Here is a 72,089-nt window from a genome sequence, read left to right on the forward strand (position 1 = left end):
AGACCACCGGGTCCCCTTAAGCAAATAAAATCCATTAGTTACATTCTTCGGCTACATCTAACTCTACGCGATAGATAAGTTCTCGAAAAACTCGTGTAAAAAGAGAATTAGGTGAAAACAATATTAAAAGATTATTTTTTGAGTTTACTTAAGAGTTTATTTCGTACTTACACTTTAATTCCTTAAATATGTAATATTATAAGAAATAAATTATTAAACAGCGAGAGCAAAATCTGCCGAGTCTCAGAGACTTTTCCTGAGACTAATTTAAACGCTTCGTATATCCGCCGAAAAGTCTCACTCTATTTGCTCTATTCGATTCAAGAAACATTTATAAAATATTGAAAATCGTGTCCTTTGAAAGGAGAGGCCAGGCGACATCCAAAACTAGCAAAACGTTATGGTCCACATCACGCCTGGAGACTCACGGCAGTCATAGGTAAGTGCCTTTTGGTCTGCCGGGAAACATGCAACCAAAATGGGCATCCCTCACAACACACACTGGCATAGCGTGAAAAGAAACGATTTTCTCTTAAATGCCCTGCCTTATGGAAAGAGCGGAAGATCTACCCAGGGCAAACCATTGTTTGAGAGTCTCTGGTTTAGACGCCAACAACCTAATAAGGTTCTTAAACCGCACAGACTAGGTATAGTCAAGTTGTAATTAGCTGGCAACAAAATGATGCGGAAGCGCTAGTTGGATTTTGGATGAAATAACGCGTTAAAATTATTGAAACTTAATATATTATAAAAATGGTCCATATTTAGGAACAACATATCGCAAAATCATACTTAGTAATGAAGCTCATTTCACACTGGATGGCCCATTTTTCTTCCAAGATGAAAATGAAAGAGTTGTTACTGTCAACGGACATCGCTATAGAGAACTGATTAAAGATTGCTAGTGGCTTCAGCTTAAAGGAATAGATGTTGACGATTTTTATTTTCAACAGGATGGAGCCACAACTCGTAAAGTTTTCCAGGTGACATAAACTGGTCACCTGGATCATGCGATCTAACTCGACTATACTACATTTTGTAAGGTTCTTTGAAAAGAAAAATCTATGTGAATGAACCAACTCTCATTCCAGAGCTAAAACACAAAATTCGGATCAAGATTACTGAGCTCAATGCTATAAGTGAGGGCGGGTCCTCGAAAGTTTTAATTCTCTTATGACAGCCTGTAGACGTGGACGTGCTCATGATGGGCATTCAAATATGTAATTTTTTCACATAAAATTGTTAAGAGCCGTATTTTGTATCAAAATAGTGAAACCCGAGAGAATCTAATTTTTGCATATTTTATATTAAAACAATGTTTAGATTCTTTATATTTAATATAAGATTTATTTGTTATCTCGCCTCAAGTTTACTTCAACTTAATCACTCAAATTGCACTCTTGGGAACAAAACCACTACTCGCTGACAATAGCCATGTTTTTGCTTTTTGAATTCTCTATAAATCTCTTTTCTGAGATCTGTAAATGATCCTAGCGTTTGAAGCCTTTGAGGCACCATCTCGGAAAGAGTCTTGTTTAGAAGGTAATTTTTCAATATTTTTTAAGACCATAGCTTAGTTGAAAAGGTTTCGTGAATATAGCATGAAATTTTGAAAACTAAAAAGTAGTGCATTTAAAAAATATATTTTTGGAGAAAAGTTGTGAAGATAGTCAAATAAAAATATTGTCTGACTTATAACATCTCCAAGGATATGCCGTTTATGCAAATTGGGTAAGAAAATATTCACTTATTCAAAGTTTTAGTACCCCTTGTTAAAGATTTTTTTGATTTTTGCCACCTCAACAATTGTGAAATATGATAAGGGAAAATTATTTGAAGTTGATTTCCGTCTATTTGACTATGAGTGAAGCCCACTTGCAAAATTTTAAAGAAGTCGAAAGCCATATTTCAGAAGCTTGTTGGACTTAATTTGGAATATCAGTGCAGAAAATTGTATCAAAAGCATTTCGCGTGCGATTGGCTTTGGAAGTTGTGCTGGGGTGGCTGTGGTTTTTGTAAAATATTTTTCCCCCATAGCAACGCGAATAGTTATGTTTTATAAAATACTTTCTCCTTTTGCGATCCGCTCTAACTCAGATATATACAGAATTATGTATATACAAATGCTAACGCAGAAAAATCCCCACATCATAAGAATGTGCCGCCCCTGCAGGAAAGACTTGAACTAAGGAATATCAAATACGAAAACTGGTTCGATTTCTTAAATTTAAATCCTGAAATATTTTTGCTCGATGCTATTCCAGTAACAGTGTGCTGTCAGTGGGGTATAATTCAAAACGGTTCTTTCTTGGTAATCTTTCATGTAAACAGATGTATAATTTCTAAAGAAACATGTTTCTAAAAACATATCGCGAAATTCATAATTTTTTGGTAGAAATAATCATACGAATGATCGACAATTCCAAGGTTGGGGGAAAAAAATTTAAAAAAACTGGTTCTGTCGAGGATAGAAAAGGCTCTGGCAGTCCGAAACTGGACACCCTGTTGAGAGTATCGTTGCTGTAGCGCAAAGTTTTGATGGACAACATTCAACGTCGATATCTCGATGTTCTTAACAGTTAGGCGTTCATGAATCGACTGTTTGGCGGATTTTACTTGTGGATGTGCTTTTGGTGGATATTCAAATGGTGTTATTTTCCATATGTAATTAATTAAGCGACATATTTTGAATAAAAGTAGTTAAAACTGAAATAATCTATATTTATACACATTTTTAAAAGAACTTCTACGCTCGTCTTTTGAAAGACCCTTTATGAGCGATTCAAAGTACGGTCAGTCGTTTGGGGTTACTTCTTCTCATCTTTCGGTTAGCATCCGCATCGGCAAATAGAAGAAGCTTTTGAGGCGATCCAATAATCCAGTCTCATTTTGTCTTCTTGATAAGAGTTAACCTGCTGATCAGCCGTGGTGTGTGCCATCTATCGAAAAAACGAACAAATGATAGTTGCAAGAAGCAACGTATGGAGAGTATGGCAAGTGAGGTCTGTACACACATTCCGATATTTTTAAGTACATATGTTTTTACTATTTTTCCGCTATGAAACCGAGGTTGTCATGTTGATGCTAACTTTGTTGCGTCTCTCGTGATATTGGGAACGTTTTTCATTCAATGCTGCGTAAAATGCTTTAAAAACGTCCTCGATAGTTCATCCAATAAGGATCTTCAAATTTTTTGCAGAACGGGTTTCTAAGTCAAATTATGCTGAGACAGAAGTTCACTAGAGCGATGCTATTGTTTTGTTCACCGTTAGCCAAGTTTACTGAACTCTGTAACTCTGACAAAAGTGAATGTGAATATAAATACGATTTTTACTACGACTGTGAATATGACTACGATTAAGATTGTGATAATGATGAACAATGACTATTAATTGACTATGACTATGACTTTAGCTATGATTTGACTACAATAATGACTATGAGTATGACTTCCTTATGATGAGGTAATGACTATAACTACTTTTATGACTATGACTATGACTATGACTATGACTATGACTATGACTATGACTATCGTTGTGACTGCAACTATGGCTTGACTGTGACTATGACTTGAATCTAACAATGATTAAAATTATGATTTTGGCTATTACTATGACTATGACTGCCACTGCGAATAGGAATATGACTATGATTATGACTGCGACGAAGATTATGAGTATGGTGATTACAATCATTATGACCATAATTATGACTATGGATGTCACTGTGACTAGGCTTTATTTGACTATGACTTTATTTGACTATAATAACACAGGTCAACAACGTTTTGTTCTAGGAAAGTGTAGGGTCATTTTCGAAGTAATTTTTTGCGTAGAATCCGAATCCGGGGTTTAATTTGCTCTATCACGTCAGGATTTTGAGATATCCTAATCTAAAAGTGCAAAAACGCTCTTCATGAAAAGGTAAACATAGTATTTCAAAGTATATGTCTTCTTCTTTTAAATGCTTGCTTAAATATCTTTATTTTTCACTGAGATATCGCATTTTGAAGTTTCCATGTTTGTGAATTTTTCGATATTCGAAAATACATTGAGATAACTTGAGACGTGATACGGTCGATTATATAGTCGCACAAAAAACAAACATGAAGACTTCAAAATGCGATATCTCAGTGAAAAATTAAGATGTTTGAGCAAACTCAACGGCATTTAAAAGAGGAAGACTTATAATTTAAAATACCACGTCTACTTTTTTATGAAGAGCAAAATCTTCGTAGCTACATAACCTCAAAAATGGGCAAAAACAGCGTTGTTTGCACTTTTAGGTTAGGATATCTCAATGTCCTGGCATGATAGAGCAATTTAAACCCCGGATTCGGATTCTACGCAAAAAACTAATTCGGAAATGACACTACACTTTTATGGAACATTCCGAACCCATTTTTTTGCAGACCTGTGTAATGATTAAGACTGTGACTATGACTATGCTAATTTTGACTTGACTATGACTAAAATAGTGGCTGTAGCTATTTTTATGATTATAACTTTGACTATGACTGTCGTAATGCCTGCTACTGTAACCTTGACTATTATAATCTTAACTATGACCGCCGTAGCGACTACGACTTTGATTACATGTCAATGACATTGGCCTTAACTCTAACAATGATTAAGATGATAACTATGACTAAGAAATGACTACAGGTTAGACTATTTCTATGATACTAACTTTTAATATGACTGTCGTTGTGACTCTAACTATGATTACATTCGGCTATGTCAATGACTTTGACTGTCACTATAACTACGACCAGCACTTGAATGCAAGCATGCATCGCCATATCAAGCTTGATACCGCACGAGCTTAGAAATTTTTTTGTCGTTTTTTATTCGTTTTAAATTAGATGTGCAGAGAGCTTAAAGTCTCTAACCAATCAACCACATTGACATGCTCTAGCATTTCATATAAAATAATTTTTTCTTCCTACTGTTGTTCTAGTTTTTTATCGCTTTTACAATAAGTACTGCTACTTTTAGGTTACTTGTGCAAGAAAGAACTTGAACTTCGGGAATTTTGCCATCAATTTTCGAATTAGGCGCAAGTGACAAGTGCCGCTTAAAGTTAGCAAATGTATTTAAGTGAGGGAGTGTGTATGTCAATTAATAAATTGAAAGGGAAACGCTAATTTTAGACGGAAATGAATCTCAGTTGTCAGAGATGAAATAAATACTTTCTATTTCGAACTGAAAATGCACGAATTGGATTTTTATTTGTAAGTTGGAAAAGTTCGGAAAGTAATGATTTATTTTGGGGACGCTACTCTACGTTCTAAATAGTAAAATGCACAAGGAGTTGTCGACAGTGGTAATTTGTTGTGAGTCTTTAAGTAGTTGGTTCATTCTTTTTCACAAGTGCTACGGTAGACACAATGATGCTCCATGCAACACAGCTCCCCAAAGTAAACCATTTTTTCACCCTATATTCAAAATCAGTCTTGTTTGTTTGCGTTACACAACTTAGAAACAACAATCAGTGCTGAACAAATTACTTGGGTGATTTAAAAAGTGGAGAATCGATATTAATTATGACAAGATAGTCGCAGTTATCTAGGTAGGTAGGAAAGTCAGATGGCAAGAGTTCCACAGGTATACTACCAAGTAGCACTAGGTGCCGTTGCGATAGCATAATGCAGACCCCTACCTGCAAAAACTTACAAAACTTAAAGGAAGAAAAAGCATCTACAGCTATCCAGTGCTATTGATGAAGAAGAGTAAAGGGATGTAGGCTGGAAAACCTCAAGAAAGCGTTCAACAGTTTTGTTTTCCGTAGGATTCCCACAGCTTCTGCAATGGGTATTGCACAGAAGTTTTGGCTTTTTCGCATGAGTTTCACTTACTCAGTGACAGGAGAATACCGCTATAAGTTTGGGAATGAAATGGCGGGGGATACCTGGAATTCTAAGCGTTCTGCTTCTGTCGTACTAAAGTAAATGTGTTTTTTAAAGAGCAAGCGATAAGAAAGAAATTGTGGAGTTTCCATTTAACAAAAGTCAAGGCGACACCGATATCCGATATGGGACAACTAAAACCGGTTTTGTCAACCCCTTCCTGGCAGCTGATTGGCAGTTTTATTTCCCTGGAACCCACATAAGAAAAAGTTTCCTGCATGTTTGAGACGTTTGATCTCCTCCTTACAGACGAGAGCTGCAGCATGGCGACGACAGGGTCTTATTTCTAGCTCGACTAGCGGAAAAGATATTTATGTTTCGCCCCAATAGTGATTCGTAAGCATTTTGCATGCCTGCAGGAACACATCTGCTTGAAAAACAATACTAGTTTTCGGCCGTTTACTGGAGATTGAAATATTGGCGGATTTAGAAAAAACCCGCGTTTTAATTTTAGATTCCATCTTGGATCCGTTGATGAAACCTGAGGTACATATGCTCATGCAGACTATTTTCTCCTTCCAAGTCAGTCTGCTTGGAAAGATAGGTCTAGCACAACCATCAAAACCCAGTTTGTGGATGGAGAGATCTGTACGAAGTACAGAGAAGGAATGAGAAATCTGCCTTAAAATGTTGGCATGTCCTACAGGAGATTGTCTCCAGAGGCCAATCTCTTTGAATCTAATAGCACTCTGAGCAGCAAAACCACTTTCGACGCAAAGCTAACTTGGAAAGTCTACATTATAAAATAACGAAATAAGCTTAAAAATGGCTTTAGACAACTTTACTGGCTCCTCGAAAGATAATCAAAATTAAATGATAAATACACAATAAATTTCTAATAAGTAGATAAGATTAAAATTATGCCAATTTAGAAAAATGGCAAAGCAGTTGACGTATATCCAAAACCAAACTGCAGATATTACAAAGGACTCCCAGTCTAAAATCCTTCGCACAGTTGCTCATGCTTCGTGATATTATGAAGCAAACACAATAGAAGAAGTGAAACGTAACGTATGCACAATTCACATCAATCGACTACTGTCAAACACAAATTCCTTGATGAGGTTGCTTCTCTTATGGGAAAATCTAAGTCAACAAAGACCGAAACGAAAAAATCCATCGTAATTAGGTAATATTTAAATAACTTGCCAATGTTGATGAATGAATTATTTTCGAATTTCGATTGTTCGATTTGTATGGCTAGTAAAATATTGCCTCTTCCGTAAATATTTATTGTCAATAATATTTTCATTTACATATCTGGGAATTTTTTAAACCAAAATTATAGGGTAATGGTCCTAAATTTGTAGCCCTATAACATTTACATATTGTCTCCCGACAGTTGCTTGACAGCATCAGAGCTAAGAATTAAGGCAGTTGAATTCTTTCGTGAGTTTCGAAGCCTATTTTGCTCATGCAATAGAAAACAAAGTGATCCAGGTCAGACGCCATAGCCGACTGGGTTGGTGCGTGATTGGCATTCGGAAGCGTGAAGGCTCGAATCAAACAGCAAAAATATAGAAATGTTAGCTAATAGCGCTCGCAGGCTAGTGTATTTCTGCCGTTCGAGGTCGACTAAGTAGTGTAGGTAATCATTAGTGTTAAATTCACAGAGTTCAACCTATCGATAAGCAGTAATGGAAGAATAAAATTCGGCCAGCCATCTGCAACGGAAAAATTTAAAAAATAGTTCATAGAAAATAGTGATAGTTATGTGAGAACAATTCGTCGAAGACTTCAGTATGCGAGTTTAAGAGCTCGGAATTTTATCAAAAAGCTACTTTTCGTACGAAAATGTATCAAAAAGATGCCAATCCCGCCAAAAAACACCAAAATTGGACTACAAATGATTGACCACATTGGTTACTTCAGCTACTGAGCAGAACTACGTTTTTGATAGTAAATACGTATAGGGTCATTCAAGGGCGATGCAGACCTTTTACCGCATTTAATATACTATTATTTTTATTACGTTTTATTTATTTAGTCTGACTATTGACTTAGTGGTGATATAAACTACTTATTAATAAAATAAGAAATAAAACGTAAAATTGATCACCCTTTATGAAAAGAACTAAAGGGTTTTCCAATAAGAGTTGTTATTTTGATATTGAAAGAAAAATGTCATTTTTTAACATAAATCATCGGATGTTTATTTCATTATAAAGACGAACGTATGCCGTTAATAGTGGAAAATAACATTAGGCAAATGACCACCACAGCCACGCTACGCTTACAGGACAATATCCTTTTCATGAAATTTTCCATAACCGAATTGCAAATTGGCTGCACTATGTCGTCGATAGCCTCACGAATTCCATCTTTGAGGTCTTGAATCGACCCTAAGCTTCGGCTGCGGAAACGTTTATGCCAAACATAAGGCATTTAGTGATTCGACCATGTCGCAGAAAAATGTTTATACCTAAGTGCTACAAAGACTTCAAAGAGGGTCGAGAACGTGTTGATGACTTGGAGTGCTCCGGATGACCATCGACGTCAACAGATGACCAACACGTCAATAAAGTGAAGGAGTTAGTGCTCAAAAATCGTCGGTTAACTGTTAAAGACCTTACTGATATGATCGGAATATCAGAAGGATGTGTGAAAACCATTTTGAAAGACCATTTGGCCCTACGAAAAGTCAAATCTCGTTTGGTACCGAAAACTCTCAATTTCTTGGAAAAAAGTCGTCGCGTTGATGTGTGTGAAACAATGCTTTCAGACTATCAGGACAAGCTCAAATACATCACTAAGGGAGATGAGACTTGGATTTATGCTTACGACCCTGAAACAACCGACCAAGGCCAGACCGAAAAGAGCACGTCAAAGTCGTTCAAAAATAAAGGCCATGAAGACAGTTTTTTTCGATTTTCGTGGTGTGGTGCACTATAAATTCCTTCCACCTGGCCAAGCTGTTAATAAGGAATATTATTTGAGCGTTATGCGTAGTTTTCGTGAAGCAATTCGTCTAAAAAGACCAGAATTATGGGCCAACAACTCTTGGCTTTTGCATCACGTTAATGCACCGTCTCACACTGCACTCGTTCTTCCTGACCATTTCGCCAAAAAGTCCACGCATATCGTTCCGCAACCACCGTATTCGCCTGATTTGGCTCCGTGTGACTTCTGGCTATTCCCAAAACTCAAGAGACCACTCCGGGGAACGCGTTTCGAGTCGATTGAGGAGATAAAAGCTGAATCGAAGAAGGTGCTGATGGGGAACCGTTGGAAAATTCGTTGGCATAAGTGTATTTCATCGAGAGGGGATTATTTTGAAGGGGATGAAATTGATTTACAAGAATAAATAAAGATTTTTCATTTTACAACCAAATTCACCTTACTTTTTGCCCACAGTAGTAACACGGTCCGGAAACTTTTCCCGTAAAAGATCAATGGTTTCGTTGCTTGTGTGGCACGTAGCGCCGTCTTGTTGAAAGTAAACGTTGTCCAGATCAATACCATCCAATTCCGGCCATAAAAAATCGTTAATGATCTCTCGATAGCGATAGATAACACCTGTTATTGGAAAAACTTTAAAGAAATATTCATTCTTTCGACCCTTTCGATCATTTCGACCCATGAATTCAGGATAAGTGTCAAAATCGTATATTTCAAAAATAGTTGAGTTCTGGACATCATGTCTTGTAATCAAATTCATCAGAAATAGCCGTAATAATAATTTGATTAAGTATCTAGATGACTTTCCCGGTAACCCTGTCTACATTCGCCTGTATTCTTTAGAAACGAGATTAGTAATTAGTCGGATCAAATTAGCGCCGTTTACATAAAGCCTTTTTCCGTAAAGGTGAAAGCGTTCATGATGCTGAGAAAATGTAAAATATTATTAATATCTTTTTTACCTTTTATTAACTGTACTGGCATCACATTAACCTCTTCTTCATTTGTGTTGGTACCTTTTAATGCACATTGTCATCATTATTATCGGCAACAGCAACAACAACAACTTAAGTACGTTGCATCATCAACATAATGCAACCGTATACGAGTACACTCGTATTTCCATCCGCACAACCCTCGCATGCAGGGTTTCTGTTCGCTCACCTTCACCGTCTCGAATGGATACTCATTTCCTTTAAGCAATCATGCCGCATACAGTCAATGCCAATGGCAAACAATATAATGCAAAATTACACCTTTGTCCACACGCGCACTCACACACATACGTGCACACTCTTCATGCTGCTTCATAGTGTTTTATATTGTGCCTTCATATTTTTTAGCAACGCCATTATTGCTGTTGTCTGTTGTCTGTTGTCTGTTGTTGCCTGCTGCCAGCTACTTGCTTTGGTTGTCCGCTCACAGCTTGCAATTGCTTTCATGTCTCTTCCGTTTTGTTTAGTATTCCAATGGCGCTTGTTGCAAATGTTACGTGCAACAACAGCCACAATCTTTTCGTTACAAGAACAATAGCATTAGCAATAATAAGTTGGCGCTGTGCAACACTGACAACAATATTAGCATGCAATCTTCTTTATGACGATGGTGTTGTCTGCAAGGTTAGCTGCTCAGCCGTTACGCTGCTAAGCATTACACGCCAATGCGCGGCAGCAATAACAATTCGGAGAAAAAGATATCTCAGAGTAGAAGGGATGCATAAAAACATAAATATGTAATGTATTGTACGCCACGCGATGCATCTACTCGTTTGGCTATTCTTTTTTTTATAAGAATTTCCACCGCTTTTATTTTTGGTGATATTTTCTTCTCCGCAGGTAAATCTGTGGCATGCATTTTAATGTAAAAATATGTGTTAGTCTAAGCCAGCATTTGTGTTATTTACTCATCACACTACAACAACAATACTGAGGTGGAGGAGAGTATGTACACTTGTGTTCCTAATAATGGCAGCAGGACATATTGCAACTACATCTATACATACGTTATTATTATTTTTATTAGGCTACTGCCTACTGCAACCGAAATATAGATCTATGCCTGTGAAAAGCCTGCTGAGGTACCTTATACTTTAAGGCTTTTTTTAAATTTTTAGGAGGGATTATTGTTTTTCTGGGGTTTATTGTTCCATAGTTTATATGGAAGCACGGCAGTTCCACCAAGGTGTTGAAGCCATTGCCTGCCTAGTGCTGGACTTTAGCAAAGAATGTGTTTTGAAGTGAATTTTCAGTGAATTTTCAATGATGGTCTCAGAGATATATAAAAAAAAAAAAAATAATTGGCGCGTACACTTCTGTTAGGTGTTTGGCCGAGCTCCTCCTCTCATTTATGGTGTGCGCCTTGATGTTGTTCCACAAATGGAGGGACCTACAGTTTCAAGCCGACTCCGAACGGCAGATATTTTTTTGAGGAGCTTTTTTATGGCAGAAATACACTCGGAGGTTTGCCATTGCCTGCCGAGGGGCGACCGCTATTAGAGAAATGTTTTTATTAATTTTGCTTTCACCGAGATTCGAACCAACGACCTCTCTGTGAATTCCGAATGGTAATCACACACCAACCCATTCGGCTACGGCGGCCGCCAGAGATATATATATCAAGTTGTTTAAGTCATATATCAGGTTACAGTGCCCTGTAAAGTAACCAGTTAAAAGTCTTAGGTCTACTTTGCTAAGTGAAACTAGCTTATCAGAAATTCCTTTGGCCGGCGTTGGGAATTGTTTCGCTTGTCGCTAACCGATAGAGTTTCGCCAGTGTCCAACGAACTTCTTTTCCTCCCTCCTCCTGAGAAGTTCGTTGATGTGGCCCTTTGTGAGTCCACAAAAAGGCTCAGGATCAATTAGGGGCATGTTTGCCCTCTTTTTAGCTGGGTGGTCGGTCAACTATTTAATTTCCCTCGTGCCCTTCGTGTCCTGTTCCCTAGTACCTATGTTGAATAGGTTCAAGCAGTTATGTACCATTTTTGACGCGGTTGTAGTTGATAGAAGTGCTTTCAAAGCCGCCTGACTATCTGAAAGTATGTAAATGTGACTTCTTTTCATTCCTTCCACATTCCTTCACACATATCTCAATGGCACGTATTTCTGCCTGGAAGATTGTTGGGTAGAGACTGATTGGAATCAAGTTTTTTTAATTTAGGCCCATTCCCGCCCCTGTTCTACTATCTACTAATTTCGACCCATCAGTGTACCATATCTGGGATCCGGATTTGAAGGTGAAAGAATTATTTTCCAGGCCGTACGTTCAATAATGAGAAGTTGGAAGTCCCCGAAGATAATGGGTTTGGGAGATCATGTATCCACCCCATACAGAAAAGGAGTGTGTCGGAAGGTCTTTAGATATCCTTTAATTTCTCCACTGTTTACGTCTGACTTGCCTTTAAGTGCTAAGGCGCTCAGACGTGCTTCTTTTTCAATTAAGATTGGAAGCGGTGGTATGCTTAGGAGCACACCTAATGCGTCAGTTGTGCATGTTTTTAGTGCTCCTGTTATACCGACGCAGGGGAGGCGGTACAATTGGCTGAGTTTATTTACTGCTTTTCGTTGCTTAACTTTGGGAAACCATGCTATGGAAGCATAGGTGACTATAGGCTTAACAACTGTATTGAATATCTAATAATTCAATCTGGGGCTGAGTCACCATCTATTTCCGAAACGCATGGTGCAGGCATAGAATGCCCTCGTGGCTTTTGCAGTAACTTTTTCAAGATGAGAGTTCTAAATGAGCGTTTTGTCAAGGTTGTTATCAAGGTAGTTCGCTTCTCTGGAGAGTTGAAAAGTCGATTCATTTAGGAAAGGACATTTGATGTTTATGTTCCTTTTCGTATTGAACGACACTAGCGCAGTTTAGATGGGTTAATAGAGTGCCCTTTGTCGGTGCACCATTTGTTTATTATGTTGAGTGGTTATTGCATGCGTTTCGTGATGGCCTCCTCATGCCAGCCCACTATGTATACTATCAGGACATCAGCATAACCCTGAGTGTGGGATCCTAGACTGTTCAGTTTGTGGAGAAGTTCGTCTATTGCTAGTATCCACAGAAGAAAAGAGAGTATACCCCTCGCAAGCAACCTCTTACGGCCTTGATAGACTTACTCTTCCTCCTAATTCTGTACTGATCTTTCTGGATTCCAGCATCGATATAGTCCACCGAATGTTCAGTTTAGGTACGTCCTTTTGAGATAAGACATTGTTGATTGTCTCATAGGATGTATTATAGGAAGCACCTGTTATGTCAATAAAAGCGCAAAGTGCGGACTGTTTTGATTCAGTAGCTTTTTCAATAATAGTTACAAGACTGTGCATTGCAGTCCGTAGATTTACCTTGTTGATAGACAAAAAGAAATTTATGCAGTGGGAAATTGAGAATATAAATAAGTTTTAAAATTATGCTAAAGACATTCCAAATAATAATGATAACCTATTGTATAATCAAAAGAAAAATAAGTTTTAAACTCCTAGATAAATACAAACGTATGTTAGCATAATGCTAAATAATCTAATTTTATCATAACTTTGTAAACTCCTATGTTAAAATGATTTTGGGCAATAAATGAAATGAAATGAAATGATGCAGTGGGAAATAAACTAAGTTGATCTAAGATTTTTTCATTGTTTTGAGGAAAAATATACATAGTTCCAAACTTTGTACAGAATTGTAAAAAATTCAAAAAATCTCCATCAAAACTTCAAGCTTTTAAATTTTTAGACATGCAGTTTTATTCAATTTTGAAATGTAACGAAACGTTAGCTTGAAGTGCCTCAAAAATTTCATTAATTTTTGACAATTTTCTTGTTGACTGGATTATGCACTTTCTTCCATATAACAAACCGCCAGCAAAGAAAACAAAAGAAGAAAAAATGTCAAAAATCAAAGCGATCAAAAAATTAAATGCGCTATAAAAATGCAGTCTAGCGTCGAAAAAAAAGTTGAAAAGTCCACCATTGTATTTAAAGCTAATGTTGGAAGAATTCCGGCACCATACAAAATATTTCTTTTGATCGAATATCATTTAGTTTATGTATTTGTTATCCGATTTTAAGAAGAAAAATGTCATTATTCTAGCCCTTCATTCAATCAATCATTCAATAATTGGCGCATACACTTCCGGTAGGTGGTTTGCCGAGCTCCTCCTCCTATTTGTGGCTTGCGTTTTGATGTTGTTCTGCATATGGAGGGACCTACAGTTTCAAGCCGAAACGGCAAATGGTTATCGTGACAGAAATACTCTCCGAGAGTTGCCATGGCCTGCCGAGGGACGACCGCTATTAAAAAAAACTGTTTCTATTAATTGATGCTCATGCACGGAGAAAATATGTTTTCTTGAACCGAAATCCTTTCAACATAAGCTTTAAATTTAAAGGTGGACTTAAATATTATTTCAATATTATTATTTTTTTAATGACGGCCCATCTGGTTCGCTATACCATATATAAGTTCCTATGATTCCGCGAGGGCACAAAGGGCCACAACCTCCAGCTTCCTCCATCCGCTTCTGCCGGACGCCAGCCAATTTAGTTCGTTTCATCTTTTGTTTGTCCTTGCTATTTTCGTTTCTAAGGTTCTTCCCCTGCGGGTTTCAATCAATCGCAATAGTGGTGATGTCATTCGGATCTCTTCTTAAATTGTATGTATATCCATTCGCATTGTAGTCTGGTCCGTCATAGCCCATAAGTTTTGGTTAGATATGCTCTTAAGTCAGAATATGCGAAGTACTGTACGGAGCCAGCGGTTCACAAATACATGTAAGCGCTGCAGGTCTCTGGCTGCAAGATTTCAAGTTTCGCACCAGTACAATTGGGTGGACTTAGCATTATAGTTGAATATTTTAATTTTCGTGTTACGAGTGATCACAGATGGTTCCCAGTCATCTCTAAGAGAGCCCAAAGCCTGCTTCGCTTGACTTATGCGAGCAGTAATATCTTCTTTTGAGCCTTCCAAGTAGCAAAAGGAGCTGGCTTCTTCAAACGCAGTAACGTCGATTTTAAATTTGTGTCTACATATCGAATTTAAACGCATTACCTTTGTTTTGCCGGTATTTATTTCGAGGCCTACTTTCGCTGCTGTTTCTTTTACTAGCGTTAGTTTTTTCGACATTTCGGTAAATGTGTGTGTCATAAGGCATATGCCGTCGTTATAATTGAGATCTTCGAGTCGTTCATTCAGTCCCCATGTTATGCCACTTATTTCGTGCCTTGCCTTGCTCATAACACAGTCCAGCACAATGCTAAAAAGGAGTGGTGACAAAACACGACCTTGTCGAACGGCGGTCCCAATGTTTATTGGATCACTAAGCTCTTTTTTATGCCTCACACGGCAACTTGCGTTGTTGGTGTACAGTGCTTTTAAGAGCTTAATAATCTGGACTTCCTTCACACGCCACTGCACTCCAGATTGCGGCGAGGTTGATTGTATCGAATGCTTTTTGCAATTCGATGAAGATTAGATAGACTTTACAGTGGCTCCATTATAACTCGAATACTGTTGACTGTTGACGTGGTCGACACATGATCGCCCTGATCGGAAACCCTCCTGATCCGCCCTGAGTTTCGGTTGAAGCGATGCCGATAAACATTTACTGATAATTTGGGGTCCCTCTTTCAACTCATTAGGAACTTGACCTGTAGTCCAGAAGTATTCGATTAGTGGTCTGATTATGCGTGCGCTGAGTTAGTATTCCGCTTTTAGGAGTTCGCATGCAGGTAAAATATTTTTCCCAAGTATCAAGCTGGTTTTATGTCGTGGTAACGAAGTGATCGAAAGATTTTTTGAGTGGTCTATGAGCGATTTGAGCGTTCTTGTTAGTCAGCTTTTTTGTTACCCTGTAAAGACTGCATATTTAGAATTTTTATAAAAATTCTAATTAGTAAGTTTAAAATTTTGATATAACTCAATTGAATTCTGTTTTCTCTTTCATTTAGCACTAAATTTGAAACTAAGATTTATATGGAAACTTAAATTTATATGAACTATATTTTTGTATTGTACAAAAATAATTAAATATGAAAATAAAATTTTGCAATATGTGACGCTGCTATTATTGTTAACACTGGTGTATTGGTGCATTTTCTTGGTGTCCTGTTGGAAAAAATTGGAATTATGGATGAAGTTGCTGCAAACCTGCTGCTGTATTTACAGTATAAAATGGTTGGTTGATGTGCGTACGTCGAGTATTGCAAATGCACCTAAGTGTAAAAGCCTGTTTTAAGTTTAAGTAGAATAATTATTTATTCTGTTGTCTGTCCAAGTGCAGTCATCTTCTATTTTTATATAGCAAATATATTTTGTGTAACAAACAGCCACAGTAAAATAACTACATATAAACATTTTTTAAATTGTGAATCCGCATTCATTATACCAGAGTATTTTGATTGTACTTTTTCAAGGAACATGGTTTTATTTACTGGCTGGCTTATAACTGAAGCTTATCGGTAAATTTTAACATCAACAAGGTAGTAACTGTGGAGCCGCTCATTCGACTTTTTTAACATTTAATCTGTTTTCTTAATTTCCTTAATTTGTTGTTGCCTAGAGCGGAGTATTCAGAGAGTACATACGTACTCAGAGAGTGCTCAGTGAGATATGGTCTGCCGATCGCAACCAAGAATCATTGAAAGAAGATTGAGCCCGTCAGAGAGTGCATGACGTTACGTTTTTCCGAGTTGTGGAGTATTGCCAACCATTTGCTCTTCGCAATAAACTTAGTGCCTTTTTATACATAAAATGCGAAAATTTTGAAGTTTCGTGTTTGTTTCTTCTTTTTTAATTTAAAGCTACCGAAACTTTAAGTTAAAAAAAAAACTGTATTATTATACAAAAGAAGGTTAAAAGGGCCACTCTGAGAAGATTTTAGTGCTAATGAAAATTAGTTGGTTCTTATAAAATTTGATATTTTGAAAGTGTGAATTTAATTTTTTGCTCCTTTTAAGGTTGTGCAAGAATATTAAATGTCCCTATCTCAACTCTTGTTAAGATTGAACACCTTTTTACACATTTGAAAAGGCGTTTGAATTTACTGAATGCGGATTAAAACCATAGAGGTGTAATCGTTTCTCCCAGCCATCAATCCTTAGTGGGACATAGGGCATCAAGAGGTGCATTCATTGTAAAAATAAGCCACAAAACACCAGAAAATACTAAAGAAACCATACTGACATTTTAACAAAAAGAGTACCTTATCTAGTTACATAACCTCAAATATAGCAAATAAGTCATTCCCTTAACAAAAGAGTCTCGCTTAACAAAAAAAACTTATAAATTAAATTGTACATAAGCATAACACATTTATTAAAAAAAAAACGCACATTCTAAAGACAATTTGTCACGCATACAAAGTTCTTTAAGTGACTCAATAAAAATTTGGTGTTTTATTTTCTTTGAATGGGCATTTTAGTGCGTTTTTATATCCGAAGCTAGGCAACACTGCAGCTGCGAGAGAGAGATTTGACTGCCGAAAGCAGAAGAACACCAACAACACCTGCAATCGCGGGCAAAGCCACCAGATGTTAAAAAAAAGTAAAGCTAAATAAAACTGAGTGAATTATTGAACTAATTTAAAAAAACAATGTATATTTTACAAAATTATAAACATTTAAACATTTTAATTAGAACAGGCTAGAAAAATGTCATGAAGAAAGAACAAAAACTCCGAGACTGAATAACAAAAAAAAAAATGCTAAATCAAGTTCCAAAAATGGTAATCAGTATGGTCAGATGCTAAAATCACGTAACTCGTTGTCAAATTCGCTGAGACCAAAGTAACGGGAGCACGATAGGCGCCATCTCATTATTCTTTCCATCATAGATCACAACTACTATAGCTTGCAAGATTTGGCCATCCGAAGCAAAATTGTGAGAGTAACTTTGACTGCCATTTCATCGGAGACTGAGCACTCGCCCAATCAGTCGTTGTTTAGACGGCAACGAACTAACATGGGTGAAGGTTGTGTTGAGTTTTTTCGTATAGCACCAACACAATTTCTTTTTTTTCGTCAATAAGGCGTTGTCATGACCCATAGTAAAAAACTTAAATGGTGTGACAATATAATACCGTTAGCCGGCTCTCAGCGAATTTGACAAAATCAGAGGTTAGGCTGAAGTAACAGGAGTTATGAATTGGTTTGTTTGAAAAAACTAAGAATTTGTTGGTGCGCTATTTCAAGTGAGTATTTGTTTCATTGAAATTAAAAATTGTATCAAAATCAAGTACGCGGTTTTAAATTGTGATAGCTTTAAAGCCAGTCGTAAGCAACAAATCTTTAAGCTTTTTAAAGTTTCCATCGGATTCGGCTTTGTTGGAAAAGTGGATTGAGTTCAGCAGGAGGGAAGTTGAATTCAACTCGAAAACGAGTCTCAAATGAAATGAGATGGAATTTAATTTGTGTAAAAAATAGTTGATTAATGATTTGTGCATTTAACATAAAGTGTTATTGAAAATGTGTAATGCTTCTCGCATGCGTAACGTCTTAAGAAAGGTAGTGTACCCGAGTACTACATTGCCCAGTCAATTACTTTATATTCTGCAAGTGTCAAATCCTACAAATTGCTCATAGGAAAACGTTTCCACTACCAGGAAAACGCACCCTCAATGGGTCAGCGAAAAAAATCGATGTGACAAAAGGTTTCATAGAACCTGTTGTTAAATTACTGGTAGCCTCCACGCAAATGGATCTATCCAAAAACCGTGTGTTTTAAGTTTCGATGAAATGACAAGAAGGACATCATACTTTTAAGACATTTCTTCGCACTCAACACTAACAACTGGAAATTATGTGCAAGTGGCATTGCTCAGAGGTAAATATGTAGCTAAAAGTATATTAATATTATTTTTTTTATTATAATTTTCTTCAATAGGTCTTGTCTCTAAGTGGAAGCAGCCACTATTTTATAATTTTGATTGTAAAATGTCGGAAGAGATAATGAAGAGCATTTTGGAAAGCGGCCAATATTGGGGCTATGCGACCTTAGAGACTCCAACAGATCACTTTTTAATGATCTAATTGTCTATAAAGCAAAACATTTTTCTAATAGCGGTCGCCCCTCGGCTGGCAATGGCAAACCTCCGAATGTATTTCTGCCATAAAAAAGCTCCCCCTAAAAATATATGCCATTCGGAGTCGGCTTGAAACTCCATTTGTGTAACAACATCAAGACGCACACCACAAATAGGAGCTTGGCCAAGCACCCGAAAAGGGTGTACGCGCCAATTATATATACATATATATATGAAGAAAAATTATGGTATGTTGTTTTTTTATTTTTATTAAATTCTAATAATTAAATTTCGTTTTTGCAGGTTAATTTTTAACGAACGAAAAATTTTCGCGAATGCTCCCCAATTACTCAAACTATTAAGAAACCATTTCCTGGATGAGGGACGAAATAATTACACAGATAACGGCTATGATGAAAATTATAAGGGTGATTAGTATACAGAGTTTGTTACACTTCCAAAGAGGTAATCAAAGTGTTATATAGGTTAGGTTAGGTTGACCTAGCTGGCTGAAAGCCATTAACCTACCTAGACCTATTTGTCCTTAGTGCTACCAGATGCGCTTTACTTTTCTTTGTCGTAGACATCTTGTAATACGTCTGTGACTTTTGCGAATCTAAGTAAACTCTGAAGTTTTAACCCCGAGAGGTATTCTAACTTGAAATATTGTAGAGCTTGATACGCCAAATGGCTTAGAATTTTAATTATTAATTTAATTTTATATATTTAATTTAATTTTAATTATTATTATCATAATTTGTTAAAATCCATAATTTCTCGTAACGTTTCAATATTAAGCTTACTGTTTTCTAAAAATACTGTTCAATTTTCGTATATGAATTTAAAAATAGCACTATATATGTATAAACACCTATATTACATAAACGTAACAGAGCAATACATATTTACTCCAATTACATAAATTTGAACTTAATCCGTTAGGCTAAGACACTATAAAAACTCGAATTCAGAAATAAATAAAACATTTGTGAAGTTACCACCGAACGCGCTCGCATTTTATTTAACAGGCAATTGTTGTGTTCGCGCATCCTTCCCACGTAAAATAATTTCTCTTAAAAACGCTTAAGAATTTTCATGGCGCCCGAGCAGGGACCTGATGCGTGAGACAGAATATACTTTGAACATAAGCAAACTATTAAGGGAAGTAATTCCAAATACAAAAAAAAATAATAATAAATTGGTGAACATAATCGGAAATTATTTCGAAATACACAAAACAATAAACATATAAAAACGATAAGTGCTTTAATTAGTAACAACAATTGCCTGCGCGGTCCGTTCACAAGCAAAACAAAAAGTCGTCTCGCAAACAAAAAATTAAAAAAAATAACAAAAAAGACAGCAAAACTAATATATGTACATACATATGTATATGCATATACAAAAAGTGCACAGTGACAAGTGAGCCCCCAAAAACCAAAAAAAAAAAGAAAACGTTAAAATTATTAAAAAAAAAAACAAAAAAATTATTTAACAACAATAAAATATTTATAGCCAACAAAGTTAAAAAAAAAATATATAATAAATAAAAAAGAATAAACTACAATACACAGTGCAAAGCTGAAACAGTGCGGTGCTTATATAAACGGTCACAGTGATATTTCGTCGCCCTCGTGTATATATCACTGTCCGCTGTCACAGTTCTCGCAGTTATTGCCATACTCGCCGCTGCTCTCATCACTGTAACCGTCGCTGCTACTCTGGTCACTGCTGCTGCCGTCATCGCCCGCTGTCGCTGCAATCCCTACCGCTGGTTCTGTCGCCGCCAGGAATGACCTGCACCTGCATCCTTTGCAAAAGGAAAGTCAAGGCTTGCAATAAGCCTATACAGGTAACAAGTGCAATAAATTGAAAGTTGTGGTTGTTGTTGATAAACACTCTCAATTTTTTGCATCACCCTTTCACTTTCTTGCATATATATACATACATATATATTATGTACACACTCCCATATGTGTACATGTACCATATATACAATTATCTATACAAATATACGTATATAAAACTCCGCGAAAGTGAAACAAGGGTACGTTGGGATTTGATAATAAAGGGTGTGACCTTAAATGCGAAATCGTCAATAAATTTAAAAAACAAAATTAAAGAAATTGAAGACCTTTTTTTCGAACAATAAGTTCAATTAAATTAAAATTATTATAAAGTTAAATAAATTTTTCGTAAATACGGATTATTTACAAGGAAATAATTTAAACAAAAATCGATTTTTCGCAAATCTGTTGAACAATTTTCGTAGTGTTGTGCTACTGTGCTTGCTCATCCTTTCGTGGCCTGACCACAGCCTTGTCCAACAGCTATTTTTCGTTTTTCTGATTGAGATTTGTGCAGGCTATTCAGCCATCTTTTCGTTTTCGTTTTTTCAGCCACAAACTCTCACAGAAATTTTTTCGTTTCTGTGGACATTGAGCAAATTTTTCGGGAGTTTAAATAATTTAACTCAAAATGAGCAAGCCAAAGACAGCAGTTCCAAGTCTCTCTCCAAGTAAGGAGATTATGGAATTGAAATCACTAAAGCGCCAGCGAACTGTTGCGAAAAATAGTATAGTGCGCATAAAAACGGGTCTCCTCGATAAAACAATGTCGTTAGATCCAATTGAATTGGAGTGTCGACTGGACATTTTGAACTCTCATAGCGATAAGCTTATGAAGTGTCAGTCGAAAATTGAAGAAATCGACGAGGAAGACATAGCCCGTGGGGAGTTAGAGGACCTAATAGTGGAAACTAAGTCCGTTATAAAATCTATTCTGGCGAGAAATAAATCGTCAATAGCCGAAACATCCTTTGTTGCACCTCTCAGCTCGCGACTACCGAAAATGTCGCTACCGAAATTTAAAGGGGAATATTCAGAATTTAAAAATTTTATGAGTCTGTTCGAGAGTTTGGTGCACAACGATCCTACAATCCCAGACATTGAGAAATTCAATCACTTGGTTAACTGTCTGTCTGGTGAAGCTTTGGGAACGGTAAAGGCCTTCCAAATGTCGGACGAAAATTATTCGAAGGCGTTGGCTAGTCTCAAAAAGGTTTATGACAATAAATGCTTAATATTTTTCGACACAATTTCCAAACTTTTTGAACTGCCAACTATCCCAAAGCCATCTGCGCTTTCATTGCGCACAATGATTGATACAGTGTCGGCTGTTTACGACTCGTTGCTGTCGTTAGGTGACGAGAAAAACATCACAAACGCTATCATAATTCATCTGGTAATGTCAAAAGTTGACACCGTTACTCGGTCAAAGTGGGAGGAACAGTTGGATTATGATAAGCTGCCATTATGGCGTGAGTGTGAGGCAGCATTAAATAAACGCTACCAACATTTATCTGCCGATGAAGCCTCAACGTCGAGGCTCAAGCCGTCAAGCAGTCACAGCATTCAGAAACCCCACCTTCATGCGGGAAGGACGAAAGCTGCCTTAGTGACTTCAAATATAAAACAGCCGGTGTGTCCGCACTGTAAATCAAATGATCATAGTATACCCGCGTGTCCTACTTTTAAAACTCTCTCTGCTCAGCAGCGATTTGAGTTTGCTAAATCAGTCCCCTTATGCATAAATTGTTTGCGGAAGGGGCACTCAGTTTCAAAGTGCAAAGCGGATCGGTGTCGTGTTTGCAACCGTTCGCATCACACGTTGCTGCACCAGTACCCTGTATCCTTTGCAACTGCACCACAACTTTCGACCTCGCATGCCATGCACACGACGAGTACGCCAGATCGGGTTATGTTGGCTACAGCCGTAGTCAAATTAAAAGGTAGCTCCGGAGAGTACCTTGCTGCACGAGCCTTGCTGGATTCTGGATCTCAGGTGAATTTCATGACAGAGGATTTGGCGCAGAAATTACGAATTCGTCGCGAAAGTACGACCTTAAATATTATCGGCATCGGAAATGCAACCAAAAAAGTAAGGACGAAATTAAATACGTTTGTAAAATCGCGGGTCAATAATTATGAGTTTTCGGCACAGTTTTGGATAATGCGATCCATTTCAGCCAGCCATCCAGATCGTAACGTAAATATTAATGGCTGGAAAATTCCTAAAAACATTAGCTTAGCGGACCCAGAATTTTATAAGGCTCAAAAGGTAGATCTTTTGTTAGGTGCTGAAACATTTTTCGAGCTTTTAGCTGTAGGCCAGATCAAGGCCAGCCCCAATCACCCAACATTGCAAAAGACACTTTTAGGCTGGGTTGTGTCTGGCAAATACGCCTCCAACCAACGTCCTCCTCCCACAGTCAGTAGCACATTATGCCATACTGAACAAGATCTAGCAAATATAGATTCCATTGTCCAAAGGTTCTGGGCGATGGAAGAAATACCTTCAGGAGCTAGTTCGACAAAATTCACAACTGAACAAATAGAGTGTGAAACATTTTTCGTAAAAACTACTAAAGTTTTGCCTTCAGGAAGGCTTCAAGTAAGACTGCCTTTCAAAGATGACCGTAAGTTACTCGGTAATTCCTATGAAACCGCGTCTCGGCGGTTTCAGGCCCTGGAGAGAAAGACCTTGAAAGATCCAGAACTTCGTCAAATGTATCTGGACTTCATGAATGAATACATCGAATTGGGTCACATGAGCCCAACAAATAATAAGATCCCGAGTGAGCCACACTACTTCATTCCGCATCAATGCGTTCTTCGGCCTGAAAGTACGACGACTAAATTACGTGTTGTTTTCGACGCATCAAGTCGTACCTCTTCTCAAATTGCGTTGAATGAAATCTTGATGGTTGGGCCGACCATTCAAGAAGAGCTGTATTCAACACTTCTTCGTTTTCGTTTGCATAAATATGCATTTACGGCGGACATTACTAAAATGTACCGCCAAATTCTCATGCACGAAGAAGACAAAAACTTTCAGCTTGTAGTGTGGAGACGGCATCCATCTGAGCCACTTCAAATCTTTCGACTTAACACCGTAACATACGGCACTGCGCCTGCTCCATTTCTCGCTACACGGTGTTTACAAATGCTCAGCGATGCCAATACACATATGTATCCACTCGGCTCAAAGGCAATAAAAAGAGATTTTTATGTAGACGACCTGCTTACAGGATCCGATAATTTCGAATCTCTAGATCTTATTAGAAGTGAGGTAGTTAAAATATTAAACTCGGCAGGATTCAATTTATCTAAGTGGTTTTCAAATCACCCATCATTTTTCGATTGTGAGAGTTCTGAGAAGGCCTTAAACTTCAATCACACAGACTCCACAAAAACACTTGGAATCCATTGGTTGCCGAAGGAAGATTTGTTTCGGTTTGTCTTAAATGACAACTTTACCAGTTTACGAGCCACTAAGCGAAACATTTTATCAGTTTCGGCTCGTCTTTTCGATCCTCTTGGTTTACTTGCCCCACTAGTTACCAAAGCAAAAATCTTATTGCAAGAGCTTTGGCTGCAAAAACTAGATTGGGATGAGTCGATTCCATTGCACCTCGACACCAGCTGGGAAAATTTCAAAGCCAATCTACTGCAGCTACCATCAATAAGCATTCCTCGGTTTGTACACACCGAGTCGAGTGCAAGCTGCCAAATTCATGGCTTTGCCGACGCCTCAATACGAGCGTATGGCTGCTGTATATACATACGTAGCCATTCGGCTGGTGGAACGAAATGTACGCTGCTTACTGCAAAGTCTAGAGTGGCTCCGCTGAAGACTAAATCTCTTCCGCGTCTAGAGCTCTCGGCAGCCCACTTGCTGGCCAAATTGTGGTCACGAATAGCGCCAATGTTGAGTCGGCCAATTGAAAATATAAACTTCTGGACAGACTCCGAAATTGTTTTGCATTGGATCAAAACGCATCCATCTGTACTACAGACCTTTGTTGCAAACAGAGTGTCCGAAATCCAAGAGTTGACGGATAAAGCTACTTGGCGACATGTGCCAACTAAGCAAAATCCCGCGGATCAAGTGTCTCGGGGTTGTAACGTGGACGAATTGAATAATTCTATCTGGTTTAGCGGTCCACAGTTCCTCCTAGAAGACCCTGCGTTATGGCCAACAAACACCCACTTCCAGCTCTCTCCAGGAGACGAAGCATTAGAGAAGAAACGGAACGCAACAGTTTTAGTTGTTCAAGCAAATGAATCGCATCCAATTATGGAACTCACCAAAAGAGTATCTTCTCATCAAAAACTGCTTCGTATTGTCGCTTACATATTAAGATGGACAAAACGCATTAGAAACCCATCTGCGACATTCACACAAATGCTGACGGCTGAGGATATTAAATTAAGTTTCCTCAAAGTCATTCAGGTGGTTCAACATGTTGAATATGGTGAAGAAATTATGAAACTCACCAAAGGTACCACCCTACCCCCAAGTTTGCAAAAACTTAATCCATTTTTGCACAACTACTCGGAATTGTCGCTGTCGTTTAATTTACTCCGAGTAGGAGGCCGCCTATTAAATGCGCCTCTCCCATATGATGCCAAGTTCCCACTGCTCTTAAGCAAGAACTCGCACTTCGTTACCACATACTTACGGTACCTACATTTTCGAAATCACCATGCTGGAGCAAAGGCATTGGTAGCGCTTCTCCGAGACCGCATTTGGCTGGTCAATGCTCGAGAAGCTTGTAGTCGTACCGTTCGAAACTGCACACACTGCTTTCATTATAAGCCGAAGCTGCAAACCCAAATAATGGGAATTTGCCTGCCGATAGGCTTCGTGCACTACGACCCTTTCTAATATGTGGAGTAGATTTTTGTGGTCCCGTATATACTACATTGAAAATACGTGGTAGACCCCCAGTAAAAACATATATCGCAGTGTTCGTTTGTTTCACTTCAAAGGCAGTACATTTAGAACTAGTAACAGACTTGTCTTCTAATTGTTTTATTTTCGCCCTAAAAAGGTTCATTGGACGCCGAGGAATGCCGCGGAAAATATACAGCGACAACGCCACCAACTTCGTCGGCGCCGATCGCAAGCTTCGCGAGCTGAGGGATGCTTTCGAGGCCCAACAACCGGAAGTACAGAAATACGCAACGGACGAAGGATTCACCTTCGCCTTTATACCACCCAGGGCACCGCACTTCGGCGGGTTATGGGAGGCGGCAGTGAAGTCCGCCAAACACCTTCTCGTGCGCGCAATCGGCAACGCGCTGCTCACCGCCGAAGAACTACAGACGCTGCTCGTCGAGGTCGAGGCCGTACTCAACTCGCGACCCCTGGTACCACTGAGTCAGGACCCGAACGATGGAGAGGCCCTAACACCAGCGCACCTACTAGTTGGGTGCCCCCTTCGAGCGCTGCCACCAGCCCAAGTATCGATGGACCCAATGCGTTGCTGCGACAGATGGCAACTTGTCTGTTGTCTCAAGCAACAGTTTTGGCGACTGTGGTCCAGGAACTACCTGTTGGGTCTTCAACAGAGGAACAAGTGTTTGCATCCGAAGCGCAACCTCGAGCTGAACGACCTCGTCCTGGTTCAGGAAGACAACACACCACCGCAGCAATGGGTGCTCGGCCGCGTCGCCGCAATCGTAACAGGGCAAGACGGCAAAGTCCGCGTAGCAGACGTGGCAACCAAAACGGGCGTAATTAAACGCCCCGTTCACAAGCTCGCCGTACTGCCATCAGACGTTGAAGGACCATGAGCCTTTCAAGGTGGCCGGTGTTACGCCAAATGGCTTAGAATTTTAATTATTAATTTAATTTTATATATTTAATTTAATTTTAATTATTATTATCATAATTTGTTAAAATCCATAATTTCTCGTAACGTTTCAATATTAAGCTTACTGTTTTCTAAAAATACTGTTCAATTTTCGTATATGAATTTAAAAATAGCACTATATATGTATAAACACCTATATTACATAAACGTAACAGAGCAATACATATTTACTCCAATTACATAAATTTGAACTTAATCCGTTAGGCTAAGACACTATAAAAACTCGAATTCAGAAATAAATAAATCACTTGTGAAGTTACCACCGAACGCGCTCGCATTTTATTTAACAGGCAATTGTTGTGTTCGCGCATCCTTCCCACGTAAAATAATTTCTCTTAAAAACGCTTAAGAATTTTCAGAGCTCTTAAGCATTTCAATCTGATACTAGCTAACGCAGGGCAAGAACATAATATAGAAGGTGTAGAATAAGTATTATATAATTATGTATATATTTTAATATTATATATACGAGTAAGTCATATAGCAATCGTGTATAATAACTTTCAAATGTTGTTTGAGGATGTTAAAAGCCGTTTCAATGTTAAATATCTTAACCAAGGCAGCCTTGAAAACTTTTCTGGTGTTAACCGAGCCAAAGATGGGTTTTACGATCACCCAAATCAGTAAGAATTTAAATACCGTCTAAGGATGTATTTGCTTGAAAGGAATGAAGGCGTATTGTCTAACTCTGCAAATGTAAAAATAGGTGATACACCTAATTTGGAAATCTCACTACTACCAAGTGCAGGTAATTTTTGGAATCTGTAGAACGAAGTATATTTACTATATTAATATACATATGGCAATACTTTCACAGGCATAATGCTAAAAAGGTTGATGTTCCTTCAGAGCCCTGGTCGGTTGAACAATTAGGATTTGACGACTTGGAATACGATGGCTTGGAGCATTTAGCCGATTTTATAAGTCACAAATTGCGAGACGACATTGCCAGCTTATCTCTCAGAAGTGGGAAGATTCATCATACTGCTGGACAAATCATCTGAGTGAGGGAGTTTATCTATTCGCAGCCATAGCATGTGTCAGTATTCAAAGCAATGAATGAAGATGGTTTGCTCATTGCAAACAATTTTGTAAAAAACCCCATTGAGCAAGCGTAATATCCTAGACGTAGATGCATAATAACACTTTGTAGTATAGTTGTTGAGTTCAACTTTGTATTCAATTAAAATAAGTTACTTTGTTCTCCTACATACATGCATAGAACCTACCGCTTTTGTGAGATATGTTTTCATTATAAATACTTTAATGCTTTTCAACTCTTATTATTTGTTATAATTTTCTGTAAAAATAAGTAGGCTTTGTTTGTAAAGAAATGTGTATATATAGGGAATATTTTGTAAAATAAATTGAGAGAAAAATTGTAACTTTTCAATTGAAGCAGGAAATCTCATTATTGTTTTGGACAATTGTTGGATTAAGGACTCTCCCCGCAACATTAAGGATACAGGACTCTCGCCGCAGCGAATTTATAGCCGCCTTCAAGATTCTTTCCGCATTATTTTCTTCCTGCAACATTATTGGTCCTTCCCGCAACATCATTAGTTCTTCCTGCAACATTATTAGTTCTTCCTGCAACACTATTTGTTCTTCCCGCAACAGATTTGTAGCCGCATGCAAGATTCTTCCCGCAACTTTTCATTACCGCAACATTAATAGTTTTAATGCAGATTTCCGGATCAATAGCAAACGTATAGATATGGACAGAAAAATAATATATAATGAGGACTATTTTTTACTAGATAACCTCCTAAAGCAGCTACCTTTGCACAAATGTATTATTTTATTTCAGTATTATCAAAAAACAAACTCTAAATAAATAACAATTCATTATCTATATACATACAGCAGAAAGAAACATTAAAAAGCTAAGGAGACTTATTGTCCGGCATTAGAGATAAGTGATTCGCAGCATAACATTGGCATGGAAATAGGTGCAGATATCAGTTAGTCTTCTAAGAAATAAGAATTCGTATAGAGGACGCTGTTTCTCTGGCCATAGCTCTATGTAGGTTCGTAGTTTTCTAATTTATTTATACCTTTGTGGCAAGAGAGTGTCTTTTCCAGGTAAGGCGTAGACGGAAAAAGTGTATTATAATAGATCTTCTGTTTGAAAACCCGCAAATTCTTGAATATAACTGCGAAGCTCTCACAATTTCGGTAAGGAGTTTTTATAAATTTTTCTACCTTGTCCTCATTAAACCTGGCTGCAAACACAAGATAGCTGTTGAATAATTACACTTTGCTATATACACAAATAATGATACTAAATTTCAAATAAAAAGTCTTAGTGGGACACCCGATATTTGCTTGTCCACTGCCACTTAACAAGACTTCGTTCCCTCTAAATTTGTTTCTCTAGTCGTCTGTTGTTTTAACCGTATGCATGGCTTGCAGGCATTTGGAGCTCACATAAAAATTCACATTACACGCTGTACACATACTTACAGACATATGCATTAGGGTGGTATAAAAAAAATGTTTTTTTTCCGTTATTCGTGTTATCCGCTCATTTTGTGCTATAGCTAAAAAAATTAGATGTGTATATTTTACATTTTATATTTTTATTTTTTCCTTTATTAATTCGCACCGCTAATGGTTTGAAAATCATCATTGATATGTACAAAATTTCGGTAAATTTGGTATAAAATGCTTACATACAGATACGATATTACTTAATCTTCTCAATTAATTATCATTCAATTAAAAAATAATGATTGAAATGTTTTATAGAGACTGAAAAACTCAAAAAATTAAATAAACAATATTTGTTGCTGTTTGCAGACCTAAAACAAAGACTTACTGTTTGTATACTCGAACGCACCAGAGACGTCTATAACAACTTTAACGTCGAATACACGCAAGTACGGAATAATATATACTTTGAAAATATAAGAATAGGGAGACCAGTATACTTCCCTGGGGTACACCAGAGGACGCAATAAAAAAAATAAATGACGCTCCATCAACATTAATAACACATTTCCCAGAGGAGAGATAGAATTTAATCCGTTTTAAAAGAGTGGAATGGAATCTTAAAGCACTCAATTTGGAAATTAAAACCCATTGATTGGTTCCATGTGTAGAAGTCCACGCAAGTGGGGAAAGTTACTGATCGCCATTCACCTGGGAGTGGCCAGGACGATTCTTCTGCATATGGTACAACCAGCTCACAACGTCCAGGATTAGCCCACGAAATCCTCTGGATAACTTCCGAATACCCATTCGGGAGTGAGTTAACGTGAGAAGGCGAAGCATTCCAGGATAGCTGGCTGTGCGTTGGGTTTGGGACCCGCCACTTAAAAATCCGCACCAATGAAAAGAATTACAAAGCCTCGGATGAGAACTTCCTACACTGATGAAGACCCCTGCAAACGAACTAACGATTACGATTTGAGGGCATGCACTTGGAATGTCCGGTCCCTTAATGGGGAAGGTATCTCTGCCCGGCTGGCTGATGTCCTCGTGAGAGTAAAGGCTGACATCACTGCCATTCAAAAGATGCGATGGACGGGGCAAGTTAAGAAAACCATAGAACCTTGCGATGTCTACTTCAGCTGCCATGTAAAGGAGCGCAAATTCGGTGTTGGATTTGTTGTGGGAGAGAGACTTCGTCGCCAAGTACTGTCGTTCATTCCGGTGGACGAGCGTATTGCAATAGTCCGCATCAAAGCGCGATTTTTTTAACATATCGCTAATTTGCGCCCACGCCCCGACGAAAGAGAAGGACGAGGCGACCAAAGATGCCTTCCACGAGCGCTTGGAGCGTTCCTATGAGCGCTGCCCCCACCACGGCATAAAAATCGAATCGTGCTTGGCTACTACAACGCCAGGGTGGGCAAGGAGGGAATTTTTGGTCCCACAGTCGGAAAATTCAGCCTGCACAGCGAAACATCCGGTACCGGACAGCGGCTGATCGACTTCGGCGGGGCACGAAACATACTGCCCAACAAATCGGCATGCACCAGCAATGGAGCAACATTTCTCGTTCTCTACGTACTGTTAATTATTTATTTTTATCTTTTATTCAAAGTGTCTTTCAAAAGATGCGCCTAGATGTTGTTTAAAAATAAAACATGTACAAATTTAGATTAATTTACGTTTGACTGTTTTAATTCAAAATACGTCTCTTAACAATTATACCTACGTGAAAAATGGTATCATTTAAATACTCACCACAAGCACATCGACAGGTTGTCATACGAGAACTAAAGTTTTCAAGAACTATTTCACACATTAGCTCTATCCGAATGTTGTGTTTCAGCTCTGGAATCATTGTTGCCTTATTTAGACAGACTTTACGTTTTAACTTTACTTTTCAAAAACCCCGCAAAAAGTATAAGTGGGATACTTAGATCGCAATAATGCAATGTTTCCCGTGTTGTGGAACCTTCGTGTTGAAAATGAAGATCGTCAACGTCTATTCCTTCAAGCTCAGGCCACAAGCAATTTTCAATGAATTGTCTATAGCGTATCCATTGACAGTAACAGCTTTTTCAATTTCATCTTCAAAGATAAGCGAAAATGTCTGCATTGATAATGATCTGAGCGGCCTAGGTAGTCTACCGCACTAGACTAGCCTTCCATCCCAGAGGTTGTGTATTCGAGTTCCGCATAAAGCGCAGCCCTCGCACTTTTCCTAATGTACCTACTTTTCCTATTTCTAACAAAACAAAATCTCATTTCTCAACCCGAAAACCTTACCCATTCCATTCTTACTCCCGCACAAAAGTCAGCGCATTACTTGCATTGTGGCTGCTAAAACAAGCAAAAAACAAAGAAAAAAGACGCAGTTAAACATTGCGTCAGTGGTGCCGGCAAGAGGAAGCGGGCAATCGCGGTAACAGCGCAGACACACCACTTTAGCGAAGTCCTCAACCATCTGTGAGATCCTCCTGGCAGAAAAGTGTGTCACGCAGATGGCGCTTCAAGCAGTAAGAAGGCGTTGTTCCTAAGCAACCACAGATCGGCATTCACGCTACTTAGGAGTGATAGCGGTAAACTAATCACCCAAACTCTCAGAAATCAAATAGGATAACGAAACCAACGCAAGACAAGTCTTGTTGAGGTGCCGAGAGGAGTGAACAAAGAAAAAAAGATCTGTTGGCTTCAATTATTAAGTTAATTGGATTCTGCAAAAATGCGAATGCAAATCCTTATTTAAAATCCGCCCAACAGTCTTCATGAATGCCTAATTGTCCCAAACCTCGAAATATCGATATTGAAGATTATTCAGCAAAACTTTTCACTACAGCAGCAATATTCTCAACAGAACATCCAGTTTTTGTGCTACCAGGTTTTTTTCTGTTCTCGACAGCACCAGTTTCTTTATATGTATTTTATTACCAACCTCGGTTTTTATTATTATTTCTACTAAAAAAGAAAACGAATTTGACAATATGGTGTTCTTAAAAATCGACTATTTTCATAATAATTTTTAATAATTTACCGGATTGTTCCATCGGGTGAAATTTTACAGCTGTCTTCTTGACAAATGTCAAAGATGACATAAAAAAGATACCGTAGAGGAAATATTCACCAGTGACGTCTAGGCGTAACTTTTAAGAAACCCTTCATTTTTATAGGTTTTAATACTTCTTGGAAGTGACGATATTACAGAATCTGATGATATCAATAATGTGTTCATTGGGATCCCTACAAAATGCTGTATATCAAAATTCTTTTCGTACGAAATACTGTAAATTAACGTAACAAAATTCTGCAGTGACAAAATTCTGTATTTACAGAATTCTGTAAAAACAAAATTCTGTACTGTCTTAAAAAAATTCTGTATTGACAAAATTGTGTATTGACGAAATTCTGTACTGACGAAATTCTGTATTAACAAAATTCTGTATTGAAAAAATTTTGTGTTGACAAAAGTCAAAGAAAAAAGGAGTTCTACGCAAAAATACGGTGGATTGTGTAGCCGGAGTTGGACTGATGAGGGTTATTTTTTTGAAGCGCGGCCGAAGGGCGCCCACGCGAAAAGGAGTTCTACGCAAAAATACGGTGGATTGCGTAGCCGGAGTCGGACTGATGAGGGTTATTTTTGTGCAGCGCGGCCGAAGGGCGTCCACGCGAAAAGGAGTTCTACGCAAAAATACGGTGGATTGCGTAGCCGGAGTCGGACTGATGAGGGTTATTTTTTTGAAGTGCGGCCGAAGGGCGCCCACGCGAAAAGGAGTTCTACGCAAAAATACGGTGGACTCTATCGAAACTGATGAAAGAAAGTACGCACTTTTTTTATAAAATTTGTTGAATTTCTTATCATTTACTTACAGCATTTCGTCAATACAGAATTTTGTCAATACAAAATTTCATCAATACAGAATTTCGTCAATACAGCATTTCGGCAATAAAGAATATTTTTTACAGAATTTTGAAATACAGAATTTTGTATACAGCATTTTGTAAACAGAATATTGTATCATACAGCATTACGTACCCAACCCGTGTTCATCATGGTCTTCATCATTTTTCCTCTCGGCATTTTCCTAGTTTGATATTCTCCGAAATTTCTAACGGGAGCTACCGTAGCCAAATGGATTGACTATAATTCGTAAATGCACAGGAGCCTGAGACACCAACTGATAGAACAATTTTTTCTAATAGCTCTTTTTCTGCTATGAAAAAGATACTCAAAAAACTCATTTCCCGTTCGGAGGCGTAAAACTGTGTGTGTCCACATTTGGGGAAAAACATCAAAACTCGCACCACAAATAAGTAGAGGAGCTCGGCCATATACCCAAGAAGGACATAAGCGTCAACTGTATATGCACTGAGTTCAGCATATATTTAGAACCGCGGGTACGATTCAACAGATTTCTCGGAAGTTTTGAATACGTACTGCTGAAAACTGTGGCATTTACTTTCTAATCACAAGATGAGGCTTGTAATACAGTGTAAAAATCATACAAATTTTACAAAACACTTGCAATGAAATTTAAGGTGCCGCGAGAGAGCTTAAAAGGTTGCACCAAAAAGTTATATATCAATAAAATTCCTCATATTCATATTCCTCATCAAATAACCTTATTTTTTATAGCATTAAGCAGGTTCCAATTGAGCAAATGAATAGGTAACTGAAGTCTATACCTTATTGATAAGCTTAGTCTTAATATACTGACGCAACAGCACACTAAAATAATCCAAAAAATTAGGATATAATTATATTTTTTTTTTAAAGAACATTTTAAATTTCAGATTACACAGCCGAGAGTGAGGTAGTCGGAAAACAAATTTTTGGATTCCTTGACAATAAAAGATGATAAAAAAAAGCATCGATACATTTCAGAACTTTCAAAATGAGGTTAATTCTAGTTGAAACTATCATTGACCGCACGACAGATAATTAAATAAAAAAGTAATAAAAAATGATGTGCATTCTCTTAGTCATAAAACAAATCTAAGAGGTAGCATCAAGAAAAACAAAAACCATTTCTTTTTTACCGTCCTAATACGTACATAAGTGGGGATACAGAGTTACATATGTACGTGGAATAGGAATGCGTGCGTATATAAAAGACACCAGCGTTAGATTTTGCCCCAGAACTACATTTTCTTGTTCTTCGCATTTACACTGAAGAGCAAAACTGTAACAAAATGTAATACTTTCTATTTCAACACATTTTTTTTTAGACATGTTTTAACAAATCAAATATTTTTTTTGCATAACTTTATTGGCATGTATGTACTCTCTCTCTCAAACCGGTTTGGTGTCAATGCAACAACAACAACACTAGTAGCAAGCAATAATGCAAATAAAGACAAATGTTACAGTTTTGCACTCACTGTTAATTTTCAAATTTTCCGTTATTTTTCTCGTAATTATATATTTGGTGGATTTTTAATTATTATAAACGTGACCGTGAATAAGACAAAATGTTAAATCGGGAAGTACAACGCCAAATATTTGATTTGCTGAAGAAGGGCGAGTCTATAAGAAAAATAGCTAAAAAATTCGAAGTGAGCCACATGGCTGTGCAAAGGCTGCGGAAAAATGTACCAGACGCTGTTCCCAGTAACAAAGGAGGCCGGCCAAGGAAGATAAGCGACCGCGATGCCCGCCATCTGGCAAATTTGGTAACAAGCAGCAAGGCGGTCACTCCCAAAGAAGCACTAAAGATGCTGAATATTGATGTCAGTCAGTGGACAGCCAGGCGCAGCCTGTCAAAACTGGGGCTAAAGGCAGCGGAGAAGAAAACCAAGCCAATGCTGACAAAAAGACATGTGCGGTTGAGGCGGGATTTTGTTGCGGCTCACCAAAGCTGGACAGTTGAAGATTGGGATCAGGTACGCCTTTATAAATGGATTATAAAATACCTTTTTTCATAAAATTTCAAAACGATTGCAGGTTATTTGGTCTGATGAAACCAAAATCAATCGATTTCAGTCAGATGGTCGGGCCTGGTATTGGGTTAAAGACCCAAATGCAGTCCAGCCACATCACATCAAGCAGACAGTAAAACATGGTGGTGGCTCCATTATGGTGTGGGGCTGCATTTCCAAAAATGGTGTGGGTCCTTTAGTACGAATAGACGGTATAATGCGGAAAGAGGAATACCTGGCCATATTGCAACAAAATCTGCCGGGTGTAGTGGAAAGTATGGGTCTTGCTGCTGAAAAAGTAATTTTTCAGCAAGACAATGACCCTAAGCACACCGCACATGTTGTACGAAATTGGATGCAACGCCAAAAATTTCGTAACTTGAAGTGGCCTCCACAATCACCGGACATGAACCCAATCGAAAATTTATGGAGTCATGTAAAATCGAAGCTTGCCGAATATTCAAGTCCGCCCAGTGGAGTTAATGAGCTGTGGGAGCGAACACGCGATGTATGGGATGCTATTCCGACTGACTTTGTCTTGAGGTATACACGAAGTATGCCCAATCGTATCCACGAGCTGAAAAAATCCAAAGGATATTGGACATCTTATTAATATTTATTTTATTTATTGTAAAAAATAAAAAATGGGTTGAGTGCAAAACTGTAACATTTGTCTTTATTTGCATTATTGCTTGCTACTAGTGTTGTTGTTGTTGCATTGACACCAAACCGGTTTGAGAGAGAGAGTACATACATGCCAATAAAGTTATGCAAAAAAAAATATTTGATTTGTTAAAACATGTCTAAAAAAAAATGTGTTGAAATAGAAAGTATTACATTTTGTTACAGTTTTGCTCTTCAGTGTATATATTTACATAAATATATAAGTGCATATGTACACACAGACATACTTTTATATTAGTTTATGGTAAGGACTCCTTTCTGTTTGCTGTTCGGCATTTGGTCTGTCAATACTTGTTATCCCTTTTTTCCTTAAGTATTTGCATACTTTTTATAACAAATCTGTTTTTTAACTAATAGTACGCAAACAGATAAATACCTGAAGGATACAAACGAAACCAATGTCGGCAGCAGTGGCTACACATCTTTTCTTTTCGCTCTTATCACTGGGAGGGTGATGAGCGTAATCCACATTAGCGACGGCAGGTAAGATAAGAAATAGCCTCTAGCGTTTCATTTCTTTAAATTGGTGGAATGCAAAAATTGTTTTACCAAGCCCAACCCAAACGAGTTGATCACTGCAATTGAATGAACTCAGAATTAGTGTGGATACTAAAAAATACTAAAACAAATATGATTAAAAAAAATAATAAATAAATAAAAATAAACGTAAATAACTTAAAAACAGGTCTATGCACTGGTGAAAACAGAAAAATTATTAAGTGATTGTTAAATTCAATTTTAAGAAGTAGAAGGTAGGTAGGTAGGGGAAATAGTTGAAGTGCCAATCTGGCACCGTTTTAATACCAATTTTAAGACCTCCAACAGGCAGATATCTACAGCCAACCAGAGCTGCTGATGTAATGGAGAAGGTTAATGGGATTTAGGTTGGCGCGCTGCACCAGGCTATCAAAGAAGGAGTGACCTTAATCGTCTTGCACCCAAACCCAGACATTTACAGAGAAAGTGCTCAACAATCTCCTTCTCTGAAAGGTTCCCACAGCTTCTGCAATGGTGGTTAAATGGTAACCCTAACTTTTCCGCGTGTGTGCCGATCGCCCAGTGACCTGTAAACACAGCTATCTGAGTCCTTCGTATAATGTACTGGGGCCAAAGGGTTTTCGAAAGAGCACATGAAGAAATGGAGCTCCATCTTTTCTGCACTTTCCTGAGAAATAATTTGTGCAGTTCCCCTTTAACAACTGTCAGGGGGATGCCGATGACCGGGTAGGAGGTCTCTATTAACTGCCCGAAAATGCTACCAGAGGCCAATATCCTTTAACCTGATTACACTTTGAGCTGCGATGGAAATAATGTAAAAGTCGATGGGGAGTAAGTGCAAAAGGACATTCAGCGCAGCACTGGGGCAAGGTTTACCTGCTCCGGGGATGCCAATGCATGCAGTCTTTTGCACCCTCCCCAGTTTAGTGTTAGTATAGCCTTTCCGAAGAGCTTGCCACCAAACTAGGCATCCATACGTTAAAATTGGCAGAACCACTACGTTGTACATCCACTGCGCAACTTGTGGCTTGAGTCCCCATTTTTTACCGAGCATAGATTTGCAGCAGTAGAAGGCTATACTGACCTTCTTTGCCCGATTTTCAATGTGCAACTTCCAATGGAGTTTGGAGTCAAGTATCACTCCAAGATACCTAACTTCCGATGAGGGCGGGAGAACGTGGTTGTTTAATTTGGGAAGTCGAAAGGGTGGAGGTTTATATTTTGTGGTAAATAGCACCAGCTTCGTTTTGTCAGAGTTGACTCGGAGGCCGCAAGTGGCAGCCCAGCGACTGAGTATAGTCAGTGATCTTTCCAAAATCTCAGCCATGACAGCGGGAAACGGTCCTAATACCATTAGGATCAAGTCATCAGCGTATGCTACTACCTTAACCCATCCTTATTTAACATTATTAGAACTTCATCGATGGCAATTAGCCAAAGTAGGGGGGAAAGAAGTAGGAAGTTTTTTTACATGCCGACCTTAGTCGACGATTTTTATGATTTCGTCAACATATTCGATATATATTTGGTCAGAATCAGAAGAGAATCTTGGAAATCACAGCTCAGGCACTTCCAAGTATTTAAGAAGGTAGAAATATTAAGAAAGGTAATAGTATGGAGCAAAATGAGCAAAAATATCTGGATAAACTTGGGTTCGAAAATGATCGGCTTTCGATATATAGCAAGTTATTTTTTTAGCTCCTTTTGTACTTAGATATACTGGCTTAAGGGGACAGTTACCTTTAAAATTTTGTTTTCATAAAATGTTAATATAATCCTTTAAAAATATGTCAAACAATTTTTAGAACGTAAATTTAAGTATTTATTTTATTATAGATCGTCAACCGAGACGACTCTATTCTTTGCGTTCGAGCGCTGGGAGAGGTATAGTTAGGTTGTATTCAAACTTTAGTCGAATTTTCTCAGAACCGAATTTGCGTACACGATGCCCTGAAAAGTTATTGACCGATTGCCCTGAAATTTTGCACACATCCTTTTTATGATATTACTTTATGTGTGAATTTACAATTTGAAAATTTTTCGAAAAAATAATTTTTTCGAAACAAAAATATTAGGAGAATTCGCCTCTAAATTAATTTTTTTTGGAGCATTTTATTCCGGTATTAATTAATACAACGAAGTGCATGTCTTTAATGCTTTAAAAATTTCGTTGATTTTATACAGTTTTTTTTGCTGACGGTCTTGTGCAACTTCTTCTTCTTAGCTTCACAGTTGATGGTAGGCCATGGCTTCGTCAAAAAATGTGCTCCACTTTATTCTATCCATGGCTTCATCTTGTGTACGTTCATTTCTTTAAGATCTGATTCGACTTCATCTTTTTCCAATGGGAGTTAAAATGAAGGCTTGTCTAGCATTTTGCTCTTTCGCCATGCGCAGTACGTGCCCAACCCATCTAATCCGTAATACATTTTACAGAAATACACTCGGTCGTTTTCCATTGCCTGTTGAGGTGCGACTGTCATTTTGGTGGTTCGTGCACGGAGATTCGAACCTACGCACTTCGGAAAGCTAGTAATGCACCAAACCATTCGGCTACGGCGGCCGTTGATATCTTTGACATTATTTTGTTCACTTAGGGTTCGCGTAATGGGCGATTGAATTTGATTGATTGATTTGATTTGTTTAAATGCACATGAAGCATGTCAAAATGGCGAAAGTTTCTAAGAGGTATGTAACAGGTATTTTTCACAAGATATCAATACAATCAATTTCATACGTTAGCATATTTAATATAAAAGAACACGGCAAAAGTGTTACCGAAATTATATCAAAATTTAATGGACTATAAAACTGCGTACGAAATATCTTTACAGAATTTCAAATCGAACACCGAGGAATTGGAGTTAAGAGTTTTTGAAATTTTTGTAGTTAATATACAAGGTGAAGTCCAAAATAAACAAGACTGAGCTAAAATAGAAACAACAGAAGCTTTTTACTGATAACTTCGAGTTCCTTTATTCAAAATAGTCCCCTCTGGCTTCGATACACTGCTTTGCACGATCTTAGAGTTTTTCGGAAGACCTGAATGTCCTTCAGGATGTCGGTACAAGCCTTTTGAATAGACTCTGCGAACGCAAAACGTTTTCCTTTCATAGCCAAATGCAATTTTCCGATTGGGAGAAGTCACAAGAGCCATATAGGCGAATACGGTGAGTTATTGATGTTTAAAATGCGATTTATAGTAAAAAAATCAGTCCCAAGAGTAAATCGATGAGATGGTGCAAGAACTCTGGCACCAGATGTACAACCATCGCCATACACTTTTTTCATAAATTCAAATGTTTCGGTAAACGTTTTACCCGTTTTAAAACCAAAATTTGATGTTAGCTCTTTGTACGAAACTCATCTTTGTACCTTTGAAACTCATCTTCCACTGAACCGAATGCCGCCAAGCTTTCACTGGAAGTCAGCTAGGGATGTAACTTCCACCGCACTAACTCATTAAAAGGATGGCTTTATTAAAAAGATTTTTATGATGCCAGTCTTGTTTATTTTATTTATTTATTTCATTTATTTGTCTTTGAATGTATACCTTCTTACAGACTATGTTAGGCTAATTTACAAGAGAAGAATTGAAAAACATATCTAAATCTGCACATGCCCTAGGAATCGGAGCGTTCACCCCATAGTTGGTTCTCGAGAAGCCAATTTTAAAGGTTTCATACTGTCGGAGCCTCATATTGGGAATATTAAATTTAATTTTATTTAAAAGGAAGGACAATCAATAGATCCAGAAATGATACGAATAATAAATGAGCACGATAGAATAGATCGTCTGGTATCAAGAGGTTTTCAGTCAATCAATAAACATCGAGAGCAGTACGATAGTACAGGTTTAGAAAAGTGTAAAGATCGGAGCGCAGAACGAAGAAAAACTTTCTGAACTCTCTCAATCCGATTAGACAGACCTATTTGGTACGGTCTCCAAATAACAGCGGCATACTCTAATCTTGATCTAACAAAAGCACAATACAATGTTTTGAGAGTGTGTGGGTTGGTAAATGCAGAACAATTTCGGCGAACGAATGCTAGCATCGCATATGATCGTCTTATGACGTGGTTAAATGGCTGGTGAAATTCAGCTTAGAGGCGAAAATAACGCCTAAGTCTTTAATTTCTTCAACGTATTGCAAAGGTAAGCCAGCAATACTATATGAAGTATTGTTTGATTTAGTATATTTTACGTGAAAGCATTTGCTTATATTTAGTGACAAACGGTTTAAATAGCACCAGTTCCGAACATTGTATAAGTCGGGTTGCAACTTTTCAGAGTCACTAATCGCCGCAAATATTTTAAGATCATCAGCATACAACAAGTGTTCAGCAAAAGAAAGCATGAACCAATCAACCAATCGTTAATAAAGAGAAGGGGTCCTAGAATACTTCCCTGGGGGACACCAGAGGATGCAATAAATGTACGGGATGTCGAATTATTAACGGCTACAACGCAGTGCCTGTTGGACAAATATGATTTGATCGACGACAAAAACGTGAAGTGTATACCCAATGACGCAAGCTTCGACAAAAGTATTCGGTGCGATAATTTGTCAAACGCTTTAGAGAAGTCTGTATAAATTGTATCAACTTGAGATCTGTTCTGGAAGGCTGAAATGCAGTAATCATTGAAAATTGACAAATTAGTGATAGTTGAGCGACTTAGACTTCACGTTGTAAAAGTAGGTAATAACCTATACCTTTATAAAAAATATAATGAGCGCTCTAAAAAACAAAAAAAGAAAATTAGGCAAAATTTGTCGGAATTTGGATCTGCCATCGCTGCATAACTATTTACTTTAAATCCGACTTACTAAAAATATATTTCTAGAATGGCGATAGATATATTAGGGATTAAGGATGTATGTACTTCCCTCGTTCGGTCTAAGTGGAAATATGTAGCCTTCATATGGAGACCAGATAACGATTGCCATATTAAAAGTCTTGAATGCGTTCAAGCGACCTTTGTTCGTTTTGGTTTTAGGTCTTTAAAGTTTGAGGATCCAGTTCGATCTTGTAAAGCTTACTAATAAATTTACTTATGTAGTATAAGGATTATGCTTCCATTCTCTGTGTTGTTAGACATTATAAGTGGAGCTACTCACTCATCTTTACTTCTTGATCGGATTTATTTTTATGTTCCTTAAAAAAGCCTTAGGAGTTAAAATATTTTCTTTCTGGAGCGAGTTAAAACTAATTATGCTTTTCATGCTTCCATATTGAGAGCTTCAAGCGAAGATAACTCATTCTGATCGAAATGGCTTTGGGGTTTTTATTCTCCAAACTTAGCTTCAAATTGGCATTAAATGAAATACTTTCGTAACTCTTAGTTGTAAGACACCCCTCTTAATTCTAAGTTCATAAACTGTAGGAAATGTTGTGCACTTCTAGATTATTTTTCGAGTAAATAAGTAAATAATGTAAAATAATCTCTTTCTCTCAGATATGTACCCAAAATCTTAAGGTTCACACGCAAGCGCCAGACTAAAGCAACGACGGCACGCTCATGCATTTGCTGTGCAGCAGCTTATATGTGTACGTGTCGGGTGACACACGTACTTGTTTCGTGTCACACATACTTGTTGTCGGCTTTTGCATGATGAAAATCAAAAATTGTAGATTTTTTTGCGGGCAAACGTCATGCACCCAACACGCACACATATAAGCTGCTGGACAGCAAATGCATGAGCGTAAGGAAGACGCTGATATTCATTGAATTGAAAGTTGCATCCATTAGTACATAAATAAAAAAATATATAATGAATTTCAAATTTCAACTTCCATTGTGTGTAAAAATTAATGGCGAAAACTCTCTTTTTCGTGGTGCCTTTGTATGTATATTTATAAAAATATTTGTAATAATTTTTGTGTTAGCATCACAAAACACAAAAAAAAACGCAACCTAAACTTGCCGAATATGCCAAGCCAATCCTTTGCTACCAAAAAAACGCATACTAAGTTATTCCATTACCACAACGATTATACTTTTCGTTATCATGTAAAACGATCTCTACTCAAGGTCAGTGAAAATTACAAAATGTACTGTCGAAATTAATGTGCGCCAAAAAATCACACACCCATTCACACACGCCTATACTCGCAAAGAAATAAAGTACTTAATCTCTAATCCATCTCTTTCACTGCACTCTATTTCGTACGCCTGCCCATATTTACAATCATGCCCAACAAATTCAACGCATTATGCAATGGTATTTATGTGAATGGGTGTATGTATTTGTAAATATGTATGCATTTATGAGTACTCATAAACTCGTATCCATGTCACTGCACTGATGGATTCCGAGCGCCATTACTGCAGTCAACATTTTTCGTGTGGTGCGCAGTAAAGGGCTGTGTCGTGTGGATGTGTGTTGATGGCGAAGGGGCAAGTTCACAATTCAGAAGAATAGCCTTTTGTATGTGCGTATATGCGTTGGTGATTTGGTTTGGAAAATTCACTGGCAAAATCATTGCATTACAACATATTGGCAGCTGAGTCGAGTGAATTGCGAAAATATGGAATAGAATAAGTAAAAAAAAGCATTTGTGCACTTTTCTTTTCAAATCGAATAAATGATATAAAGAAATAAAAATGAAATACAGAAAAAGAGGAAAAGTTTAGAAACATTGGATTGTGTGTATGTGTGTGTATGTAAAAGTAACACACACGCATACGACACACATTCTGAATGGTCTGTGAATTGAATTTCTCTCAACTTCCTTCCTTTCTCTTTGCAGTGATAATTTCATTGGAAGCTTATATATATACACATACATATGTGCATGTGTGTGTGTGTACCCAGGAAGTAAAAGGTAGTAGGGAATATGGCACTAGCCCTGAACTAGTAGCTGGTTGCAAGACGGTGCTTGCTCGCGTGTTATCCTCACGCATTGGTTGCAATGCTTAATACTTTTAAATGGTCAAGTTCTACATATAAAGGGACAATTGTAATTTTTCGCGTAAAGAGCGCATTTCGTTTTGTTTAAATAGTTAGTAGCATAAAATTCTGGTGAAAAACGGACTTTAACACTTAGCTGTGCAAATGCCGCAAATAGAACAACTTTTTTTTTTTGATGTAGAACTAAAAGTGTCCACCCATACCCTTCCTGTGTATTTGGCCCAGCTCCTCCTCCTATTTGTGGCGTGCGTCTTGGTGTTGTTCGACAAAATGGAGGGGCCTACAGTTTTAAGCCGACTCCGAACGGCAGATATTTTTTATGAGGAGCTTTTTCATTGCAGAAATATACCCGCAAGTTTGCCATTGCCTGCCGAGGAGCGACTGTTATTAGAAAAAACGTTTACTTTATTTTTGGGTTTCACCGAGACTTACGTTCTCACTGAATTCCAACTGGTAGTCACGCACCAGCTACGGCGGCCGCCCATCACGTCATGGTTTAAGAAAATTCAATGGTTATAATCTACAACAAATTTTGTTTTGGTAGTTTTACCCTCACTACTTTTCCTCAAAACTGTGCGCTCTAGAGGATTTCTACTTATACTAAAATTAAAGTTTGAATATTTCACTATAATTAACATTTTAACAAGTTCGAAGTTCTTTAGAGTCGTGTTGATTATGAGCTAAGTGCAAGAAACTGGCAACTCGGGAGCCTTTGGGCTTGTAAGTTACAAAGTTTCAGTTTTTTCAAAAAAAAAAAAATCAAATGAAGGGACTTCTGCAACTCCAAAAGTCTCAGAAATTCAGTTTGTCGACCCTAGTTCAACTGATTGCTTTCCGTTCGCCATGTGAAGTCCGCTATTTTTAATTTCGGAAAACTGGCAACAGATTTGTAATCGTCTTCTCCTTCTTCTTGATTGGTACAAAAACCGCTTACGCCATTTGACCGAGTTTAACAAAGCGCGCTAGTCCCTTCTTCCTCGTGCTAACCGGCGCCAGTTGGACACACCAAGTGAACCAAGTGCTTCTCCACCTGATCTTTCCAAAGCAGAGGAGGCTTTTTTCTTCCTTTGCCACGACCAGCCGTTATGGCATGTAATACTTTCTGAGCCCGAGTCATTTTTAAGACATAACCCGAAAACTAGTCTCGAATAAAAAAAGGTATCTACATATAATATTTCCTTCCATCCTAGTATTGTTGACGTAGTATTTCGTTGTTTCTAGAATCCAAGATTGCTGTGTCCAAAATGCTAAAGCCGCTCTGGAAAATGCTGAAGCCGCTGAGTGAAAGTGTTCCAACTCTGTTTTCTCATTGTAAAAGTGAAAAAAAATCTCATATACCACAGACAGAAGACTGAAATAGTGACGAAAGTTGTCACACAAGCCGTCAAAGATAAAAATAGCTTCAAAACCAAACGGCATTTGGCACCGAAAATCGCCGTTTTTGAAAGCACTTTTTTTCGCTAGAGTGATGCAAATTCGCCTCACGTAAAGAGTATTACAGAAAATTTGTAAAAGGCGGCAAGGGAAACAGATGTACTCAATGCAGCAGTCTAGTGTCATCCTATATGCTTTCTTACGAAATGAAAACTGCTGGAACTAATAATCGATAATATTTTACTATCGCCCACCGAAAGCTTAGGGTACCTGTATGGATTTCGAAAGGATTGGACAATAACAGAGCCAAGAAAGAAAATGATGTTGATGGTTATAGACGCAAGAAGCAGTAAAGAGTGTGAAAAACACTAATGTACCATCTGGGTGAATGAGGTTAGGTGTACCGCTTTATATAAATATTTGTTATACGATGGTCGTTTGAAAAGTGCCAGATCGGTATATTTCCTTGTGCTTGGCATTCGTTTGAATCGAGGAAGTCGATTCCATCACGATAACGCTCCAGTGCACGCCTCAGCATTTGGGGTCGCAAAATTAATGGAAATAGGATTCCAACTTGTTTCACATCCCTTTATACTAAATAATTGGCTCCTTCGAATCTCTCGGACTACTATTTATTCCCTTTCGTTGGTGGGAAAAAGATTTTAATCAAACGAGGCGGTGATTGGAAAAACGAATAGCTATTTTTCAGACTTGGACAAGTCCAAACTGGAACAGCGTTGGACGAAGTGTGCAAGCCTAAAAGAAGACTATGTAGGTCAAAAATAAATGGGTTTACCTTAAACGATCCTCGTATTAACGTACTACGATAACAGAGTCCTGGAATACTCATTATCAACACACGCGGGTCTACAAATGTTTGCAGTAAAGGTACAGTAATTGTCATAGGATCCAGTTACACATATCTCTTTTCAATCTTAATTCCATACCTGGGTAAATACTTATATTGTAGGGTTCGAGGTCTATGGGTTGGAGGTTGTACCTAAACAACTACCAGATAGCAAGACGAAGGCGAACGCAGTAACATTAGTAAGAGTAATTCATTGTCTGAATAACGTGGGTTTATTTCTTCCGGCAGAGAAAATGAAATTGGTTTTTCTAAATAGTCGATAAACCTCAGACCAGTTTTGGTCCAAGTACGAAATACGAACTTACGAAAGCTTTCAGAATGCTTACATTGAGTAAGCCGCAGACAAAATTGGCCAATTTATGGATGGATGGATAATTTTTTATGGTGATGAGCGCATAAGGGGTCACCGTAGGCATACGGGTTGCTGGGTTACTGCACCGGCTAGTAGGGTCTGGATAAAAATGGCATAAAGCTTCCTCCAGGTCCCTCCATTTGTAGAAAAACTATCAGGGTACGCACTTCAAATATGAGCTCGGCAAAGTACCCAAAAAAGGGTATTTAGCATTTTTCGCTACCTTTCCGGTAGCTAAGCTGTCACTATAGGCTCGATATCGATATTTCGGAAACTTAGAATTTGAAATTTTCCCGCAAATGGTTCTTGTCAAATCTCCTAATCCGGGATCACTCCATTGTTTTCTAGAAAACAGTCATAAGGTAATAAAAGCAGGTATCCTGCGACATCATACTGGAATCGCAGACGTGATTGTTGGTCTGATCAAGACATTGGTACTTTAAAAAAAAAATAAATAATTGGCGCGTACACTTCTGTTAAGTGTTTGGCCGAGCTCCTCCTCCTATTTGTGGTGTGCGTCTTGATGTTGTTCCATAAATGGAGGGATCTACAGTTTCAAGCCGACTCCGAACGGCAGATATTTTTATGAGGATCTTTTTCACGGCAGAAATACACTCGGAGGTTTGACATTGCCTGCCGAGGGGCGACCGCTATTAGAAAAATGTTTTTATTAATTTTGCTTTCACCGAGATTCGAACCAACGACCCATTCGGCTACGGCGGTTTTAGAACTATATTAAATGTTCACCTACACTACCCAAAAGCTCTGAGCGCTCGATTTCCCTTCAGTTTCACAAGAGTTTTCCATGACTTTTTCTTGTCTAGAATTACTCCCAGATATTTTATTTACGCGGAAAGGCAGAGAATTCCTATTCTGCGGTAATACAAGCACTGTCTGTAAAAACTTAGAGCGGGCTGAAGTTTTGAAAAAAAAAAACAAAACCACGTTTTCAGAAGAAAAATTTCGAATATGCTTCTGTGAAAAAAATATCCATCACTTTCATATTTATTGACCCACAACTACCTTTGATATCACTATTTTCCAGAGGCATTTGATGAAGCCACAAATTGTGTGATAGTGTTAATGTATTAGTACACTTCATTATCATAATCATTTCCCTTATCTCCCATTCGAGCATTGGGCCCCTGTGATTTTTTGAGGTTTCTGCTGTAGATGAACTCGTGTTGATGCTACATGAATTTTGCACCTCTGAATCTGATGTGCAGGCTGCAGAAGCAGGGGGATTTGACAATACACGATTACCTCTTGGAGTCTTTCCAACCTTGACGTTTTGATCCATGTTCAAATTAACCTGGTTGATAGATTTCCTGCGATAGTTACAAGTACAAAGCGTGAGCTGTATAGGAACTATCGTCTTTTAATGACTAAACATATATTGGTAGTAAACTTTCCGTAAGTGTGGGCTCCGCTGCCGTTGGCTCACTAGGAACTCCTCCGCTACTGTGCGTAGCTTACTTACTGTAGCTTGCCGACTCACGTAGGGACTAATTATGCATGAAAACATAGATAATGAGCATGACTGGTTATTTAATGGCGCCAGAACGCTCGCCATGGCACTAGGAGGATCATAGGCACTCAGGATTTGCAAGGAGTTCGGCGCAGCTCAAAAGCCGCTCTAAGACTCTCCCCTCTTAGCCACTCAACGCTAGCCGGGACTACTTATTGGTCATTCGCAGCTAACCTTCATATCTAAAGGACTTTCACAATCCACAACCTGTGACCCGTCCGGTAGCCTGCAGCTCGGCATTTGCGAAACATCCCTAATTTTGTCATCCGGAAAATATAAGTATACATGAGCTTCAGCAATATAATTTATTCACTTATTTAACGCTCCTATTTTCCCACTTTAGAAACTTTTGGGACTAGTCCGTCTATAGTCACACAATATACCGAGTTTATATGTTACGGAGTTAGTGCTTTAGGAAACTGTACCAATTCTTAACCACACTAGGTACACATGTATGTATGTATGTATGTGTGTAGGTATGTATATAAAACATGTGAGGTATACATTTGTACACAATATTTCATTGCTCATTCCATTTTGACTTTCTATAAAGACACTCACTCACACGAACAAACGAAAAGACAATAATTCAAACTGACAGGAATCTGTGTTCATACGTTCCAGTGTTTGCTCATTGTCCTAGTAGTTGTACTTGTACTCCATAAATGTGGATCAATATGATATACGATTTGCGTACACAAAGACACACCATACATACACGCTTACATACACACATGCACACTACTTGTCTCATATGTGTGTTGAGCACATTTCATTGCACAAATAGCAGCAAAAATCTTATTGAATCTGACATTGGATTGAATTTTTCGAAATTCGAAATGTATTCGCAAGGCTATTGATGAATTTCTCGCTCTTTGGGTAGATTGCAAGTTATTACTAAAACAAAACCAAACAAATAAAAAAACCATATATATAAAAATAATTGAAAATCAGACAAAAATCCAGACATTGGAATGTAATAATAAAAAAAGGGAGTTAATCTTTTTCCCACTAACAACAAAGTAAATGCAAAAGCGCAATGAGATATTTGAAAAGTTTGATTTGATTGCTTTTAAAGTGTTTTTATAATTCCCCATTTTGTTTATTTGCTGGTGTATATTGTGTGCAAAAGTATTAATAGGATTATTAACTTGCAGTGATTATTCGAACTATGCAGCAAACAATCTAGTCGATGAATTGTTATTTAAGGGAAGAAGTTGCACTAGTTCGAGAGCGACCCAAAATTGACCAGTTGTAAAATAACAAATTAGAGGGGTGTGCAAAACAATCGCTTTTCTATAACCACTTGACCTAATCACTATTAACCGTTTGCGGCCGTATGCCCACTCTCAGCCACCAAAGCAAGGAACCATACCAAGTTGTACTGTGTTTATTTATTTATATGAGTAATAAATCGTGTTTAACTTCCATAATCTTACATTTTATGCAAATTAATGCCGGCCAGTACGGCGTTCTTGACCAATTTTTTAACGACTTACGATTTCTTATAAAAATATGTATAACTTATACCAGAAAAATAAGACATAGGGCAAAGTTTCAAACTTTGTAAAAAATGTTTCAAAAATTTTGAACATTTCATCAAAACTTTCAACTTTTTAACCATAATTTGTAAAATTTTTCCGGGTACGCAGTTTTATGATCCATTGAATTTTAGTATAAAAAATGCAAGTTGTAGGTGCTTGCAAAATACTATTGATTTTTAGCAAATTTTTTTTTTCTTGTAGGTACTAGGCTTTTCTTGAAATACAAAAAAATTCGCGCATCAACTTTTTATGAAAGAAAAGGCGCCACACAACAGCAAAAAAAAAAAAATTGTGAAAAACCAAATTGTCATCTATCAAAGCACTCTCCTTTAGCTGCAAAGCGTTAGTACCAGTCTGCTTGCTCAGAACTAGTAGCTTTGACTGCAGGGTACAGTAGTGGATAATTTCGCTATAGCTCCGCTGGTTTGCTGCTCATAGTAGTGTTTGCAAATAAATTGTATCAAATAGGGTCATCTGACAAATGGGTCACCAATAAGTTTATACGAGTTATGATAATAATAGCAACAGTAATTTGTGTCATGCGAATATTATGGCTTTATAATGAGTTGTGGAAGGAATTAGTCATAATTAAGATGTCCAAATTTTTTTGCCCCATACTATAAGAAGTCGCGTTATAAGAATTTCGGGTATCGGAAAAAATTATCAAGCAGCATTTTTTATTGTTTTTCTAGATTCGTGACCCAATAAAAGTCCCGCATCACTGCTACACATATTGGATATGGGAATAAGTTTCCGCCCCCGTAAAAGAGGTGCCGCTGTTGATACTATTTTTGTGTTCGCTCTAGTAATATACTGGCGATTTGAGGGTGTATATGTGAGGTACCAATCGCAGTAGTTGATATTCGTTTGAAGCGTAAAGATCCTTTTCTATCAAACGTTACAAATTTCTACGTTTATCGCCAGAAAAACAGCATTTGCGGGCTTCCTTAGTACCTTTTAAAGAAAAGTGCAGCTGAAACGTGTCGTATATTGATCAATATTTACGGTAATCACGCTCTATCAAAGGAAACTTGTAAAGAGTGGCTTTGACGCTTTCAAAGTGGCAATTTCGACGTGATTGCGTGAGTGGTAAAGATTGCGAAGGCGCACCGAAAAACTACGATGATACTCAACTGCAACAATTATTAGATGAAGACGCATATCGAACCCTTGATGAAATGCCTAAAGAGTTGGATGTTGACAGATCAACCATCCGTAACCTTTTGCACGCGATGGGAATGGTCCAGAAAGCAGGTAACTGGGTGTCACAACAATTGAAGGAGAGTGATATCTAGAGACGTTTGGTGGCATGTCAGATGCTTCTTGAACGGCAGAAAAGAAAAGGTTTTCTACATCACATCGTCGCTGGCGATAAAAAATGGATCTATTATGATAACCCTATGCATTGAAAAAGTTGGAGCCTGCCAAGTGAAGCAGGTCCATGGACAGCGAAAAAAAATACTCATGCTTCAAAGGTTATGTTGTGCATCTGGTGGAATCTACAGGGTGTCATCTGTTATGAACTTCTCAAACCATCACTAGCAATCATTACCGACTGCAGCTAATGCGTTTGAGTTCAGCGCTCAAAGCAAAGCGACCGGAATGGGACGGTAGACATGACAAACTGATTTAGATGCATGACAACGCCAGGCCACACGTTGATAAATCGATCCTGAAGTATTTAGAGGAACTGAATTGGGATATTGGGAAATCTTGCCCCACCCGCTGTATTCCCCAGACATTGCACCATCAGACTACCATATGTTCCGATCAATGCAGTCAGCCCATATTGGTTCACTACTTACGAAGGTATCGTGACTCAATGAATGGATCAAGTCAAAATAACCCCGAATTTTTCGTCATCCAATGGAACATACTTCACATAATATCATTTATTATTAATTTGTGTAAATAATTCGTAACTTTGGCTAAGAAAGAACGGAAACTTATTCCCATAATTATTAAATTCAATTTGGTCTGCCTAATAGCAGATATACCCAGAGGATGGGCAAACACATTACTGCTTGACAAGCTAAATATCTAAACGAGGAAGAGGAAGAGACGGGGTCACACCTGCTGGGGATTGCCCTTCTCTACCCAGACGTAGATTTACCATTTCAGATAAGCAATTTTTTAATGAGTTGAAAGATCACAGTGCTGCCGTAATAACGGATCTTCTAAAAACTTTGAAAAGTTGACACTGCTTTTAGAACAGAGGGCGTTTCTGAGGGAAGCTGGTATCAGCATCGTGTGCTGCCATCTATCAAACGACGGCAAAACAAGTTTCAGACTCATTGAAACATTAGTTTGGATTTGGCAGCTATTTGAGTAAGACGTGTTTATTGCTAAGATGGAAAAAAGCAGAATCGTTCGGTAATTTCGTTTTTGTTTTTAAATTGGATGCTGTCTATGGGGACGCTTCGCCATCTACAATCACAGTTAAATATTGATTCAACGAATTTAAACGTGGGCGAACATCGTGTTTGATGAGGAGCGACAAGGACGTCCGGCAGACGTTCTTACCGTGGAAATCATTCAAAGAGTCCACAACATGATGCTCGCTGATCGACCATCGAAAGTGCGCTAAATAACATAGGCCATAGGTGTTTCAACCGGAACGGCAATTAATTTTTTACATAATAAATTGGCGATGAAAAAGTTTGCGGTCCGATGGGTGCGGCGATTGTTCAGTGGACAGCGGATGCGGCTGTTAACTTCGAAGCGGTGTTTGGAGCAATTTAAGTGAGATCCGAAGGAATTTTTGCATCGGGTTGTCACCGTTGATGAAAGTTGAATTCATCATTACACACCTGAAACTAAGCAACAATCAAAACATTGGATTTTTACCGGTCAATTTGCTCCAAAGAAGGTGAGGACAGTTTCATAGGCCGGAAAGGTCAAGGAGACAATTTATTGCTATGCGAACTGCGACTTTTTCTTGTTCCCTAATACGAAGACTGTTTCTCGCGGGAATAAATTTAGTTCTAACGAGTAAGTCATCACCGAGAAAGGGGCGTGTTTTGGGGAGTTCGACAAATACTATATTTTGGATGCGTTAAAAATGTCCGGAGCGTTGGGAGAATTTCATCTTTCTGAAAGGGGACTAAGTTGAAAAATAAAAAAAATTTCTTTGAAAAAAATTGTGTCTTCATTTCTAACACGTGCACTTAGTGAACCCCCCTCGCGTAAGAACAAGTTCCCGACGCGGCATCACCATGGGCTATGAGCCTGAGTGTGTTCCACAACGGCCAACAGGCTCAACCTAGCCTAACCTAATGTAAAAGGCAAACAGTTACTAAGCCCTGGCTGTCAGCATTCATCAGCAGGGCATTCAGCCTAAATATTTAACAAACAAGTTATTTTTAACAATATTTTATTTCTGTCAAAGACCAATCAGACGAGGACTAAAGAAACGAGGAATAAATAAAATATTTTACTATTCGAAAAGTAGCAACTAGAAATGAAAACATAAATACTCGCAGAGAATAGCAACTACGTTTTAAAAACTCTAATAAACCCAAATCAAATATAAGCCACATATTTCAGCACTTCTTGGTAATAATTCAGCAATTATTTCTTTTGCTCACCGTCCACCCGAATAAAACAAAACAACGTAGCAGTACCAGCAAGTCAGCCATACCACAATCAATAATATTTCTAAGAAGTCAGCGCTTGATTGTAGTTGGTAAATGAGTTGAGTATACGGACACACATACATACATACATACGTGCACACATATCATTGAGGAACCAAAACAGTTAATTTAGTGCATCGTCCGAGCAATGCATACAGCCAACTCGACGATTTATCAATAAACAGTAATTACGCTTGGATGCAGCGAATGCCAAGCGTGAGTTATATGTGGGTTTAAGTGTTTTTTAGTTCTTCTTTGTGCGATTTACTGTAGCAAATGCATCCAATGGAAATGGTAGAATCCACTGCAATAGTAAGAGCAAATGCAACAAAGAGCTCGAATTTTATGTTTCATAGCTATTAATTTTGTTATTGTTGTTTCTATTGCCATTGTTACTCGTACTGGTATTCATTTCGCGCGCTTGCATACAAAATGATTGCCAATTGTATTGCCATCATAACTCCAACGACAACCAATCGCTTTATTTTAACTCCGACTAGATTGCCATAAGTGGCTTGCTAAGTGGTGTGAGGGTGTGTGTGAGTGTTCTTAGGAATTGTAATTACGCTTGTGTGCATTCACTGGCCGATCGTTCGGAGTGGAACTAGTGTTACATGCCCAGTGACAGGTTTATCAGCATCATCATCGTTGGATGCACAATCCTAGTCGGGTATTTGCCTGCTGCAGCGTGTGGCTCCAATTGTCTCGGTTTCGAGCCTGCATCCTCCATGACCGAAATCCCAAAAAAACCTGCATCTTCACCTACACAGCCAATACATCTGAGCGTCGGGCGACCGCTTCTTCTATGTCTATGGCTTATTCCAAAGAGTAGTATTTGTTGGGGGATGGTTCCATATGCAGAAGTCCACGCAAATGGGGAAAATTACTGATAGCCATTCACTTGGCACTTCTTCTGCATATGGTTCAAGCAGTTCACAACTCCCGGGATTAGCCCAAGTATCCTCTAGGTAGCTTCCGAATACCCGTTCGGGAGTGAGCTAAAGTGAGAAGGCGAAGCATTCTAGGATAGCTGGTTGTGCGCTGGGTTTGGGACCCGCCACTTAAGATTTTTGAACCTTTGCACGATGACAACGGCGAATATCGCAGGCGGTGGAACGATGAGCTGTATGAGCTTTACGACGACATAGACATAGAGCAGTAAATAGAGATCCAGCAGTCATGTTGTCCGAATGAATACCAACGCTCCGGCTCTGAAAGTATTCGATGCGGTACCAGCTGGTGGTAATAGAGGAAGAGGAAGGTCTCCTCTGTGTTGGAAAGATCAGGTGGAGAAAAACTTGGCTTCACTTGGTGTACCCAATTGGCGCCGGTTAACACGAGAAAGAACGACTGGTGCGCTTCGGCCAAAATCATGTAAGCGGTTATCGCGCCAATTAAGAAGAAGAAGTATTTGTTGGGGTGAGTAATCAGTATTAGCCCCTAATATGTGATCTGCTGATCTTAGTCTGTTGATCATTATTGTGGTTATTACTGACGGGTGCCCGTACAGTTTTTAGAGTACATGATAGCAGCGCTTACCCCATTCGCCTTTACATCGCGCCAAAGATTTTTCGAAGAACTCTCCTTTTAAAGATCAACCGCTTCTGTTTATCCGCATCTCCGAGTGGGGAGGTTTCACTAAAGCATAGCAACGTTGCAATAGTAAGTGAGCATTACAGAGAAATCTTCGTTTTCCTGTCTACAAGGCGGCTATTTGGGTGATTGCACAAAGAGGAATTCTAGTGGTTCGCGATAAAGATTCTGTGACCAATCTCTGCAGAAATTTTGTTATCGTGATCAATGGTTACTCCTAGGTACTTACATTCCTTCACTATTTCGAAACTATAATCATCGATTTGGAATATTTGATCCACATTGCGTCTGGCATAGTCCGAAGAAGTTGAACAAAGCGCTTTAGTTTTGGCTTCATTTATTTCTAAGCCCATATTTTTTGCTGTCCTTTCTATACTTTCGAAAGCCTCTTTCAAATCAGATAACGAAGTGCAATAATTTCTATGTCGTTCTTGTAAACCAGCAACTGAACTGATGTAAATAAAATAGTTTCCTTTGTGCTTACAGCTGAATCTCTGATAATCTTTTCAAGCGCAATATAATAATATTCAAGAGAACACATGAGAGTCTATCTCCTTGCGGCAGCCCCTTCAGGGTGACTAGGATCTCCGGCAGATCGTTTCGAGTTCTTACGAGGTTCCTTACAATGTGCATAGTCGTCTGCGTCAAACGTATTAGCTGATTGGTAATACCGAGCTCGGCCATTGCTGAGAAGCGCTGCTTTCGAATTATATTGTCGTAAACTGCTTTGAAGTCTATGAAAAGATGGTACGTCGTCATGCCATATTTAGGAGACTTTTCCAATATTGCCTTAGTACAAAAATTGAGTCAGTGGTTGATCTTCTTTTTTGAAATCCAGCCTGATAGCTACCAATTATGCGTTTAGCATGCGTTTTAAGTATAGTGTTTAATATATACGAGTATGAGAATATCTAGAAGATGCTGTTCAAAAGAGTTATGTCCCGGTAATTTTCATAAAGTAACGTATCGCCTTGTTTATCTAGAAGACACATTTTTCCAATTTCTCACATATTTCTTATATGTTCTTTATCCCAGATTTTACAGAACAAAAAAAAGTTACTCTCCACTTCTGTTATGTGTTTGGCTGAACTACTCCTTCTATTTGTGTTGTGCGTCTAGATTTGTTCCACAAATGGAGAGACCTTTAGTTTTAAATTATATTTTTATTTTTTATAAGGAACTTTTCCATAGCAGAAATACACTCGGAAGTTTTCCTTTGCCCGCCGCGAGGCGACCGGTATTAAAAAAAACTTTTTCTTTATTTTGGTGTTTTATTCATGAAGATTTGAACGTACGTTCTCCGAATGGTAGCCACGCACCAACTCCATCGGTTACGGCGGCAGCCAGACTTTACCAACTCATTCTCATTAATACCCAATAACTTTAAAAGATTTGTGTCAAAATATTTGGCGTTTGCACTAACGATAGGGTTATTCACAAACTTATGTTAACACTAAACAGCTGTCTTCTACCTTTATGTTTGATTTGCTGAGGAGATTGAAATCAATTTATTAGAAACATCAAAATTGCCGCCACACCAGTGGTATGTGGAGTATGCACCCATTAACACTATAGCACTTCTCCTCCTCGCCTGATTTCCACCCTGGAATTGTGTTAGCATTTCTTCAAGGGGAAGTCACATTTATGTCTATTAACACAACAGGTTCGTGCATTCAGGTTCCACTCCTGCGTGTGTATGGACACTTTACGCCATCGATAGTATCCACTGCTCCCACTGCGTTTATCAGCGGTTGTGGATGAAACATCGGAATATTTGCAATTGCCCGATACTTACACACTATTGTCGTCCTTTTTGTTTGACACTGTAGTGAGTGATTGACTCAAGCGCCTGTATGGTTTGTCGTTGTTGGTTTGTGGAAAACAGTTCATCTCCTCTGCCACGCTGCTTCTACTGCTGCTGCCATTGTTGTTGCTATTGGTGCAATTACTGCTGCTGGGCTCTCCTCTCCCAGTCAATGTGGTTGAGCTCGATCATGACTGTAGCCCTGAACGTTTTTTACGGCAACCCATTTAGCGATGTACGAGCACATGCCCAGGACAAATTTTGTATGAGACGGCAGATGTTCGATTGCCTTCTTGAGTTGGGGAATAAATTCATAGAGTTTTTATATTTTGCTTTATTTTACAACGATTTGTTTGCTGTTTGGCAAAGGGTAAATATTCATTCGATAGAACTCTTTCTGAACTACAAAACTATGTTAATTGTATTTTTGAGTTATATAATTTTTTATTATTGTAGTTTTGAGGCTTAGAAATGGAATACCCAGGAGGCAAAAATCAACATTTTCGACATCTGCTTTTCTTTGCTTTTCATCGAGGCTGCCGCAGTAGCGCGGGATGTTTTCGACGTGTACGTACAGCACGGAAATGGTTTGCAAGGTTCAAAAATGGCGACTTTGACATCGATGACACGCTGCGCGAGCGGAAGGTATTCTGAGTTGTTGAACTTTTAATTAGTTTCGAGGCTTAGAAATGGAATACCTAGGAGGAAAAATCAACATTTTCGACATCTGCTTTTTTTTTGCTTTTCATCGTGCTGAAGCAGCCCGGATATTTGCGTATGGAGAAGGTATCATAGGCGAGTCTAAATCACGGAAGTGGTTTGCAAAGTTCAAAAATGGCGACTTTGATGTCCATGACACGCTGCGGGAGCGGAAGGTATTCTGAACTCGATACAGAACATCTCAAATCACTTTTGAAGTAGAACGGTTGCCAAACCAGTGACGAATTGGCGGAACTGCGGAAATGAACTGCGATTCTCAATCACCTTCATTCAATGGGATATACAGGAAAATTGGGAGCCTGGGAGCTTGTGTGCGTCATGGGCTTAACGAAAAGAACAAAGAAAGTCGGCTTCAAATTGCTTTCAGCATCTCGCACGTCATCGAGCAACACGCGGTAATAAACTGCGCTTTTTGTACCAACTCATCAGAGACAAAATGGTGGGTATACATCAATATTAAGTAAAGAAAGGAGTGGGTGGCTTCAGGAGATACGCAGAAGGTACGCCAAAGCCGAAAGTCAAGCCGGATCTTCACCCAAAGAAGATCATGATATGTGTTTGTTGGGACTGGGAGGGCATTCGGTACTGGTAAATGCTCGAAAAGAATGCCACGGTCAACAAGGAGCTCTACATTGCCCAGCTACACCGAGTGAATAAAGCTATTCGACTGAAAAGACCTGATTAATATCGTCAAACCATACTCCTTCACGACGACGTCAGGTCCCATGTTGCATAAGTCGTCAAAGCCGCACTCCAAGAGCTCGAATGGTAGGTCCTTCAGCATCCGCAGTATTTTCCGGACTTTGCACCGATCGTTTACCATCTTTTCCGCTCCCTGCTAAACCACATGAACGCCATTACCTTCAATAACCAAGGGGTGCTTAAAAAATGGCTCAACAACTTCTTTGAAACAGACCAGGCGATTTTTGGTGGAACAGCATCAACAAACTGGTTGAGAGGTGGGAGGAGTTGTAAACAGCAACGGCGAATATATAGCTAATTAACTTATTGATATAATAGTTCTTTTTCTGTTTAAATAAAATAGAATAAATAAATTTAAAATTAAAAAAATAAATAAAAGCCATGTTTAAATAAATTTAAACAAAAATAAAATTTTCGGTAAAACCGCTACGAACTTATTCCCCAGCCTAATATTTGGAAGTAGGTAACAGTGAAAATAAGTGTATATGTACTTATATATGTATAACTTAATGTATTCTTAACGATCGAAACCCCGAATTTATTCCACTCATTCATATTTTTCAGCAGCATATTTGCATTATGCTTATTTATGGGTGAGTGTGAATAATACTCTTCAAGTGTGGCATTAATATAAATCTTATGAAGTACCACCTCCATAAATTGAATTAATTAAATTATGATTGATTTTGGATTAGTGCATTAAATTGCTCGATATTAATTTGATTTTAGTTTCAGTTAAATTGACGTTCATCAAAATTTGAGGAATGCCGGTTCGAGTGTTTAGGCTTTTGCGGTATTGCGGTGAGGAGAATTGAAATGCAAGCAACGATAGAATTACGCGGTCATACAATGAACTAAAAGCGAATATTTAGTGAGAGCTTTCTGTGGGTAAATAACTATTTTGCGTGAAAAAACAACCGATGGAATTTTATTTAAGTTAAGTTATTAAATTATCAATGTATTTAAATTTTTTCAAAAATAAATAAAGTTGTAATTAAATTAAATTGTAAAAATTTAAATGCAATTGTAGCGACAAAATTTGTAGTAGGAGGGCGCTATGTTGGGACAACATTTTTAAGTTATTTTCTTCTTGACAATTATATTTACAGTTAACTATGAAATACAGAAAGCTTAGCTTAGCACTGGGGCTTTAAGCTATACTTTTAATTGATTTTATTTTACAAACAGACAGTGGAAAGTAAAGGTTACAGGAAATAATAGTAATTAATATACAAATGGAAACAATGCCGTAGTCAGGCTGCACTAAAGACTCTAGAGAACGCAAAGCAAACCTCAAACATTGTTCAAGAATGTAAGAAGAAGCTTAACTCTGTTGCAATACAAAATATGCTTGTACTTATATGAGTTCCAGGGCATTGCAATGTTCAAGGGAATGAAATTGCAGCTTATTTGGCCAACTGGGGACCAGAGGTAATATTCGGAATCAGTTCTGCAGGAATCATAAATTGGATAAGCGATTATGTACGCAATTCACATAAAGAGCAATGGTCCGGTCTAGAATGCTGCACAATTGCAAAGCAGTTTGTGACATGCCCGAGGAGAATACTTCTAAAACTTGGAAGAAAAGTTAAAAGTTCGGTTAAAGGTTGGTATTATTACAGCACACAATCCATGGGGCCAATATATGACCACCACTGGAATCATTGAGGATCCGATTTGCCTGTCTTGCTTAGAGGAGGCGGATAGCACTGAGCATTTTCTCTGCGAGTGTTCTGCCATTGCTAGAGCAAGCCTGCGAATTTTGGGTTCCAATGTCATGAAAACGAGTAAAATTCGTTCTCTCAAACCGGAGGATATTTGCAGATTTGCCAAAGAATCTGGAAAATTCTCACAGAACTAGCTATCTCTTTCACTATCTCTATTCTATCCCATCTCTTTCACTCCTTGACTATGTATCTACGCGTTAACTTTCCAGAGCTTTAAATATTATACAATAGACTTTTACCCTGAGTGTTTTAGGACTTACCACCAGAAAATAATGAAAAATTGTGGAAGTGGAAAATTCGAACTTTATTTAGGGGCAATATTTAAAAAAGTTGATATTTGCCAAAAATTTTCCTTTCAGTTCAGAAAAACTGATATTTAATTCAGCGTGAAGCTCATTTCATGCAACGGATATTGCCATATCCCTTTCCGACCGTGTACGCACAATTGTGCGTGTAAGTTTAAATCCTAATATTTCCGAAAATATCTGCGCTAGTGCAATTTAACCTGATATACACAATTGTGCGAGCTATTTTCTTAATAAAAACACAACGAACAGTTATTGGTGTCCGTTATTTTTCGCGAATTTCGCTATTTTGATGTTGCATTTCAATCATTTGCAAAAATGAATCGAAAGAGTAAGTTAGAAAAATTATTTAAATTATGTAAACCGAGAAATTTATACAATATTATATTTAAAAAATGTGTTATCATAATAATAACAAAAGAAGTTTTAATTAAAAAGTGAAATTAAGTGTATTTTTGTGACGTTAATTAATGTACAGCCAATTAGTTTGAAGTGACACAATTGTGCGTGTTAGGACTTGTTTAACGAAATATTTGTTTTTTTTTTTCAATCAGAGCAATTGACTGAAGACTATTAGACTCGGACTTGGAGGACTTTAGTAGCGATGATGATCTTCGAGATGCTACTTGGGAGTCACCTGACGCGCACAGTGAATCTGCAAATGATGAAAGTGATGACAGTGACGAAGGGAATGACGAAGGTACTGAGGAACCACCAAATGAAAACAGCATTCGCCGCGAAATTCGGAGGAAAAGACCATTTCAAATAAATCTGGAAGAGAGTGCTTCCATTTCTGTGGAAGTTAACATAGATGTGGAGTCCCCTAAATACTATTTTTATAAATATTTTAATGACGACTTTTTCAAACGCGTTGCGGAATACACAAACAGATACTATATGTTTTCGAAAGGAAAACCACTGGGGACTACAAGTGGTGAAATAAAGAATTTCTTTGGCATAAATATTGCGATGGGCTGCATACGTTATCCAAGATTGCGCATGTACTGGGAGACCAAAACGAGGCTTCCAATTGTTGCTGATACAATATCCCGTGATCGCTTTTTTCTTTTGCGAATGTGCCTCCATGTTATGGACGAAAATGAAGTGACAGAAGCAGGGAAACAATCAAATGTTTTTTGGAGGGTTAATCCATTAATTGAAGCTGTAAGATCGGCATGTCGGAGCATTCCTAGAAAGCCAAGAAATAATTATTCCATAGATGAGCAAATGATTCCATTTACTGGTCGTTGCCCCGTGAGACAAAGCCTTCCTAACAAACCTAGAGGAGTGGGATTAAAGAACGATGTATTAACGACATCTGAAGGGCAGGTACTCGATTTTGCAATCTACCAAGGAAAGACGACACCACTTTCCAATACGAACTTAGGCGTAGGTCCAGCCTTCGTTTTACGTTTTGTTGAAACACTTCCAGAAGGTTCAAAAGTGTTTTTTGACCGATACCTTACGACAATACCACTCCTTCAGGCTTTACTAAGCCGTAGTATTTATGCTACAGGGACTATAATGAGGAACAGAATAAAAAACATCCACCTTATCAATGAAAGGCAAATGGAAAGGGGTGATATGGAAGAATTTTGTCATAGCGAGGATAATATTGTCGTGGTCCAGTGGAAGGATTCCAAAGCGGTAATCTTGGCATCATCAGCTTATGGTTGCGGGCCCGTTTCCAATGTAAAACGCTGGGAAAAATGGGAAAAGAGGTATGCTGAAGTAGCGGCTCCAAGGATAGTGCGAGAATACAACAAGTCTATGGGAGGGGTAGATATATGTGATCAATTAATGGAGGCATACCGTTCGTTTTTCAAAACTCGTAAGTGGACGTTGAAAGTTTTCATTCATTTTATTGATCTTGCATGCTGCAACTCTTAGCTACAGTACAGAGGACCTTGCAAAATAAATTCGAAATCTCGAGCGGATTCTCATGACTTACTAAGTTTTAGATTAGCATTAGCTGAGCAACTGATAGCTGTTGCGAAAAGGCCACGTGAGGAGTAAATCTCCGATACCGAAGAAGAAGAAACTCCAATTGTATCTAAAAAATATCGACCATCTGAACATCCATGCATTGATAAGGGGCTTGATTAGTACAATCATATACCAGAGGAGTATGATTTGTCATCAGCAAGATGTTGCAGGCGTGTTGGTTGTAAATTCCGCACTCGTTTATTTTGTACCAAATGTAAAGTTTATTCGTGTTTAAATAAAAGACAAAATTGTTTTGCGAAATATCATACAGAAAAATAACAAAAGTACCTAATAAAAATAAAATAAATTAACATTTCTTGCAACGTGTATTTGTATTTATTTATAGATTTTTATTTGTATTCAGGCCGAAACGCAACAATTGTGCGTATCCTGGAAATAAAGGATACACAGAAGACTCGACGAAATAAACTTTTTAGCTATTTTCTACACTGACCAAAGTGATAGGGACCAAAAATGCATACCAATTGATTGGCTAGATTTGCCATAGGTCGGAAAGGGATATAAGACCGAAAACACCCACAAACTGACTGCTGAAGATTGGTTGGTCGATAACTCGAATCAAATAACATGGTCCAATGAATACTAAATTCAATCGTTAACAGACTTATGCAAAATACTCTATATTTCGTTTTATTGACGATTATTTTTCAACCAAAGATTTTACTGCAAAGCGTAGCAGGATTGACTAGTTTCTGTAGAAAACTTAAACAGTCTGCTAAAAGGATATCTGATTTTGTTAATGTTTATCCCATTTACCTTAATGCCAGCTTATAATCCTTGCAGTGCTTTTTGAAAGATTTTTTCAGAGTAGATGTTAAACAGTAATGCCAAGAGGATACATCCTTGTCTAACCCGTCTTAGTATAGGTATAGTGTTTGTAGTTTCATTGTTTATATTTACTTCTGGAGTCTACTGCCAATAAATATTCCTTATATTAGGTTGGGGAATAAGTTCGTAGCGCTTTTCCCGAAAACTTTTGTTTAAACAAAAAACAATAATTATATCAATAAATTAATCAATTACAGGGTGACAAAAAATAACTTTATACAAATGTCTCTGTGCAATAAGATGAATGTATGATGAATTAGGCGGCCGCCGTAGCCGAATGGGTTGGTGCGTGATTACCATTCGGAATTTACAAAGAGGTCGTTGGCAGGCAATGGCAAACCTCCGAATGTATTTCTGCCATGAAAAAGCTCCTCATAAAAATATTTGCCATTCGGAGTCGGCTTGAAACTGTAGGTCCCTCCATTTGTGGAACAACATCAAGACGCACATCACAAATAGGAGGAGGAGCTCGGTCAAACACCTAACTGAAGTGTACGCGCCAATTATTTTTTTTCTTTTTAATTAGATGAATGTAAAATTTTTTTAGCGAATGCACTTATATTGTGATTTTTGTGTGTGTCCTGAAGTACAAAAAAAAGTACTCGTTTCTGTTCCAGCAGGTATGGGAAGGGGAAAATAGTCTTTACGGATGAGAAGCTGTTTACCGTTGACAAGCTCACAATCATCAAAACGACAGAAATTGGTCCACAGAAGCCCCTGGACCTTCGTCCATTGTTGAACATCGTCAAAATCCGCGATCTGTCATGGTATGGGGTGGAATTTGCGCCAGTGGCAAGACTCCTCTGATTTTCATAGACCAAGGTGTCAAAATCAATAAAGAAGTTTACCGTGAATACATATTAGAAGCAGTTGTTTCTCCCCTGGTCCCAGCAGCACTTTGGTGACGATGAGTGGACGTTTCAACAGGACCCAGCACTAGCTCACAGACCAAAGACAACCCAAGAGTGGTGCAAAGCCATCTTTCATTGATCTTTCATTACTTCCCAAGAATGGCCACCCTACTCACCGGATCTGAATCCGCTAGATTACAGCGTATGGTGGATTTTGGAAGCAAGGGTCTGTGCAAAACGGCACAAAGCTTTGGAGTCCCTGAAGCAAGCGTTGCGTCGAGAGTGGGATCGCATAACGGTAGACGAACTACGGCCTATAGCCCAACAGTTTTTGAAACGTTTCAGCTTGTGTATTCGTGCTAAAGGCGGCCACTTCGAAACCGGCTGAATATAATTTTACTCAAACATTGTCTATTAAAATTTCACAATTTGTTTTGAGCTACTATCAATGATAAATTTTTTTCACTAAAAAATGTTGTATACACTTATTTTTTGTCACCCTGTATATGTATTTTCGCCGTTGCTGTTTACAACTCTTCCGTTTCGACAAAAAACGTCTGGTCTGTTGTCAAAGAAGTTGTTGAGCCAGTTTTTAAGGAGCTCTATATTATCGAAGGTAGAAGATGGTAATCGGGTGGTGTAAGTTCCGGAGATTGCGGAGCATGCTGAGTGCGGCTTTCTATATGGTGCAAAATGGGGCCTCGCGTTTCCGTGATGAAGTGTGGTGCAGCCTAATTCACGCGGTGCAGCCGGGCAATGTAGAGCTCATTGTTTTGACTGTGGCATTCTTTTCGAGCTTTTCCTAGTGCACCATGACCTCCCAGTGCTACCAAACACATATCATGATCTTGTTTGGGTGAAGATCCGGCTTGACTCTCGGATTTGGCGTATCTGCTTTCTCCATTTCTCATCTCCCGTGACGATTCGGTACCAAAAGCGCTGCTTATGACCGTGTGTTGCTCGATGGTTTGCGAGATGCTGAGATACAATTTTAAGCCGACTCTATTCTGTTTGTTTCGTTGAGCTCGTGAGACACCCAAGCTCCCAGGCTCCCAATTTTTCGGTAAATCCCATTCAATGAAGGCGATTGAGAAACTTTTAATGATCGCAGCTCATTTTTTTCCGCCACCTTCTCCATACGCAAATATCCCTTCAGCACGGTGAAAAGCAAAGAAAAGTAATATAGGTATCAAAAATAATGATTGTTGCCTTCTGGGTACTCCATTTCTAAATCTCAAAACTATTAAATAATTAAATAAGTGAGAAATACAAATAACCTTGTAGAGCAGAAAGAATTCTATCGTATAAAAATTTGCCCTTTGCCAAGGGGTTGTAAAATGCCAAGCAAAGGGTTGTAAAATAATAGAAAATATAAAAACGCCATGACCTTATTCAGCAACTCAATACATTTAATTTCCGGTGTATCGATATCAATGTTTTGTCGGATCCCAATAAGCTTATCGTGCCAAATAGTGTTAAATGCTTTTTCATAATCCATGAAACACATAAACACAACTTTTTGAGCGTCTCTACAATTTTCAAGTAGTGCTTCACCTTTTCCCATGCCTGCATTAAATCTCAATTCAGGTTCTCCCATTGCCGATTCACACTTCTTGTAAATTCTTTTGAGTATAATTTAAAAATGTTTGTAATGAATGACTCAGCGTGCTTATAATTCTACAATCACAGCATTTCTTTGCGTATTCCTTGTTTGATAATGCAATTAAAGTAGGTTTGAGTTAGTCTTTTGGACACTTTCCCGTGGCGTGAATATAGTTGGAAATTATTTATATTAAACTTCAAAATTTTGGCAGAAAGTTCATCTGAACCTGTTGCTTTATTATCCTTGGATGTTTTGATTACATTTTTAGTTTCGTGTTTTTTATACGTAGTTGCTCCTGTTAAATTTATAGCAGGCATTGTCTAATGCGCAGATCTATTGAGGCCTGAGAAAGGGAATCCATAGTTGCTTAGTTGCTTTGTTGTATTATTATGTATTTTTATATAAAAGTGCAGCTCTTTCGTAACGAAACCCATATAAATTCAAGTTTCGAACTTTGCACAAAAATTCCACAAAATTCCATAAATTTCTCATCCCAATTCCAGGGTTTCTGATCAGAGATTCTTAAAACGTGTTTGGTGTGCAATTTTAAGTTTTATGTTTGATGAAAGGTCCAATTGGTTTTTTATAATTTTCTGCCAAGATGATGCTGTGAATTTTCGCCATAAAAGAAAGGAGCGAAATGTTTTTTATACACCTTTTTTAAAAAAAAGTAACTAATATTAAAAAAATATACTGAAAACTTATACAAATATTGACTTGCTCTCTTAATGTCGACGGGTATATGTATGTACATATGTATATATGCCTTCAATTATATAAATTTACGGAAAATCATTTAAAACCTCATTAGATAGAAAAACGTGTTTTGGCTACAATAAAACAAAAAATATTTTGTTAGCACTTTTCACGTCATTTCATTCAATAAATTATTCAGAATTGTCAAACAATAGCGATTTGTTTGTTTTAGTTGCTGCAAAATATTTAAATCTGCTTTTGTTGGCATAATTAATTGCTTTTAACGTAAGTTATATAATAATGAAATTTTTTGTGCTATTCCTTTTTTTCACTTTAATTTCTAATTGTTTTTACATTTTTTGTAAATTATTATTTAATGGAACGGGAACAGTTACTTTTTTAACTTCAAATAATTGAATGCGAATTATTTGCCTAAGTGTTTGACTTTGTTTTTTGCTTGATTTGTTGCAATGATTTTCGATATTAAACCACCTTCTATTTAATTTAATTTTATTTAATTTTAGTTAGTTTATTTAATTTAATTATTTGTTATAAAAAGGCAAATATGTAAAAATATAAAAACTAAAAAAATATCCTTTTTATTCATTTAGCGATGCGTGGGCGGGCTTTGTAAAAAACACCTTTTGTCTATTTACTTTTCTAAAGTTTCGCGAACTTTCTGTGGTTGGGTGATGTTTATTTATTTATTTATTTGTATGCTTGATGGTAAACTAATATTACAGACTAATTATTTCATTTAAAAAATAATCCAAGATAGGAAACAACAAATTGCTACTACACGTGTGTGGTTATTCCACTAAAAATATCCTTCCTCTTCCCTTGGATTTTTCCCTCCCCCTGTGACTACTTCCGCATTGCTTGGAGGTGGAGGGCCAAGACGGCGTCCTAAGAAGGATACTTACTTACTCACCCTGCGTCCAGGGTCGCCTGTTTTGAGAAACCTATACTCAATGCTCTTCAGCATAACTTTCCATTTCGCGCTTCTTTTTTCGGATAATATCCTCCACGAAATTTGCGATTTCATTCCATTTTTCTTCGTCTATCATCATTTCCTCGATAATTTCTTTAGGTGTAAATACATCAATAGCTCATTGCCGACCTGTTCTCTCTACGTTCCACCTCTCGCATTTAACGAAGGTGTGCTCCGCATCATCATACTCAGTATCTCCATATACGAGTATGCAGTTTGGTTGGCTCACTTTTCCCATTCGCCACAAATACTTGCGAAAGGACCCATGTCCGGACTAAAACTGTGTGAGGTAATAGTTAACCTCACCGTGCTTCTTTTCTACCGACTTTTTTGGATCGGGTACTGATCTCGCTGTCCATCTACCATACCGTTCAGAGATTCCTGTGTTTTTTTCCTCCCATCTCCGCTTGCGCTCTTGTGCTAGAATATCTGTAGGGATGGTTCCGCTGATAACTAACACCGCTGCTTCAGATACTTTTCTGTATGACGAAGCCACTCTGAGAACGTGGGTGCGTTGCAGAGTTTTCCGCCGGCATTGCACCCTTAGCGATTCTGCCCATATTTCGCATCCGTATAAGAGAATCGAGTTCTTCGTGTCCATTAAAAGTGTTGGACCTCCAAGGTTTCCCATGAGCTTACTTAACATACCGCTTACTTTGACAGCTCTTGTGGTAGCATGGTTTATGTGCGCCCAGTAAGTTAGCCTTGTGTCTAATTGCACTCCTAGGTAGTTTACCACTCTTTTTGTCGATAAACTGGCATCGAGTACTTTTATGTCTACTTCTAATGGGATACGTCTGCTCCTTAGAAGGATTAGCTCTGTTTTCTCTTCTAGCCATCTTTATTCGAAGGATTCCATCGTAGCTTAACAAAATTTCATGTCCGAGTATTGATCATTGGGCCGCATCCCACGTAAAGCACGGTCCTCGCACTTTTCCAAATTTAACTACTTGCCCTCTTTCTAAAAACAAAAAAAAATTCTCATTCCTCACCCCAAAAACGTATCTTTATAGTCCTTACTCTCGCAAAATGATCAGCGCATTATTTGCATTATGGCTGCTAAAATCAAGCAAAAACAAAGAAAAAACACACAGTTACACAATGCATCAGTGGCGCCAGCAAGAGGAAGTGGGCAATCGCGGCAATAGCGCAGACAGACGAAATTCAGCGAAGTCCTCAACCATCTGTGTCGACAGGTGGGCATTCCCATTACTTACCACTGGTAGCGGCAGGCTAATCACCTACCCTGTCAGAAAGCCAAATAGATTAACCAAACCAACGCAAGTTTTGTCGAGGCCCTATACTCCCGAGAAATGAGCAAGGAAAAAAAAAAAAGAAATCTGTTGATAACAGCAATTTAGTTATTAAATCTTTATTGATATGAACTCTTTCAGTTTTTCTCAGATAGTAAATCTGCCACGTTAAAACAAATAGTTAGACAAATAAATAAATAGCTCATAACAGATTACCTATTATACCCCTTTTTTGGGTGATTGGCCGAGCTCCTCCTCTTATTTGTGGTGTGCGTCTTGATGTTGTTCCACAAATGGAGGGATCTACAGTTTCAAGCCGACTCCGAACGGCAGATATTTTTATGAGGAACTTTTTCATGGCAGAAATACACTCGGAGGTTTGCCATTGCCTGCCGAGGGGCGACCGCTATTGGAAAAATGTTTTTCTTAATTTTGGTTTCACCGAGATTCGAACCAACGTTCTCTCTGTGAATTCCGAATGGTAATCACGCACCAACCCATTCGGCTACGGCGGCCGCTGTACAAAGATTACCTATTAGGAAGTCAAACAACTTAACTACGTCGCATCCGTGTATTAGAACTTTATGCACTGAACTACGGATGTTTTACCAACCGTAATTTCTAAGGTACAAGTCTCTTGGTTCGGTTACCAAGTTACTGAACTCATAGATTTTTATTTATTTTCCACAAAAGAGGACACTGGACAACAGATACAAATTGTAAATTAAGCATTGATTTTTTGTAATAAAACTTTATTGTCACACTCCTGGTCAAGCTCTTTAATTCGACACCACATTTTTGAAAATCGAATAAATAATGCAGGCCTGATGACGATCACAGAAGCGGAATGCAGGCACTTTTTGAAAATTAAATTTTTTTTGCGAGGCGAAGAAAATATTACTTTCCCCTAGTAATAGAGGGTTCAAATTTCCAAAGGTTAGGCTAAGGCAGGTTAATATAAATGGCTGCCCTTGCGCGAGGCCAACTCGGACTAATATTAAATTAAAAATTCTTCGGTTGCCGCATCAAGCAACTAATGAATTTCACCCGATGTGTTATATTTAAATCCGCAATATCCACAGGTGTAGCGAAAAAGTGAAAGCCCAAATGTCTAAATCTTAGCTTGACGGGAGCAGGGCAGCTGAGAAGAAGGTGCTGAGATAATTCCACCTCGCCCTTCAGATAGCTTCTGCTGAACGGACTCGCATGGACACCTAACGGTCACTGTCCAGTAAGAATACAAACCAAATTCGATAGCTGCAGCTGTTCTAGCTTAAGAAGTTCTCTCGAGTGCCCCCGATCTATCCGTGGCCAGGAGGATATCGTATATTTGAGCAGTAGCCCAGCGATTGCTGAGTTGACGAGAGGCCCATCTTTCCAGGAGCAAACCTCCAGTGTTCTCTGTCTAGCCAGCTCAACAGCTCAGTAGTTTTCCTCTATGTCGCCGTGACGACCGCGAACCCAAATGAGCTTGATATCGAAGTATTCGGATGCAATCAAGAAAGAAGCCAGTCATTCCCCAACTAATTTCGAACACACAAACAACGAGCCCAAGGCGCTAATTACCGCTTAGCTGTCGGAGTAGATATTTGCATCTCTTACAGTAACTACCGAAGGAGCTTCCTTCTTGTTTCCTTAATTGCGGCTACCGCCCTTTGGAAAACACTACACTGATCCGGGATCCTAAATTTCCGTTGCACAATGCTCAGTCCTCCCTTGAGGGAATATGAGTGGAAAAAATTCTGCTCGAACCTAGCGTGGCTGTATAATGATCCACCCCCATGGGGATGAACTCAACGTTTTTAAGAATGCTAGAGTGTCCGTAGGTTAAGTCTAGCTTATGCTCCGAACACCTCAATCAATCAAATTCCCATAAACCATAAATGGATTTCAGGACTTTTTAGGAGGCTTTTGTTTTGCCTCTAAGTTTTTCCAATTTTATGGGTCGAGCACCTGCAAACACGGATTTACTTAATATCTAAAACAAAACAATTATTTGGTTTTGAATTTTTCATGTGACATATATTTTTGCGTTCATCAAAATTGCCTATAATGGCAGCAGTGCCTTTTATTAAGAATAAAAATGTATTTTAAAAAAATTTTTTACAACTATATTACTTTACAGGAACTACTTTTATACATGGAAGTGGAATAGTCCGTACGAATTACTTGTGTTTTGAGGGGATGTATAGACCTTTTACTCCTTTTAGGAGTAAAGTTGCTACAAATCCCGACCACTATTTTTGTTTTTGTCCATTGTTTGTAAGGAGTGGGAAATCTGTGAGGCATTCGGATACACGATCTGTACGTGAAAACTAATTGGCGCCTGCGTATAGCACTGATGGTTACGAATGTGTAGCTTTGGTGTATTCTAAGATTTTTCTATACGTAAACCTAAAAATTTTTATGAATTTCAATCTAAAGGGTGGTTAAATTTCAAGGGCCGATGTTGAATGTGAACCACACCTAAACGTGAACGTCACCGTTGGACTTCTTTCTTTGTGGTTATTGGAAAGAAAAGGTGTACGTCGATAATCCAGCAACAATTCAAGAGCTAAAGGATGAGATAGTTCGGCACATTAACGGCATAGAACCTCAATTATGCCTCAGCGTCATCGAAAATTTGGTCCATCGGATGGAGGTGTACCTCGGCGACCACTTGGCGAATATTTTGCTCTATACGTAATTGAGCCATACAAGTATTATCAGAATAAAGAAAAATGACAATAATTTCCTCAAAACATTGTGTTTTATTCAAAATCAACACCGGCCCTTCAAACTTAACCACTCTTTATTATCTGCAATAGAGTATCGTGCTATGCCTCCTTTAGTAAAAGTAGAGGCATGCATTGATCTTATGAAATTCTATTAATAAATATCGCAAATTTTATACACTGCACAAAGGATGAGCTCCTGGTCACCTCAACATACCTATCGGATTTCTTTTCTTTGGGTCATGACACTCTTGCAGTAAGTGATTGAATGATTCATTTTAATAAATTCGGTAAATTCCGATTTAAACAGAACTATTAGTAGTTTTCAAAAATTAAATTTGCAGCCTCCCTAACTTCGTAGACGGAAGCAACCAAATGTCAGTCACCCGGCTGCGAAGGCCGCTTAAAATAATATTTAGCTGAAATTTACATTGGCAAGTCACTTTCAATTATACTCTTTCACTAGCTCAAAGAGTTCAAAAAACACTAAAAAACTGGAATTTAGGTTAAAATACCTTTCAAAATAAGCGGTTTGACCACTCAATGGGAAAGTTTTGCAGCGGAATTAGCAGCATTGAAAGGGAAGGCTAACAATCAACCATCGCCTTGACTAGAATTATTTTCTACACTTGCGTATAGTGTGAGGCGAAACGAAAGAAGAGGAATGAAAGTGAAAAAATCTGCAAATATTTCTTTAGCATTCATGCGGATGAGAAGACTTCGGCAAGCAAAATAGTTTCATCAATTTGGCACGCAGGCAAGATGAGTTTCTTACCGATGTGAGATAACAGTCCAAGGATACCCAAAAAAGGATACACGTTTTATACTATGAAAGGGATATTTATACAGGAGCTTAAGACATAAGCAATTTTAAGACGATGAGGCAAAAGCATAGCCTATTGCAGCTACATGAGGATGGATTTCGGAAGATATTAAAAAGGATTAATGTGATTGAAGAAATTGAGAGCACTAAGAGGGCAAGTGAGTGTTGACCATAGGCGCGTTTGTTAATGCCAATCACATAGAAAAAATATTTTAAAATAGTACAGAAACCATTTTTTATTTATATTTATTGTTTCAAAATTAGGCACACACAGTGCAACAAATCTTAGCTTATCTTCTCACGCATGAGAAAATCGATACAATTTTTAAGTTTTTTAAAGAACCTCAAAATTTCAGATGAACCATCCATTAAAAAAATGTTCCTTATTCTACATATAAAATTATATGGCAGGTATATACAGAAATATACAAATGAAAGAAGAATGTCCATAGAAATCAAATTTTTTTTTTCATAGCACTCGTTGCCAAAAATGAAGAAAAAAATGCTCTTGTTTTAATTTTCGTGCTTCAATATCCAGCTGTTTTTAACTACGGGTTAAATAATGGATGTAATTTGGTTACCCAGAGTCCAATGTACAGCCAAATATAGCTCAACCAGATATTTATTTAGATGTTTATTACAGAGCTAATTGAAAAAACAAAAAAAAAAACAACAAACAAAAAGAAACAGATCCCAGAGGTTGGTTTAAGTGGTGATTCGTCCAGTATCCAACTAGCGCTTCCACACCATTTTGTTGCCACATCCTCGTTACCAACTTGTTTACCGGTTACTTATAGCAGGACTATATCCAGTCAGTGCAGTTCAAGAACCTTATAAGGTTGTTAAGATCATAACCAGACATTTGCTCGAGACTCTCGAACAGCTGTTTGGCCAGGGTTGACATTCTATCCGTTCCTAAGTCAGGGCATTCACAGAGAAAAGAAATATTGTTTTCCTTTTCTCCTCTTATTTAGAACTGTGGCAGTGTATGTTGTGAGGGATGATCATTTTGGCTGCTTGTTCCCCGGCAGAGCAAAAGCCAGTTATGACTGCTGTGAGTCTCTAAGCGTCTCATCGTTTCATATTTATCAATAATGACGCTCATTTAAGGTTGTAGGTGGGCCATCACGTTCTGCTAATTTTGCATTTCGTCTGGTCTCTCCATCGACAATCCGCAATTCGGAGGTA

The 72,089-nt window shown here is 38.1% G+C and overlaps 1 protein-coding gene and 1 long non-coding RNA gene across 2 annotated transcripts; both read left to right on the plus strand.

The window, feature by feature from the left end:
* Window positions 1-17,717: 17,717 nt before the first annotated feature.
* On the plus strand, window positions 17,718-19,501 carry LOC128870478 (uncharacterized). The gene is made up of 4 exons (XR_008455386.1): window positions 17,718-17,987; window positions 18,056-18,619; window positions 18,680-19,066; window positions 19,122-19,501. It is a non-coding gene; the product is annotated as an uncharacterized LOC128870478 (long non-coding RNA).
* Window positions 19,502-19,600: 99 nt separating this feature from the next.
* Window positions 19,601-26,841, plus strand: LOC128870472 (uncharacterized). Its single transcript, XM_054113147.1, has 2 exons — window positions 19,601-20,670; window positions 25,714-26,841. Exon 2 carries the CDS (start codon window positions 25,733-25,735, stop codon window positions 26,456-26,458), a length of 726 nt encoding a protein of 241 aa, XP_053969122.1. The 5' UTR covers window positions 19,601-20,670; window positions 25,714-25,732; the 3' UTR covers window positions 26,459-26,841.
* Window positions 26,842-72,089: the final 45,248 nt, after the last annotated feature.

Source organism: Anastrepha ludens, chromosome 2 (genome assembly GCF_028408465.1).
Source record: "Anastrepha ludens isolate Willacy chromosome 2, idAnaLude1.1, whole genome shotgun sequence".
In the NCBI taxonomy this organism is placed as follows: Eukaryota; Metazoa; Arthropoda; class Insecta; order Diptera; family Tephritidae; genus Anastrepha; species Anastrepha ludens.

Bases quoted from the DNA above. Each gene is read 5' to 3' on its own strand.
- LOC128870472 (XM_054113147.1), top strand. From the start codon at position 25,733: ATGCCGCGGAAAATATACAGCGACAACGCCACCAACTTCGTCGGCGCC.